The 72,089-nt window shown below is 44.1% G+C and overlaps 2 protein-coding genes across 5 annotated transcripts in view; both read right to left on the reverse strand.

The window, feature by feature from the left end:
• Positions 1 to 12,352: 12,352 nt before the first annotated feature.
• Positions 12,353 to 57,296, reverse strand: LOC139381942 (F-box only protein 11). Of its 4 annotated transcripts, none has more exons than XR_011628599.1 (21): positions 56,982 to 57,296; positions 38,779 to 38,909; positions 37,980 to 38,061; positions 37,542 to 37,683; positions 33,180 to 33,309; positions 32,753 to 32,836; positions 32,002 to 32,134; positions 26,386 to 26,492; positions 25,304 to 25,415; positions 24,611 to 24,717; positions 24,371 to 24,508; positions 20,836 to 21,053; positions 20,457 to 20,637; positions 20,107 to 20,229; positions 19,678 to 19,763; positions 18,702 to 18,778; positions 18,173 to 18,427; positions 15,585 to 15,692; positions 15,356 to 15,406; positions 14,459 to 14,557; positions 12,353 to 14,169 (listed from the first exon to the last, which is right to left on the reverse strand). XR_011628599.1 is itself a non-coding variant. In XM_071125825.1 (21 exons), exons 1-21 carry the CDS (start codon positions 57,067 to 57,069, stop codon positions 14,040 to 14,042), a joined length of 2,640 nt encoding a protein of 879 aa, XP_070981926.1. In that variant the 5' UTR covers positions 57,070 to 57,296; the 3' UTR covers positions 12,353 to 14,039. The 4 variants fall into 4 exon arrangements, 2 of the variants coding, with proteins under 2 accessions (XP_070981926.1, XP_070981925.1); XR_011628598.1 differs by having other exon boundaries at positions 37,542 to 37,686; positions 56,982 to 57,279; XM_071125825.1 differs by having other exon boundaries at positions 15,298 to 15,406.
• Positions 57,297 to 65,145: 7,849 nt separating this feature from the next.
• LOC139381619 (forkhead box protein N2-like) overlaps positions 65,146 to 72,089 on the reverse strand; it is a 40,535-nt gene continuing 33,591 nt past the window's right edge. Inside the window, exons 4-5 of the mRNA XM_071125284.1 lie at positions 71,438 to 71,509; positions 65,146 to 69,241 (exon numbers count right to left, since the gene is read on the reverse strand). Coding sequence (XP_070981385.1) covers positions 68,781 to 69,241; positions 71,438 to 71,509 — 533 coding nt within the window. The 3' untranslated portion in view covers positions 65,146 to 68,780. The remainder of the gene's footprint in view (positions 69,242 to 71,437; positions 71,510 to 72,089) is intronic.

Here is a 72,089-nt window from a genome sequence, read left to right on the forward strand (position 1 = left end):
TGGTCATTTATGAACATTTGAACATCTTGGCCATCTTCTGTTATAATCTCCACCCGGCACAGCCAGAAGAGGACCACCCCTCATAGCCTGGTTCCTCTCTAGGTTTCTTCCTAGGTTTTGGCCTTTCTTTTTTTTTTTACCCCTTTTTTCTCCCCAATTTCGTGGTATCCAATTGTTGTAGTAGCTACTATCTTGTCTCATCACTACAACTCCCGTACGGGCTCGGGAGAGATGAAGGTTGAAAGTCATGCGTCCTCCGAGCCGCACTGCTTCTTAACACAGCATGCATCCAACCCGGAAGCCAGCCACACCAATGCGCCGGAGAAAACACCGTGCCCCTGGCCACATTGGTTAGCACACACTGCGCCCATGGCCACCTTGGTTAGCGCACACTGCGCCCAGCCCGCCACAGGAGTCGCTGGTGCGCGATGAGATAAGGACACCCCTACCGACCAAGCCCTCCCTAACCCGGGCGATGCTAGGCCAAATGTGCGTCGCCCCACGGACCTCCCGGTCGCGGACGGTTACGACAGAGCCTGGGCGCGAACCCAGGGACTCTGATGGCACAGCCCTTAACCACTGCGCCACCCGGGAGACCCTAGGTTTTGGCCTTTCTAAGGAGTTTTTCCTAGCCAACGTGCTTCAACACCTGCATTGCTTGCTGTTTTGGGTTTTAGGCTGGGTTTCTGTACAGCACTTTGAGATATCAGCTGATGTACGAAGGGCAATATAAATACATTTGATTTGTCTACAATTTTTTTCGAGGTCTTGGCTGATTTCTTTAGATTTTCCTATGATGTCAAGCAAAAAGGCACTGAGTTTGAAATACATCCGCAGGTACACCTCCAATAGGCTAATTTACATAAATTGAGTCAATGAGAAGCTTCTAAAGCCATGACATCATTTTCTGGAATTTTCCAAACTGTTTAAAGGCACAGTGAACTTAGTGTATGTAAACCTCTGACCCACTGGAATTGTGATACAGTGAATTCTAAGTTAAATAATCTGTCTGTAAACAATTGTTGGACAAATTACTTGTGTCATGCACATAGTAACCAACTTGCCAAAACGACAGTTTGTTAACAAGAAATTTGTCAAGTGGTTGAAAAATACATTTTAATGACTCCAACCTAAAGTTTATGTAAATTTCCGACTTCAATTCTATCTTGCATTACTCATCTCATATGTATATACTGTTAGTCCGTTCTGCTCTGACATTGATCTTCTGTGTGTATTTGTGTGTATTGGGTATATGTTGTGTAATTTGTTAGATATTATTTGTTCAGATTTTACTGCACTGTCGGCACCCGCAATAACATCTGCTAGTCACCTGTATGTGACCAATAAAATTACATTTGAGCGCAGTTGCTGCGCAAATGTAGCCTGTCATAATACAGCCATAAATGGTGATGCATTTTCACAAGATGCAGGTGTAAAATGCAGTTCATTTCTGTATTTTGAGCTGAAAGTATTTCATCTTCGCAGCCAATATCGACACGGGATATCATGTTTTCTCTGGAGTCCAGCATCATATGGCCTGCCTGCATGGCCTAACTACCGCATTAGTGGGACCGACCTCAGACCTCAGGGGCTGTTAGTAACCCGATCGTAAAGGTACAAACATAAAATACAACTGGTATAGGCCTATGTTGTGACCTATTAAAATATGTATTGAAGTATTTTTCCCATTCAGGTTATTCGGTATCGTAAAGTACTTAAGTAAAAATACTTAAAAGGTTTCCCAAACTCAGTCCTGCCTCCTCCCATGGTTCTTCCCATAGCACTACACAACTGGTTAAAATAACCAACTCATCACCATGCTTAAAAGGTTCCCCAAACTCAGTCCTGCCTCCTCCCATGGTTCTTCCCATAGCACTACACAACTGGTTAAAATAACCAACTCATCACCATGCTTAAAAGGTTTCCCAAACTCAGTCCTGCCTCCTACCATGGTTCTTCCCATAGCACTACACAACTGGTTAAAATAACCAACTCATCATCATGCTTAAAAGGTTTCCCAAACTCAGTCCTGCCTCCTACCATGGTTCTTCCCATAGCACTACACAACTGGTTAAAATAACCAACTCATCATCATGCTTAAAAGGTTTCCCAAACTCAGTCCTGCCTCCTCCCATGGTTCTTCCCATAGCACTACACAACTGGTTAAAATAACCAACTCATCACCATGCTTAAAAGGTTTCCCAAACTCAGTCCTGCCTCCTCCCATGGTTCTTCCCATAGCACTACACAACTGGTTAAAATAACCAACTCATCATCATGCTTTGATTATTTGAATCAGCTGTGTTGTGCTAGGGCTAAAAACAAAACGTGCACCCAGGTGGGGCCCCAGGAACGAGTTTCGAAAAGCCTGCTTTAAAGTACTACATAAGTAGTTTTGGGGGTCAGGGGGTATCTGTACTTTACCATTTATATTTTTGACAACTTTTACTTTACTACATTCCTAAAGAAAATAATGTACTTTTTACTCTGTACATTTTCCCTGGCCCTCAAAAGTAGTGATTACATTTTAAATGCTTAGCAGGACAGGTCATCCTTACTGCCTCTGATCTTGCTGACTCACAAAAAAACACGATTCTTTTATAAATTATGTCTGAGTGTTGGTGTGTGCCCCTGGCAATCCATACATTGAAAAAACAAGAAAATGCTGTCTTCTGATTTGCTTAATATAAGTAATTTAAAAAGATGTATACTTTTACATTGGGATACAAAAGTATATTTAAAACCAAATACTTTGACTTACTCAAGTATTTTACTGGGTGACTTTCACCCAAGTTGGAGAACCATTGCGGTCGCTGACGGCCATCTACTGGAGTGGTGCACAGAACACAACACCCAGGGGGATTGAAATAGAGGACAGGCACTTTAAATAAGATTTTATTTATAGGGAGAAAGAAGAGGAGAGAGAACTTTCAGCAAGAGAAAGAGGAGAGGAGTGATGTTAGACGTCTATGTGAGTAAGATGTGAGATGTTTTACAAAACAGTGCTGATGTTGAAAAGTGCTGATGAAACATGTTAGACATTTTGATGTGTGGTTGGTTAGTTTACACTAGGGGTCTCCAACAGGTAGATCGGGAAAGGAGGGTCCCGATCTGGGGACCACGCAGCTGTCATACCACTCAGGAAGGAGATGCGTTCGATCTGGGGACCACGCAGCCGTCATACAGCTCAGGAAGGAGATGCGTTCGATCTGGGGACCATACAGCCGTCATACCACTCAGGAAGGAGATGCGTTCGATCTGGGGACCACGCAGCCGTCATACAGCTCAGGAAGGAGATGCGTTCGATCTGGGGACCACGCAGCCGTCATACCACTCAGGAAGGAGATGCGTTCGATCTGGGGACCACGCAGCCGTCATACCGCTCAGGAAGGAGATGCGTTCGATCTGGGGGAGGAGTTTGAGGGTGCAGATCCTCCCGTGGGGGAGTTTGGGCAGGATGAGAGTAAAATTCTAGTGATAAATCTGGTTGTGACTGTGGTCATGTTAGAATGGTAAATACAAATATTGGGTAAACTCACAGTTTGTGAAATGGCATTAACAACTCGCAGGGTGAATTCCAAAAGGTATCTATGACGATTGCACAATACTTGCAGGGTTTCCCAAACTTGGTCTTCGGTCCCCAAGGGGTGGACATTTTGGTTTTGCCCTAACACTACACAGCTGATTCAAATTATCAAAGCTTGATGATTTGTTCATTATTTGAATAAGCTTTGTAGAGCTAGGGCAAAAAACAAAACATGCACCCCTTGGTGTCCCAAGGACCGAGTTTGGGACACCCTGGAGTAAATTTACACACGTTCTCAGTCTCAACTACATAAGTAACACTACTGCTCTCTGCTGGTAATATGTGGCTATCACAGAACATAGAAGGCCTGTATCATGATGAAATGTGACTCCAAACAGTGGCGGCTCTAGATCATTTCAACTGGTGGGCCAATAATCATCTAATTATTTTTACTTTAATTATTTTCATACCTACAGAGGTCCTAAAATTCCCAAACAAATAGCTAAATGATACATTTTATGAACATTTTAAAACCATTCCATATGTTATCTTAGTAGATATTGTGATCTAAGGGCTTAGACCTAAAGGGAGTTTAAATCTAACCAAGTTGAATGTTTCCAGGCAGAAGAAAAGGCTGGGCTGCAGGAACCTGACCTACTGGGGAGCGGGATGGAACCACTTCCAGATGGAAGTACTAGACAGCGTCTCAGAGAGGAACATTCCTGAGGAGTACGCGGTGAGGGTGGCAACGCTAGGGTCAGCGGTTCGATTCCTGCTGCAACCACCATGAAAATATAGGCTATGCAGTCAGTTGTAAGTTTCTTTGGATAAAAGCATCTGAATTTCAAGTTGTATTAATCATATGTAGGGGATACGCATGGAATACATCGTCCAACTAAACTATTACTTGCAGTTCCTTCTCGACAATGCAACAACAAAATCTAAGATTTACAATAGTGAGTGTTCCACAATGTGGTTTTCAATCTGTAGTACATCTTGTTCAATATGGTGGAATGACAGTTAAATAACGTTTTTTGAACTCTCAGGTGAAGTCCACAAAGATGTGCTACTGGACGAGGGAGATGGAGCGTCTGTTCTCAGAGCTCCAGAGTCTTGAGGAGAAGAGAGACACAGCTCTGAAGGACTGCATGAGAAGACTCTTCTTCAACTTTGATAAGAACTACAGGGACTGGCAGACTGGGGTGGAGTGCATGGCTGTGCTAGGTAAGCATGGTGAATTCAAATGACTTTCTTTATCCCATACAATTGTGGGGAGCTTGTGCAGTCAGCACTATTACCCAATAGGCAATAGTTATTCAAAACCCATCATCATATCAATTGGGCCGACCAACCAGTGCTCCCGCGCATTGGCTAACCAGGCTATCTGCATTGTGTCCTGCCACCCACCAACCCCTCTTTTATACTACCTCAATCAGCCTAACTAACCGGTGTCTGTATGTAGCCTCGCTACTTTATATAGCCCGTCTTTTTACTGTTGTTTTATTTCTTTACTTACCTATTGTTCACCAAATACCTTTTTTGCACTATTGGTTAGAGCCTGTAAATAAGGATTTCACTGTAAGGTCTACACCTGTTGTATTCAGCGCACGCGACAAATAAACTTTGATATGAATTAATGAATTCCACAAACTGACATTGCTCAAACTTCCCTATTGCACTCATAGTTGCATTGAGCTGAATTGTGTTAGATAAAGATTGTTGTAGCTAGGTGCTGGTTGCCTTGAATACAGTTCCTGCACCTGTTATGTCAACTGTTCTGCACCATACCCTGCCATCTCTCTCTCTCTCTCTCACACACACACACACACACACACACACACAGGTTGGAGTCATTAAAACTTGTTTTTCAACCACTCCACACATTTCTTGTTAACAAACTATAGTCGGTTAGGACATCTACTTTGTGCATGACAAGTCCTTTTTCCAACAATTGCTTACAGACAGATTAATTCATTGCATCACAATTCCAGTGGGTCAGAAGTTCAAACACTAAATTGACTGTGCCTTTAAACAGCTTGGAAAATTCCAGAAGCTTCTGTTAGGCTAATTGACATCATTTGAGTCAATTGGAGGTGTACCTGTGGATGTATTTCAAGGTCTACCTTCAAACTTGGTGCCTCTTTGCTTGACATCATGGGAAAATCAAAAGAAAATAGCCAAGACCTCAGAAAAAAAATTGTAGACCTCCACAAGTCTGGTTCACCATTGGCCTTCATGGTTGAGTTGCTGCAAAGAAACCACTACTAAAAGGACACCAATAAGAACAAGAGACCTGCTTGGGCCAAGAAACATGAGCAATGGAAATTAGACTGGTGGAAATCTGTCCTTTTAGTCTGATGAATCCAAATGTTATGATTTTTGGTTCCAACCACTGTGAGACACAGAGTAGGTGAACTGATGATCTCCGGATGTGTGGTTCCCACCGTGAACCATTGAGTGATGGTGTAGGGGGGCCTTAACTTATTTAGTACATAATGTTGCTGCTACCGTCTCTTATGACAGAAAATAACTTCTGGACATCAGAACAGCGATTACTCACCACAAATTGGAAGAAGCTTTTTTCTTTAATGAGTCCAACGTGAACGTTATACTACTTACCCGGGACAGGCCCAAATCCGTCATTTGCTGGAAGCCGGAGAAAAAAAGGGGGCTGAGGTCGGGCTGAGAATTCATAGGCGAGCGAGTAAACCCCCACTGCCATCCGTTCATTTGGCCAACATGCAACCATTGGAAAATAAAATCGATGACCTACGAGCAAGATTAAACTACCATTGGGACATTTTAACTGTAATATCTTATGTTTGTGTCGTGGCTGAACGGCGGGTTATACACTGTATCGGCAGGATAGAACAGCAGCCTCTGGTAAGACGAGGGGTGGCGGTCTTTATTGGTAAACAACAGCTGGTGCACGATATCTAAGGAAATCTCAAGGTTTTGCTCACCTGAGGTAGAGTACCTTAAGATAGCGCCATCTACCTTGAGTTTATCTGTATTTTTCATAGCTGTCTACATACCACCACAGACCGATGCTGGTACTAAGACTGCACTCAATGAGCTGTATACCGCCATAAGCAAACAGTTAAACGCTCATTCAGAGGCGGCGCTCCTAGTGGCCGTGGACTTCAATGCAGGGATACTCATTCATTTTACCTCATTTCTACCAGCATGTTAAGTGTGCAACAAGAGGGGAAAAAAACTCTAAGCCACACACAGAGATGCATACAAAGCTCTCCTTCGCCTTCCATTTGACAAATCTGATCATAATTCTATCTTCCTGATTCCTGCTTACAAGCAAAAATTGAACTCGGTCAATAAACAAGTGGTCAGATGAAGAAGATGCTAAGCTACAGGACTATTTTGCTAGCACAGACTGGAATATGTTCCGGGATTCTTCCGATGGCATTGAGGAGTATACCACATCAGTCACTGGCTTTATCAATGACGTCGTCCCCACAGTGGCCGTACGTACATACCCCAACCAGAAGCCATGGATTACAGGCAACATCCACATTGAGCTAAAGGATAGAGCTGCCACTTTCAAGGAGCGGGACTCAAAGAAGGAGTGATGGAATGCTGCATCAGATCACCTGGCCTCCACAATCACCCGACCTCAACCCAATTGAGACGGTTTGGCCCGCAAATTGAAGGAAAAGCAGCCAAGTGCTCAGCATATGTGAGAACTCCTTCAAGACTGTTGGAAAAGCATTCCAGGTGAAGCTGGTTGAGAGAATGCCCAAAGCTGTCATCAAGGAATATAAAATATATTTTGTTCACTACATGATTCCATAATGTAGAAAATAGTACAAATGAAGAAACCTTGGAATGAGTAAGTGGCAACTTTTGAGTGCTACTGTAAGTTAGCAAACCAAAGCATTTAGCACATTTGAGACAGTTAACTTAATAGTTAATATATCTAGCTGGCAAACAGTTGTGAAATCCATAATGTAACTAGGTCACCTGGCGCGTGCTGCACAACAGTGAGTGACTAACAAAGCTCCACAAGGTCTCTCGTTGTGTGCTTGTAAACAAATGTGACTGGCGACTACCGGTAAGCTTCATAATGTGTGAGGTGAAATGAACACAATCTGCTTCATATCCTAACATATTGCACAAGTTGACTACAGGCATTTACTTAAAGTAGCTACAAATATTCAAAATAAATAGTTTCAATGGTATTGAGAAAAACATCCCATATACTGCCCATACCAGTTGTATTTTACTAGTTCAACCGTTGAGCCTGTGTTTTTGTGCTGATTTCTAGTTCTCCTGTCTACTTTGTCCTTACATCCATTTCACTCTGTACTTGTTCTGGCCTCCTGCAGTGTGTGGTCAGGTGGTGATTCTGGCCCAGTTGGGTTGCTATGTTCCTGCTGAGAGCCTGTTCTTCACTCTGATGGATAGAATTTTCATCAGACCGTACCATGGCTGGTAAGGATTTACACCCCAATCCCCATCAAGGCAATGGGTGCGTCCCAATGCTCCTGAAGTGTGCACTCCTTCCCATGCGTTTAAAAGTATTTGGTTGGTGTAAGCATGGGCTAGTGGAAGTTTCTACCATATTTCTTTCACCATTTCTTTGCTATTACATCTGAAGTGATAAGGTGAATACTTAGCGCCCAATTCAGACTCAAGATAAGTGGGCTTAAGTGAATAAAACTGACTTAAGTCAGTAATGTTTGCCTTAAGTAAACTTATTTCAAGTCTGAATCAGGCCCATAGGGGAATAGGAATACAGAAGTGTTTTCCCTTAACCCCCAAGAGTCGATGCTGCATGGATCGAATCAACATAATCAAATCTGTCAGTTTAAGCTAGAGATATGTTTTAGAGCGGTGTTTGTCAGACCACGAGACATCCCAAAAATCAGTCTTCTCACAATCGTCTGTAGCATCCAAAACAGTTTGGCCTACAAACTCTATGGAAAGATGACTCACAAACATGATGGTGCTCTCCGTTTTGCTCTACGACCCCCACAAGCGTCTTGGGACTCATCTGAAGTCTGTACAAAAGTTGGCAGCTCGGCTGTCTGTAGCATTCGTACAGTTTGGGCTACACACTTATATGGTCCCTCTGGAAAGGTGAGACTCACGAACACGTACATGTCGGCTGTTTTGCTCTAGCCTCAAAATACTTGTCTGATGGTCCCCTGTACCAGTTGAATTTTTTTTTATGGAAGTACATTATACAGCCTTATTATAAAGTGGATTAAATGGCTTTTCCCCCTTCAATCTACACACCAAATCCCATAATGGCAAAGCAAAAACTGAGTTTGACATTTGTACAAATTTATAAAGAATAAACTGAAGTCATATTTTACTTAAGTATTCGGACCCTTTAGTCAGTACTTTGTCAACGCTCTAATCACTGCCAAAGTTGCTTCGAGTCTTCTTGGGTATGATGCCACAAGCTTGGGACACCAGTACTTGGAGTTTCTCCCATTCTTTTCTGTCAGGTTTGATGCGGAGTGTCGCTGCACAGAATTTTTCAGGTCTCTCCAGAGATGTTCGATTGGGTTTAGGGTTTCAAAATTCTGGGACCTTTAAATAAATTCCCTGTTTTTCCCAAAGTCCCGGTTGGAGATTTCCAAGAATAAGCAGGAAATCCAGAATTCTCCAACCAGGATTTGTGGAAAAACAGGAAATTTATTGAAAGTTCCCGGAATTTTTACAACCCTAATCGGGTTCAAGTCCGGCTCCTGGCTGGGCCACTCAAGGATATTCATAGACTTGTCCCAAAGCCACTCCTGCATTGTCTTGGCTGTGTGCTTAGGGTTGTTGTCCTGTTGGAAGGTGAACCTTCGCCCCAGTCTGGGGTCCTGAGCGTTTAGGACTTCAAGGATCTTACTACTTTGCTCTATTCTTCTTTCCCTTGATTCTGACAAGTCTCCCAGTTCCTGCCGCTGAACAACCCCACAGCATGATGCTGCAACCATCATGCTTTACCATAGGGATGGTGCCAGGTTTCCTCCAGACGTTACGCTTTGCAATCAGGCCAAAGAGTTGATTCTTGATTTCATCAGACCAGATAATCTTGTTTCTCATGGTCAGAGTCTTTAGGTGCCTTTTGGCAAACTCCTAAGGGGCTGTCATGTACCGTTTTACTGGGGAGTGGCTTCCGTCATGCCACTCTACCATAAAGGCCTGATTGGTGGAGTGCTGCAGAGATGGTTGTCCTTCTGGAAGGTTCTCCCATCTCCGCAGAGGAACTCTGGAGCTCTGTCAGTGACAATCGGATTCATGGTCACCTCCCTGACCAAGGCCCTTCTCCCCCGATTTGCTCAGTTTGGCTGAGCAGCCAGCACTTGGAAGAGTCTTGGTAGTTCCAAACTTCTTCCATTTAAGAATGATGGAGGCCTTCAATGCTGCCTCGACACAATCCTGTCTCGGACGATTCTACGGACGATTCCTTTGACCTCATGGTTTGGTTTTTGCCATGACATGCACTGTCAACTGTGGGACCTTATATAGACAGGTGTGTGTGCCTTTCCAAATCATGTCCAATTAACTGAATTTACCACAGATGGACTCCCAAGTTGTAGAAACATCAATGATGATCAATGGAAACAGGATGTGCCTGAGCTCAATTTTGAGTCTCATAGCAAAGGGTCTGAATAATTATATTCTAGACAAATCTGTGCTTCCAACTTTGCAGTAACAGTTTTTGGGGAAGGCCCTTTCCTGTTTCAGCATGACAATGCTTGCATACACAAAGTGAGGTCCATACAGAAATGGTTTGTTGAGATCTGTGTGGAAGAATTTGACTGGCCTGCACAGAGTCCTGACCTCAACCCCATCAAACACCCTTGGGATGAATTAACACCGACTGCAAGCCAGGTCTAATTGTCCAAAATCATTAATGCTCGTGGCTGGATGGAAGCAAGTCCCCTCTGCAATGTTGTGTAGATTATTTTTTCTTCAATTTGAATCCCACTTTGCAACAATGAAATCCAAGGGGTCTGAATACTTTGAAGGCACTGTTAGCTGTATGTCTACAGTAGGCTGCTAATGATAAGTCAGTTCACCAATGACAAGGCATGTTGAATGGATGAGGTCATAGGCCTAATTTACTTGTTTCATATTCCATAGCCTACTGTATGCAGGGCTGCAGGTAGCCTAGTGATTAGAGCGTTGGGCTAGTAACCTAAAGGTTGCTGGATCGAATCCCCGAGCTAACAAGGTAAAAATCTGTTCTGCTCCTGAAAAAAAGCAGTTAACCCACTGTTCCCCGGTAGGCTGTCATTGTAAATAAGAATTTGTTCTTAACTGACTTTCCTAGTTAAATAAAAAGATGACTACTACATTGCATCCAGTAATTGAATTATTCTGAATTTTCTCCCCAATCAAAATGAAGCCAGTTTATATTTTCACTAGACTATCCAAATAAAGACAACGAATAATCATTACTCCTAAATTTAACCTAGAAGCACCTCAATTTAATTTAGGATCCAACACCAGAATGCTGTGTTGGCTACATTGTTTGATATCATTTCTGGAAATGAGTCACATGTTTTTCAAAAATGCTCCAACTTCCTGGAGGGGGAAGTTGACTACATCAGCACCACCTTGTCAGAAAATACAAGTAAGAGAGCCCTGGTTGTACATTTAAACTTGTTTCTAGTTAGCTACTGAAGAGCAGCCAATTATTACTAAGTATCCATAAGTCTATAGCCTTCCATTCCTGCAGAGGCAGTCTTCTGCCAACGTTAGGCAAATGCAACATGTTTAGCCAATGGTTTGAGCAGTGTGGCGATCGCATGCGCGCCGTCACGCTGAAGTGGTACTCAAAAATTATTCACGTTTAGCAGGTCTGCGTTAGTTGTTCAACATAATGCTTGCAGAGCTCTCTTTTACTCCCGTTACGGCGGGTATATGCTTAAAAAAAAGTCCAACTAGAAATTTACAAGCAACTGAAAACATGCCTATTCGGCACCTCTCAATGTAAATCACTGCCACAGGTCAAGCCTACGACTGCACAATACATCGGAGGTGCCAAAAATGTTTTTTTTCAGTTGCTTGTAAATTTCTACTTAGACCTTTTTTTTGGGAAGCACACACCAGCCGTAATGACGATAGTTGCTCAGCTAAACTCCATATTTGATGTAACCAACGTACAGAGTAAGAACATTAAGAACACATTCCTAATATAGAGTTACGTGACCCCACCCGAACATGGGGATGCTGCCCCATGTTGTCTCCAAAGCTACTCACAGTCGTCTCAAGTTGGCTGGATGTCCTTTGGGTGGTGGACCATTCTTGATACACACAGGAAACTGTTGAGCATGAAACTCGGCAGCGTTGTGGTTGACACAATCCGTCTCGAGGCTTAAAAATCCTTTGACCTGTCTCCTCCACATAATCTACACTGATTGAATTGGATTTAAACATCAATAAGTTAACATAGCTTTTATCTGGATTCACCGGGTCAGTCTGTCCTTAATGTTTTGTACACTTGAAGAGCTGTTCTACCCATGAGTAAATGCATTTTTCTAAAAAAAAATGTTCCACGGGAAGCTGTGTTTGTATGCTGAAGACCCCAAAGCAGCTGGCATACAGTTTGCCTTGCTCTCCAGATGATCAGCAACCTGTGAAAATGCACCGTTTTGTTGTTGGGGCCTGTTTAGGACATAACTTTACAAAACGTTCAGATACTGTGTTCTACACAATACATTTGTCAAAGTATTCATTCTATCTGCAACATTAAACCTTTCCCATCCCTGAATACACCCCTTTCCTGCTCTTTTCCACAAGTCACTAATGTATTATCATCTAATAAAGTTCATTTTTAAAAAATGACCAGGTTTCTCTATCTAGGAAAGTAAACCCTTTTAATTCACTAGCATCTACATAATGGTTATTGAATACTCCACAATATATTAAGTCTGGGTGTTATGGTACATGCATACAATTCAAGCTGTTTGAGAGCCCACAGTCACCAATACACATAGATGGGGTGGAGGGGAACGTAATAAACCATTTACCGCTGTGTGGATACTTCGTCTCATTCAGTAGAGCTCTAGTGTTACAAAAAAAAGCTCCAGCAATGTTTTACTCTCCTAGTCAGTCCCAGATCTGTTCGTGTGGCGTTGACAACTCCTGTGGTCATTATGGGGAACGGCACAAACAGATCTGGGACCAGACTAAGAAAGCACTACAGTACACCCTGGACCTTGGAGCCTAAATGAAGACAGCTGTGATTTCACAAGACTGAGGGCTGGATTCAATCCATATTACAAAAGATCTGCGTTATAAAATGCCTTTAAATCAATGTTCCTGCTTTCGGAGACTGCATTCACAGTGAAAGTTGCATGTGTCGGCTCAATCGAAATTACCCTAAATTTAGGTCAGATTTCCCACAATACGAATTGAATCCAGCGCTTATACTTATACAGTATACAATTATACTGAGGTTACCTGCAGTATGGTCCAAATAGGAAATATGTAGAGAAGCATTCATGGCTCCTTGAACTCCATATTGCAGACAAAAAGAAAAGGTGTTCAGACTCGAAACGGCCACGATCAATTCTAAAAGTCTCACATTTGAAAGTCAACATTGCTGGGGAAAATGTTTTTTGTTTGTTTGTTTGTTCTCTTTCACAGAAAGAACGTAGATACTGCGACATGAGTACACTTACAGCAAGTCTATGGTTGAATAACCAAAAAAAACTATTATATTTAATAAAATAAGACATTCAAGTACAGTAACATTTTTGCATGAAAATACAAAGCTACAGGGGGAAAAACCATTTAAAATCAAAAACTTTGTTTTCACCCAAAAAATTAAAAGCGGAAGTGCTAGGTCATTAATATTTCATTTGTTGTATCCATACCAACACCACAGGGGTTTGCTGCCCGGAGACATAGGCAGTGTGTGGCGAGGAACTGGTTCCTTTTATGGCTCTGAGCGTTGCTGTGCCGTCCTGCCATCATTCATGGCTCTGTACAATAACTGCAGTCTGACTTGACCACTTCGCAAAGGCGGCGGGGGGCATGAAGATGGCTAGCGCCCATCCACCTCTCCCCAGCTCCGTTATAAAACTGCAATGCTTCCCATTAATTCTCCTTCAACCTGAGTCAATATCTCTGAGTCCGAAATGGCATCCTATTCTCTTCATAGGGCACTACATTCGACCAGGTCCTCTCCTCTCCGCCAATACATTGCTGGGAAGGAAAACAAGGGGGGAGCGGTGCATCCACAGCAGAAAATTGTTCAGTATATAAATGTCTCCTTTCAGCTTGTCTTTATCCACCACAACATCCATTTTTACATATTTTCATGTGTGAAACAATTGAAATATTTATAACAGTTTGTATTGTATCTTTCCTCCTTCCCATGCATTAGTGGACAAGTTAGCTGAACAAAGAGGAGTTTCTGTGTCGGTCCAAAATGGCACCCTATTCCCCACATAGTGGACCACTTTTAAACCTGGCCAGCATAGGGTCCTAGTCAAAAGTAGTGCACTATATAGGGAATAGGTCCGGAGGTGGGAGGTCCAGCTCAGTTGTGTTGCAGAGTATTGGACTCTATAGGAGGGGCGGAGTCGTACAGTGTGTCCGTGTCATGCGTAGGCTCTCCGGCTAGCGTGCAGGGGTTTGACAAGGTTCCGGCTCCACAGTCACAGAAGAATCTACAGAGAAGGTACGGATTAGAATATTGAAAATGACTGAAGTGGAAGACCGGGAGGAAATATCAACTGATCAAGTAGCCACTGAAATACTAGCACATCTCCAGTCAGCTCTTCAGATTTCTTAAAGTCAATTACTGTACACAAACAGATTTGAATGTGAGCTATCATTTGGCATAGGAGGGAGAGGTTCTGCACACGATTGTGCAATATAAAACCAGGTATAATTAAAAGTAACTTAGAGTGAAATATCACTGTCATTAAAAAGGCATTAAACAGAACAGTAACGTACCTATCATGCCTAATGAACTCAACGTCGTGCCCCTGGTGGCACTTCTTGATGCAGTTCACACAGATGGCGTTGCGGTCTGTTGTGTTACAGGTGTGACACCTGACCACACGGAGGGAGGGACAGAACAAAGAAACAGGTGACGAGCCAAATGAGTTTCATCCATTAAAGTGGACAGATGGATCAATGAATCCAACATTGCTTAAAATAAATAAAAATATTTTTGAGAAATACAGACTTAACATTTACAAAAGTAGCATTCTCAATAAATCAGAAAATCAAGAGTTGTATGTGGCTGTTTATCAAAGTTTGCCGACTAACTTCATAATCCTGCTTTCTGGAATACTCCACTGGGTGACGCGCTCTATCTATATATCCAGATATGTGTGGAGATCTCTCCATCTATATATCCAGATATGTGTGGAGATCTCTCCATCTATATATCCAGATCTCTCCATCTATATATCCAGATATGTGTAGAGATCTCTCCATCTATATATCCAGATATGTGTAGAGATCTCTCCATCTATATATCCAGATATGTGTGGAGATCTCTCCATCTATATATCCAGATGTGTAGAGATCTCTCCATCTATATATCTAGATATGTGTGGAGATCTCTCCATCTATATATCCAGATATGTGTGGAGATCTCTCCATCTATATATCCATTAATGTGTGGAGATCTCTCCATCTATATATCCAGATGTGTAGAGATCTCTCTCGCTCTATATATATATATATATATATCCAGATGTGTAAAGATATCTCTAACGCGCTCTCTCTCTATATATCCAGATATGTGTAGAGATATCTATACACACAGGGTAAGAAATTATTACCTGTAAAAATCGTGCATTGGATAGCTGGTGTAACTGGAAATCTTGTACAGGCACTGACCTCTGCTCACAGCTTTTTCAATGGCATCTTGATTGTTCATTATTTTGTTATCTGGGGGGGGGGGGGGGGAAATACAGGAGAACGGGGGGGGGTTGGATCAGACCAGGTACAGATAAAAAAAAAGTAATTTAGAGGCAATTTCAGAGAATTCAAAACCACCATTTTGCCAAAGAGACTGACCATAAGTAGTTCCTATGTTAGATTCTAGTAACAATATGTTCTCTTTTACCTTTCATTGTAACGTTGACACCCGATGCGAGAAACAACCCTCCAAAGCGGTTGTTGAAGATCTGATTGCCCTCCAGGGTTGCCGTGGCATGATTGGTGATCTCAATACCTGGTAGACATAGAAACAGAGACAGGTCAGGATCAGCATGGGGGAAGTGGAGATTCAGGACCCCCTAAGCACCTGTGGAGATCTGAGAGAATTTCATTAGTATAATATAGTTAAACTTCCACCTAAACAAACTATCAGACGACAAGGTGGAGACACACTATAGTGTTTTCAGAAAGTATTCAGACCCCTTGACCTTTTCCACGTTAGGTTAAAGACTTTTACAAAAAAGTATATGTAAAAAAACAAAATCTATGCACAATACACCATAATGACAAAGCAAAAACAGGTTTCTAGAAAGACCCTTTACTTTGTTGAAGCACCTTTGGCAGCAAATACAGCCTCGAGTCTTCTTGGGTATGACGCTACAAGCTTGGCACACCTGTATCTGGGAAGTTTCTCCCATTCTCTGAAGATCCTCTCAAGCTCTGTCAGGTTGGATGGGAAGTGTTGCTACACAGTGATTTTCAGGTCTCCCCGGAGATGTTCGATCGGGTTCAAGTCCGGGCCACTCCAGGACATTAAGACTTGACCCCAAGCCACTCCTGCATTGTCTTGGCTGTGTGCTTGGGGTGGTGGTCCTGTTGGAAGGTGAACCTTCACCCCAGTATGAGGTCCTGAGCACTCTGGAGCAGGTTTTCATCAAGGACCTCTCTGTAAATGCCTCGATCCTGACTAGACCCTGCAGCTGAGAAACACCCCCACAGCATGATGCTGCGACTACCATGCTTCACCGTAGGGATGGTGCCATGTTTCTTCCAGATGTGAGGCTTGGCATTCAGGCCAAATAGTTCAATCTTGGTTTCATCAGAACAGCTAATCTTGTTTCTGAAGGTGCCTTCTGGCAAACTCTCCCATCTCCACAGAGGAACTCTGGAGCTCTGTCAGAGTGACCATGAGGTTCTTGGTCACCTCCCTGACCAAGGCCCTTCTCCCCCGATTGCTCAGTTTGGCCGGACATCCAGCTCTATAAAGAGTCTTGGTGGTTTCAAACTTCTTACATTTAAGAATGGAGGCCACTGTGTTCTTGGGGACATTCCATTTTTTTGGTACCTACAGACAATTCCTTCGACCTCATGGCTTGGTTTTTGCTCTGACATGCAACTTATATAGACAGGTGTGTGTCTTTCTGTCCCTGAACAAGACAGTTAACCCACTGTTCCCCGGTAGGCCGTCATTGTAAATAAGAATTTGTTCTTAACTGACTTAAATAAAGGTCAAATAATAAAATAAATGTAGTTCCAGTGAAAGAAAATCTTAATGCTACAACATACATTCTACATACAAATTACATTCTAGACGATTCCGCTTGCAACTTTGTGGTAACAGTTTGGGGAAGGCCCTTTCCTGCATGACAATGCACCCGTGCACAAAGCGAGGTTCATACAGAAATGGATTGTCGAGATCGGTGTGGTAGAACTTGACTAGTCTGCACAGAGTCCTGACTTCAACCCCCTTTGGGATGAATTTGAACGCCGACTGAGCCAGGCCTAATCAGCAGTGCCCAACCTCACTAATATGGAAGCAAGTCCCAGCAGGAATGTTCCACCATCTAGTGGGAAGCCTTCCCAGAAGAGTGGAGGCTGTTATTGCAGCAAAGGGGGGGAGCAACTCGATATTAATGCCTATGATTTTGGACTGAGATGTTTGACGAGCAGATGTCCATATACGTGTCCATATACGTGTCCATTTGGGATTGGGTCCCACCTCCTGCAACGCTGGCGCAATTTGGAATTCTAACCCCATTTAAACATTGTGTTTGAGCTGTTTTGTGAGACACGGGTGGATCCTGGGTCTTTTTACAAAAACGTCTGTAGAGTCTATGGTTTGAGCTACAAGTTATCTATGAAAAGCTGGGACTCTCACGAAAACGCACATGACATGTTTTGCTCTGTCGCTAACAAGCTACACAAGAACCGTTAAAAGGTAAGAGTTTCTTCTACATAGTGTCTATAATACTGTGATACGCTCACATAGTTGCTGTCACAAACCCCACACAGTTGTTACTGACTAGTTGGATATTCATTTCCCAGGGAGGAAACAATTTCTGTACATACAGCATGCATACGAATTCATTTTGATCAGGATTTTGCTTGAGGACATTTATTTTCACAGTCTATTAAACTCATGAATGCAACTGTTTATATGAAATTGTAAAACTGTTTTGTGTTCAGCCCCGTCCTGAAAATAAAATGGTAAAAAAAGGCTAAATATAAGGGCTGGACATGCAGAAACATTTAAGTCAGATAAACAAAAAGCCTCGGGACTGATAGGGTTAACGTCTACCTATTAATCACATGGAGTCAAAGCTAAATACTGCCCGGTCATGCTTAATACGCACACAGTCAAATAATTTTTTTTGCAGCATTTGTTATTGGACCAATCAAGGTAGTCCCTCCTCCTTTCAGTCTGCTTTCCTTCACATGGTTCCTAATGAACACAACTCTGGACTGAACTCTGCTTTCTAGCATAGCGTCGCCCACCTGCAGCGAAGCCGTCAAATATCCTGTTCTTCCTCAGGATGGGGTGGCTGTTGGTGCTGATGAGGACCCCTGCCTGGGCGTTCCTGAAGATATCGTTCTCCTCCAGTAAACCCCGTCCTCCGTTGAATATACAGATCCCTCCGTCTCGCCCGTCGTGGATCTTATTCCTCCGGAGGGTGGGGTTGCTGTCCGTCTTTATCCACACCCCCGCCATGGCGTTGTCAAAGATCTCATTGTCCTCGATGAAGCCCAAACCTGAAACAGAGTCAGGATATCAGCCAAGAGGTCCCCCTTTCATGTATCATGGTTATAGAGTTCATGAGGGAGCATCTGAGTGACACAGGAATGTGATGGAGCCACTCCACTCAGAACCTGTGAATCCAGGGTGTCTTAACTGTTCTGCATCATGAATTTCATGTGGGAAAGGTACACTTTCTGAAGAAAATATGTGCTTGCTTCACCTCTCTGCCGACAAAATCAAGCTGAGAGGAGACAGAGGATGGATAGAGACTAACAGTTGGTTTCTCACCTGAGTTGTAAACCAGAATGCCTCCATTTTGACCTCCCCAGATCTTGTTCCGTCTGATTTTGGGATTGCTTCCAGTTCTGTTACAGTGGGAAACATTAACCAACAAATCAATCAATGCATATAATTAAAATCAATAGTATGACAAAAAAGTGCATAGCAATGTGATAAATCATCTGTTAAATGCCTTTATTAAAACAGCAACATGCACTACACATGTGGTTGTCAGTGGGTCCCACCGCGTGGTTGTCAGTGGGTCCCACCGCGTGGTTGTCAGTGGGTCCCACCGCGTGGTTGTCAGTGGGTCCCACCTCGTGGTTGTCAGTGGGTCCCACCGCGTGGTTGTCAGTGGGTCCCACCGCGTGGTTGTCAGTGGGTCCCACCGCGTGGTTGTCAGTGGGTCCCACCGCGTGGTTGTCAGTGGGTCCCACCGCGTGGTTGTCAGTGGGTCCCACCGCGTGGTTGTCAGTGGGTCCCACCGCGTGGTTGTCAGTGGGTCCCACCGCGTGGTTGTCAGTGGGTCCCACCGCGTGGTTGTCAGTGGGTCCCACCGCGTGGTTGTCAGTGGGTCCCACCGCGTGGTTGTCAGTGGGTCCCACCGCGTGGTTGTCAGTGGGTCTCACCGCGTGGTTGTCAGTGGGTCTCACCGCGTGGTTGTCAGTGGGTCCCACCGCGTGGTTGTCAGTGGGTCTCACCGCGTGGTTGTCAGTGGGTCCCACCGCGTGGTTGTCAGTGGGTCCCACCGCGTGGTTGTCAGTGGGTCCCACCGCGTGGTTGTCAGTGGGTCCCACCGCGTGGTTGTCAGTGGGTCCCACCGCGTGGTTGTCAGTGGGTCTCACCGCGTGGTTGTCAGTGGGTCTCACCGCGTGGTTGTCAGTGGGTCTCACCGCGTGGTTGTCAGTGGGTCTCACCGCGTGGTTGTCAGTGGGTCTCACCGCGTGGTTGTCTATTCATTTTGAGTTCCAGCCCTTTCACTGACCTGATTTGAACTCCAGAGTACATGTGGTTGTAGATATCATTGTCCTCCAACACTCCATGGCCGTTGTCGTAGAAGTAGACACCAACCTGTATGACCCACAAGACAAGAGGGGAGGTGGGAGTGTTTAGTTTGCATTCATCCATCCATCCGTGGGAGATGAGTGGCCAATGGAGCCAACTGAACTGACAGTGTCCCCCCCCGACACACAAAGGTGAATGCATACACACACATTGTGATATTGTTGTATGGTGGTATTGAACATGTTGTGGATATGTGGTGGTGTAGGGATGTTATATGATGTACTGTTATCTTTAGCTCATTCAGTACAAACATAGTTCACTGTTTTATATGTAATGTGGATGCTTTGGTGTGTTTGGGCCCCAGGAAGAGGGATCCCTAATAAATGCAACTCTCCCTCTATGTCCATACCTGTTTCCCACTGTGTATCCTGTTCCTCCTGAGGACAGGTGTGCTTCCTGTGGTCACCCAGACTCCTGCCAGCGTGTTGCTGTAGACCTCATTCTCCTCAATCACCCCCTGTCCCTTTTCATGCTACAGGGGAGACACACGTGAATTACATTACTAACATCCTTATCCTCTGTCAGTCTGCTGCCTACTGTATGAAGGTTTATTTAACACTAATATGGCAGGCTAATAGTGGTTAAATATGCTAAAGGGTTGCAGATAAACCACAGCTAGGAGCTTCATAAGTACTAAACATGTGATTATGTGCTTTCTTTAAATATACATTTAAAAAGGTTCTAGAAAGCTCTACTTACCACATAGATGCCCCCGTGCTGTCCGTCGTGGATCTTGTTGTGTCGTACGATTGGGCAGCTGTTCGTCCTGATCTGGATCCCTGCCAAGGCGTTACCGTAGATATCATTCCCCTCAATGAGGCCTCGGCCGTCACCGAATATGTAAACGCCACCCTGGTTACCGTTGAAGATGGCGTTTCCCCTGTGATTGACACACCGTGGAAAAATGGCACCATTGACTATCCATTTACACATCAGCATCAATACAATGTAATATAGATTGCATAATGGACAAAGGGAGAGACGAGACAGCTAAAGAGAGAGCGAGCACGAAAGAGGATTTTTTTTTTGAAAAGTGAGAGAGAAAGAGAGAATGTATTTGACCCAAAACCCCACTGACCTTATTGTAGGATCGCTATTGGAGGTGACCCACACTCCAGCAAAGTTGTTTGCATAGATCTTGTTCTCAATGAACTGTCCTCGGCCCTTCTCGTGCACGTAGATCCCTCCCGTCTGTCCGTGGTGGATCTCACAGCGCACCACCGTGGGGTTGGCGTACGCCTTCACCTCAAAGCCAGCTATGCGGTTCCTGTGGATGTTGCAGCTCTCAAAGTAGCCCTGCAGGAGGAGACCGTTACGTCAGTAATAAATCAGAATACCATGGCTATTTCTCAATTAATCTTTTCTCGATTCATCAGATCATCACTCCTCCTTTTCAGCAGCATTGGATAAGAACTTCACACGAAAGAAACCTTTGACTTTCTCCAAAATACAGTTGAGAAGAGCAAGGTGTTAAAAAAAAAACTTTTATTTCCTATTTAGAAAATGACCTCAATCCGATGTCTTGTGTAACCAACATTAGGAATAGATATCCATGTTTTTAGAAGCTGTGGATTAAGGTTTATGTAACTAAAAACCAGTGGTGGGTCTTCAAAACCTACAGTCGGATGAAACCGGGAGGCAACACTTCTCTTTAAGAACAAGAACGGCTACAGAGTATTTACAGCAGAAATACACTTTTTTCTCCAGCTACGGTAGAAACCAAGGTTCTTCCTCAATTCTTTCCTCATTACCTTGCATACGCTCCTCAAAATGCATTGAAGAATGTCAGATGAGAGGGACCTTAGACATTCTCCTACAATACGATAGAGAAGGAAGCGAGAGGATGCAAGGGATGGAGGAAGAATGAGAAAGAGCCTCTAGTCACAACTGTAGTCCAGATCAATATGGAGCGTCATCTCTCAGGGGTAGCCAGACCAGACCGATATGGAGCGTCATCTCTCAGGGGTAGCCAGACCAGACCAATATGGAGCGTCATCTCTCAGGGGTAGCCAGACCAGACCAATATTGAGCGTCATCTCTCAGGGGTAGCCAGACCAGACCAATATGGAGCGTCATCTCAGGGGTAGCCAGACCAGACCAATATTGAGCGTCATCTCTCAGGGGTAGCCAGGCCAGACCAATATGGAGCGTCATCTCTCAGGGGTAGCCAGGCCAGACCAATATGGAGCGTCATCTCAGGGGTAGCCAGACCAGACCAACATTGAGCGTCATCTCAGGGGTAGCCAGACCAGACCAATATTGAGCGTCATCTCAGGGGTAGCCAGACCAGACCAATATTGAGCATAGGGTAGCACATTTTGGGGAATATTCAGTGGTGGAAACCTTCTGTGGGAATTGAAGGGAATATATGGAAATGAATGGAAATATATGCAAATTATTATTAATACCATTTAAATGTTTTTTGCATTGGATATATTTACCATATATGGAAACAGAAACATTAACCTTTTATCTTATCATAAGTAGACATAATTGCAAATGACTAAATCCTTCCAATAGAAATATCTTTAAAAAATTAGTTACAAATTGAACTTTAATTAAATGAGTTGGCTCTTCACATGGGATGATTTCACTGAACGATCTCCAATGATCCATCCATCGCACCTCCCAAAGACATTTTCAACATACATCTGTAAAATGATAGTCTAGAAACGAAAGCTTTGGTTGTCTTCCTCTCAGGATTCCATGTCTTCTCCCTGGACTTCCTCAATGTACACTTCTTGAACATCAGACTGAGGCCTCATCTTCACTGTCACTTTCCAAGCTTGTTGAGGGTGGCTCATTGTCAGGCTCAAAAAGCCTAAAATTTGCCCGGATGTCCACCAATTTTTCAACCCTTGTATTGGTCAGCCTGTTGTGTGCTTTGGTGTGTGTTCCCAAACAAGGACCAGTTGCGCTCCGAGGCGGCTGTTGTTGGTGGGATTTGGAGGATGGAGGCAACAGGGGAAAAAAGTCCCTTCCACCAGGTGGCTGATGAGATATGTTGGCACAACTGCCATATTGCATCTCCATCACAAAGCCCTTACTTGGAAGTGTACTTCGCCTGACTGCCAAGAACCTTGCCCTCATCCAGGCCAAGGTGGCGAGACACGGTAATGATGACATCATAGGCCTTGTTGTTCTCTGCGCCAGACAGGATGCTCTTGCCAGCATACTTGGGGTCCAACATGTACACTGTAGCATGTATGGGCTTCAGGCCATAAGTCTTCACGCTTTTTGATGTATTTCAGAACTGCAGTTTCCTCTGCTTGGAGCAACAGTGAAGTGGGCAGGGCAGTACGGATTTCTTCTCTTACATCTGCAAGCAGAGTCTGAACATCAGACAGGATGACATTGTCTCCCTCAATCCGTGCAATGACTACTGCTATAGGTTTCAGGCTGCTTAATCTCTCCCAAAATACATCATCCAGGAGGATCCTCTTGATGGGGCTGTCCATATCGGCAGACTGTGATATGGCCATTTCTTGGAGAGACTCGATGCCATCCAGGAGACATGGATGGCATTGATGATGATGACAACACCACCCCAACGGGTGTTTCTGGGCAGCTTCAATGTGGTGCTCTTATTCTTCTCACTTTGCTTGGTGAGGTAGATTGCTGCTATAACTTGATGACCCTTCACATACCTAACCATTTCCTTGGCTCTCTTGTAGAATGTATCCATTGTTTTCAGTGCCATGGTGTCCTTGAGGAACAGATTCAACGCATGAGCAGCACAGCCAATGGGTGTGATGTGAGGGTAGGACTCCTCCACTTTAGACCAAGCAGACTTCATGTTTGCAGCATTGTCTGTCACCAGTGAAAATACCTGAGCGCTGAGGGAACTTTATGCACTTGACCAGATGATTCCGCATCTTTGTTGCATTCTTCACATATGATTTGGCACAACATTTGCAAATGTACACAGCTTTTCCTTCTACATTAGCTGCAGTGAAATGTCTCCACACATCAGATAGTGCCTGTGGCATTTTCCTGTAAAGATCAGAAACAATAGTTTAAAAATATATATAAAAAATACAATTCCATCTACAGATAAATAGTTAAGCAGTTAGATAAAACAACTCCTTTGTAAGACAAATATTTTAAAATTAAACATGTATGGAAACAGGTGAATTAACACGCCTCAGTTAGCAGGCTCAAGCAAGCTAAAACCCACATGGTAACAAAAACTAACTAGCAGAAACTGGTAACAAGTTAGAAATGATTTAAACACACTTTTCTGTAGGCTACTATTTGCTAATTAACAAAAAAAATAATGTAGGTCATAAAATATATTCACCCCACCAAGTAGTGTAATCAAAACTTACAAGAAAGCATGTAGTCCTTGGCTCAGTGTAGTAGTGTAGGCTCAATAGCATCTCATTAGTGTGCAAGATCTTGAGAATCAGCTGTACATGTGATGGAAGAATGCACTGTGCATGCAGAGGGATAGTTTAACCAAAATATGCCACAAGACCTAGAATTACCTTCTGTGTATCCCATAAAAAAAGGTTCACTGCTATAAGCAAAATTCCCCAAATTCCCGATCCTTTGCAACCCTAATGGAGCATCATCTCAGTGGTAGCCAGACCAGAACAATAGTGTCATCTCACCATGCCGTGGTCGAAGGTGAAGACGCCCACGTCTCTGCCGTGGTGGATGTGGTTCCGTCTGATGATAGGGTTGCCATGGTTTTTCACCCAGATCCCTGCCAGAGCATTGTTGGAGATCTCATTGTCCTCGTAGATTCCCTGGGAACGAAGAATGAGTTGCAGAGTTTCACAGCACAGTCTTGGAAATGGGATGATATGAGTAATCAAGTGCCATATGGAAAAGTGGTGTGCGTTACCTACCTGTGCATGGTCAGTGATGTAAAGCCCCACGTTCTCACAGTCGCTGATGTTGCAGTGTTTGATGGTGGGACAAGCGCCCTGGCCGCTCACACAGACCGCTGAGCCCACTGAAACCAACAGGTGTAGAGCCAGCCAGGTGAGCATGGTAGAGCCCGGTGTATCCACTACACTTCTCAGACAGATACCCACCCACTGTCTCAATTCCATGTGTGGAAGACACTGTCAAAATATTGCCCTATGAGCTATGATCATTATAATACATTTAGGTGTCATGAAAATTAGATTGCACTTGGTAGGTCTGAGATGCTAAAACTATGCTTAGTGAAAGGCCTGTAGGTCTGAGATGCTAAAACTATGCTTAGTGAAAGGCCGGTAGGTCTGAGATGCTAAAACTATGCTTAGTGAAAGGCCGGTAGGGCTGAGATGCTAAAACTATGCTTAGTGAAAGGCCGGTAGGTCTGAGATGCTAAAACTATGCTTAGTGAAAGGCCGGTAGGTCTGAGATGCTAAAACTATGCTTAGTGAAAGGCCGGTAGGGCTGAGATGCTAAAACTATGCTTAGTGAAAGGCCGGTAGGGCTGAGATGCTAAAACTATGCTTAGTGAAAGGCCGGTAGGGCTGAGATGCTAAAACTATGCTTAGTGAAAGGCCGGTAGGTCTGTGGAGAGATGGAGACATTGTGTTGTAAGGTACCTGTGCAAGTGCTGCGTATGATACAGTGGTCAATGATGGGACTGCAGTTGACTGTAATCTCCAGACAGTGGTGGGCATTGTGGTGCTGGGCAGACTTATCATCAGGATTAAACTAAGAGAGGCAGACAAACATAAGGGAGTTAGTTTATTATATAGGACTAAGATAGGAGTCATTCATAACATGTGACTAACATCCACAACTGATATCATGTCAACAGTTCCCTTCGTAAGATGAGGACCACTGTACAGAGTCAATATGATGAGGACCACTGTACAGAGTCAATATGATGAGGACCACAGTACAGAGTCAATATGATGAGGACCACTGTACAGAGCCAATAGGACGAGGACCACCGCACAGAGTCAATAGGACGAGGACTACCGCACAGAGTCAATAGGATGAGGACTACTGTACCGAGCCAATATGACAATATGACGAGGACCACTGTACAGAGTCAATAGGACAACATGAGGACCACTGTACAGAGCCACTGACAATATCATGAGGACCACAGTACAGAGCCAATATGACAATATCATGAGGACCACTGTACAGAGTCAATATGACAATATGATGAGGACCACTATACATTGCCAATATGACAATATGATGAGGACCACAGTACAGAGTGAATATGACAATATGAGGACCACAGTACAGAGCCAATATGAAAATATGATGAGGACCACTGTACAGAGTCAATATGAGGACCACAGTACAGAGGCAATATGACAATATGTTGAGGACCACTGTACCGAGTCAATATGAGGACCACAGTACAGAGCCAATATGACAATATGTTGAGGACCACTGTACAGGGTGAATATGACAATATGAGGACCACAGTACAGAGGCAATATGACAATATGTTGAGGACCACTGTACAGGGTGAATATGACAATATGAGGACCACAGTACAGAGGCAATATGACAATATGTTGAGGACCACTGTACAGGGTGAATATGACAACATGATGAGGACCACTATACAGAGTCAATATGATTTGGACCACTGTTGAGTCCAGGCATACACCAACAGTCAGCTAGGCCCGTATTATGTAAGTCATGGATAAGACCTCACCTTGATGGTCATGTAGCCAACGTATGCATCCTCTGAGCCCTCCATGAAGACAAACGTTGAGTCTCTGGTGTTCTCAATGATCACTTTGTCTGCTACTTTACCAGATGCTGTTGAAAAAACACAGCATTGGGGTTTAGGGCGAAAGACAACACTGGGCTACAAGTGTCCAGCAAAGACAGTCAATGTGTTGCAAGGTCAAGTGGGTAGATAGTAGAGGTCGACCGATGAATCGGAATGGCCGATTTCAGGTTTTCATAACAAATCGGTATTTTTGGACATTTTATTATTATTTTTTTTTTTACACACCTTTATTTAACTAGGCAATTCAGTCATCGAATCACAGCCTACTTCGCCAAACGGGTGATGATTTAACAAGCGCATTCGCGAAAAAAGCACTGTCGTTGCACAAATGTACCTAACCATAAACATCAATGCCTTTCTTTAAAATCAATACGCAAGTATATATTTTTTAACCTGCATATTTAGTTAATATTGTCTGCTAACATTAATTTATTTTAACTAGGGAAACTGTGTCACTTCTCTTGCGTTCTGTATAACAGAGTCAGGGTATATGCAGCAGTTTGGGCTGCCTGGCTCGTTGCGAACTGTGTGAAGACCATTTATTCCTAACAAAAGACCAAAATGAATTTGCCAGAATTGTACATAAAATTATGACATAACATTGAAGATTGGGGCGGCAGGGTAGCCTAGCGGTTAGAGCATTGGACTAGTAACCGAAAGGTTGCAAGTTCAAATCCCCGGGCTGCCAAGGTACAAATCTGTCGTTCTGCCCCTGAACAGGCAGTTAACCCACTGTTCCTAGGCCGTCATTGAAAATAAGAATTTGTTCTTAACTGACTTGCCTAGTTAAATAAAGGTAAAAAATAAAAAATAAAAATTGTAAAATGTAACAGCAATATGTAGACTTAGGGATGCCACCCGTTAGATAAAATACAGAACGGTTCCGTATTTCACTGAAAAAATAAACGTTTTGTTATCGAAATTATACACTGCTCAAAAAAATAAAGGGAACACTAAAATAACACATCGTAGATCTGAATGAATGAAATATTCTTATTAAATACTTTTTTCTTTACATAGTTGAATTTGCCGACAACAAAATCACACAAAAATGATCAATGGAAATCAAATTTATCAACCCATGGAGGTCTAGATTCACACTCAAAATTAAAGTGGAAAACCACACTACAGGCTGATCCAACTTTGATGTAATGTCCTTAAAACAAGTCAAAATGAGGCTCAGTAGTGTGTGTGGCCTCCACGTGCCTGTATGACCTCCCTACAACGCCTGGGCATGCTCCTGATGAGGTGGCGGATGGTCTCCTGAGGGATCTCCTCCCAGACCTGGACTAAAGCATCCGCCAACTCCTGGACAGTCTGTTGGTGGATGGAGCGAGACATGATGTCCCAGATGTGCTCAATTGGATTCAGGTCTGGGGAACGGGCGGGCCAGTCCATAGCATCAATGCCTTCCTCTTGCAGGAACTGCTGACACACTCCAGCCACATGAGGTCTAGCATTGTCTTGCATTAGGAGGAACCCAGGGCCAACCACACCAGCATATGGTCTCACAAGGGGTCTGAGGATCTCATCTCGGTACCTAATGGCAGTCAGGCTACCTCTGGCGAGCACATGGAGGGCTGTGCGGCACCACAAAGAAATGCCACCCCACACCATGACTGACCCACCGCCATACCGGTCATGCTGGAGGATGTTGCAGGCAGCAGAACGTTCTCCACGGCGTCTCCAGACTCTGTCAAGTCTGTCACATGTGCTCAGTGTGAACCTGCTTTCATCTGTGAAGAACATAGGGCACCAGTGGCGAATTTGCCAATCTTGGTGTTCTCTGGCAAACGCCAAACGTCCTGCACGGTGTTGGGCTGTAAGCACAACCCCCACCTGTGGACGTCGGGCCCTCATACCACCCTCATGGAGTCTGTTTCTGACCGTTTGAGAAGACACATGCACATTTGTGGCCTGCTGGAGGTCATTTTGCAGGGCTCTGGCAGTGCTCCTCCTGCTCTTCCTTGCACAAAGGCGGAGGTAGCGGTCCTGCTGCTGGGTTGTTGCCCTCCTACGGCCTCCTCCGCGTCTCCTGATGTACTGGCTTGTCTCCTGGTAGCGCCTCCATGCTCTGGACACTACGCTGACAGACACAGCAAACCTTCTTGCCACATCTCTCATTGATGTGCCATCCTGGATGAGTTGTACTACCTGAGCCACTTGTGTGGGTTGTAGACTCCGTCTCATGCTACCACTAGAGTGAAAGCACCGCCAGCATTCAAAAATGACCAAAACATCAGCCAGGAAAGCATAGGAACTGAGAAGTGGTCTGTGGTCCCCATCTGCAGAACCACTCCTTTATTGGGGGTGTCTTGCTAATTGCCTATAATTTCCACCTGTTGTCTATTCCATTTGCACAACAGCATGTGAAATGTATTGTCAATCAGTGTTGCTTCCTAAGTGGACAGTTTGATTTCACAGAAGTGTGATTGACTTGGAGTTACATTGTGTTGTTTAAGTGTTCTAAGTGTTTTTAGCAGTGTAGTTTCCGGATTTGACCATATTAACTTCTTATGGGCAGGTGGGACGGTGGCGTCAATATCTGGTGAAATTGCAGAGCGCGAAATTCAAACTACAGAATTATAAATATTTAACTTTCATAAAATCACAAGTGTAATACATCAAAATAAAGCTTAACTTCTTGTTAATCCAGCCAACGTGTCAGATTTCAAAAAGGCTTTACGGCAAAAGCACACCATTCGATTATCTGAGGACAGCGCCCTGCCTACAAAAGCATGAAAAACATATTTCAACCAGGCAGGTGTGCCACAAAAGTCAGAAATAGCGATATAATAAATGCCTTACCTTTGATGATCTTCTTCTGTTGGCACTCCAAAAGGTCCCAGTTACATCACAAAATGGTCCTTTTGTTTGATAATGTCCTTCTTTATATCCATAAAAACTCAGTTTAACTGGCGCGCTTCAGTCAATAATCCACACAGTTTCCATCCATCAAAATGCATCCCAAACATTACTAATAAACTTTTCCAAACAAGTCAAACAACATTTATAATCAAACCATAGGTACCCTAATACGTAAATAAAGGATCAAATTTAAGACGGAGAATTGTTATTGTCTTTACCGGAGAAAAATACCAAAGAACGCTCTCTCTTCCAAGCACCTAGAAAAACTACAATTCCTGGCTAATTTTTTCCCAAAAACCAGCATGAAACTCTTTCTAAATACTGTTGACATCTAGTGGAAGCCCTAGGAATTGCAATCTGGGGGGATTTTGCCTTATAATAAAAGTGACAGCCATTGAAAACAGTGGTAGGCTGAATTTTCTTTTGTTGGGGGGGGGGGGGTGGTTTGTCCTCTGTGTTTCGCCTGCCATTTCAGTTGTTATACTCAGACATAATTTTAACACTTTTAGAAACTTTAGAGTGTTTTCTATCCAAATCTACCAATTATATACATATCCTAGCTTCTGGGCCTGAATAACAGGCAATTTACTTTGGGCACGCTTTTCATCCGGACGTGAAAATACTGCCCCCTATCCAAGAGAGGTTAACCTCTAGTGACACCCCATCCCGTGAATGGGACCGTTGTCATCATCTGACATTAATTAGCATAACGTAACGTAATAGGAAAACATTCCTATTCATGAAAATCACAAGTGAAATTTATTGGAACACAGCTTAGCCTTTTGTTAATCACCCTGTCATCTCAGATTTTCAAAATATGCTTTACAGCCAAAGCTAGACAAGCATTTGTGTAAGTTTATCGATAGCCTAGCATAGCATTATGCCTTGCTAGCAGCAGGCAACCTTGTCACGAAAATCAGAAAAGCAATCAAATTAAATCGTTTACCTTTGATGAACTTCGGATGTTTTCACTCACGAGACTCCCAGGTAGATAGCCAAAGTTCATTTTTTCCCAAAATATTATTTTTGTAGGCAAAATAGCTCCGTTTGTACTTCACGTTTGGCTGAGAAATCGACCGGAAATTGCAGTCACGACAACGCCGAAAAATATTCCAAATTAGCTCCTTAATATCGACAGAAACATGGCAAACATTGTTTGGAATCAATTCTCAAGGAGTTTTTCAAATATCTATTCGATCATATATCCACCAGGACAATTGGTTTCTCAGTAGAAGCGATTGGAATAATGGCTACCTCTGTACTTTACGCGAGATTTTCTCCGGGAGCAACATGTGACCACTTGCGCAATGTAGCCCCCTACGGGTATTCTTCAACATAAATGCGTAAAACTACGTCACAATGCTGTAGACACCTTGGGGAATACGTAGAAAGCATAAGCTGGCTCATAGCACATTCACAGCTCAATGGGGACTCATTGGCACGCAGCGCTTTCAAAATATGGGGCACTTCCGGAGTGGATTTTTCTCAGGCTTTCGCCTGCAACATCAGTTCTGTTATACTCACAGACAATATCTTTACACTTTTGGAAACGTTAGAGTGTTTTCTATCCAAAGCTGTCAATTATATGCATATTCTAGCATCTTGTCCTGACAAAATATCCCAAAAATGAAAATACTGCCCCTAGAGTCGCAACAGGTTAATGACCTAAGGCTCGTATTTCTGTGTGTTATTATGTTATAATTAAGTCTATGATTTGATATTTGATAGAGCAGTCTGAGCGGTGGTAGGCAGCAGCAGGCTCGTACGCATTCATTCAAACAGCACTTTCGTGCGTTTGTCAGCAGCTCTTCGCTGTGCTTCAAGCATTGAGCTGTTTATGACTTCAAGCCTATCAACTCCCGAGATTAGGCTGGTGTAACCGATGTGAAATGGCTAGCAAGTTAGCGGGGTGCGCGCTAATAGCGTTTCAAATCGGTGACGTCACTCGCTCTGAGACCTCGAAGTAGTTGGTCCCCAAAAGCCGCGGCATTTGTGGAGCGATGGGTAACGATGCTCGAGGGTGGCTGTTGTCGATGTGTTCCTGGTTCGAGCCCAGGTAGGGGCGAGGAGAGGGACGGAAGCTATACTGTTACACTGGCAATACTAAAGTGCCTATAAGAACATCCAATAGTCAAAGGTATATGAAATACAAATGGTAGAGAGAAATAGTCCTATAATTCCTATAATAACTAAAACCTAAACTTATTACCTGGGAATATTGACGACTCATGTTAAAAGGAACCACCCGCTTTCATATGCTCTCATGTTCTGAGCAAGGAACTTAAACGTTAGCTTTTTTACATGGCACATATTGCACTTTTACTTTCTTCTCCAACATTGTTTTTGCATTATTTAAACCAAATTGAACATGTTTCATTATTTGAGGCTACATTTTATTGATGTGTTATATTAAGTTAAAATAAGTGTTCATACAGTATTGTTGTAATTGTCATTATTACAAATAAAAAAAATATGCAACTTAAAACATTTTTAGAAATTTTAATTTATAAAAAACTTTTTATTTTTATTTTAAAAGAAATCATCCGATTAAATCGGGTATCGGCTTTTTTTTGGTCTTCCAATAATCATAATCGGTCGACCGGTAGTAGATAGACGGGGAACAGACGGTGTACGGTACAGAAAACAATGAACAGAATTAATACGTACCAGCTCCTATCATTGTGATGGGCGATTCGATGTAAATCCACTCATCAGTGTAGACCCCAGAGTGTACGAATATGAGGCCGTCAAAGTGGGCCTCCTGAACACCTCCCAGGGCATCCTCGATGGTGTCATAGTACTGAGGAAGAGGCACCATAGAGAAGTGTGTTACAGCGAAGTCACAGTGAACTCATGATGACCAATCACCCAATAACAACCCACAGATTAAAAAGCATAGTCCTGAACTAAAAATGTAGGCCTATATCAATACAAATAATAAATTACATTTCTATAGCGCTTTCCATAGAATCTCGAAGTGCTTCAAGAGCAAAAAACAAACAAGCAATATATCATGACAGGTCAACCAGTCTTTGAAAGATGCATCTTCTGAAGATGGAGAGGGTCAGTTAATGTCTTGAGTGGAGAATGCTGGTCAGAGGATGGTGATGGAGTCTGCTGCTGATCTTTTAGAGGGTTAGTCTGGGAACCAACCTGACTTATAGCCAGCCACTGGACTTCTCCTCCTTCACTCTGTTTATCACCACTTGGGTGACGCCTCAGCAGCTCTGGTTGCCAGAAAGCTCACCATACAAAGAGTTCAGAATAGTATCCAGTCGTCCTCTCAACAAGCACTCCCATTACTTTAAAGCTTAGGCAATAGAGATTCTTCATTCAGTGTACATTTTAGTCCAGGACTAGGCTTAAATCGGTGTCAAGGAAACTGGCCCTTAAACTCTCTCAAACAAAACACACTTACAAGCATGTTCTCTCTTCCTTTGTATCTGGCAGGATTACTGTAGAAGTGTTCTGCGAAGCCTGGCTTCACATGTGCTCCTTTATACTGCAAACAAAAACAAAAAAACATCAATGAATCTGGCCATTATTATAGCACAGTAATACCAATGGTGGGATTGCTTCTAGAATCACAGCAATCAAGTTGTCACTCCACTGGAACTTCACTTGCCAAGTTAAATAAAGGTTAAATAATAAAATAAATAAACAAATAGAATTACTGGGACTCCACAGTGTTCTTGCATTCATATGTCTGTACAGGTTGTTGACTGTTTTAGCAGCAGTAGGAGTATCTATATGGTTGAGTGACAGTGAGGGTTTCCATAGGTCAGAGGTGAGTGAGTAACAGTAAGGGCAGTGTGGGAAAAGAGGTCATGGGGTCGTTGTCCTACCAGCTGCTGAAAGCTCTCCTTCCACGGGTTGGGCTGCTCGTACTCTTCTGGGTTAATCTGGAAGAATTTCCCCGCCTCAGGATGCATCATGGGACGCGTGTACTCAAACACCTCCATGTACAGCCTCTTCCTGTGAAGCAAAGCAAGGCACAGCCAGACAGGACACCATAAGACAGGGAACTTCAAGCGATAACACACTGGGGGGCGCAGGAGGGGTAAGACAGTGTGTGTTCCAGATTGGATCCATTACATTTGGTTGAAGATACCCAAATTAGGACAACCGAACAATTCCATGCGGAAACTTTTGAAAATAAACAGAGTCGTGTGTTCAGTGCTAACTAGCATTGTGGGTCCCATTGTTTACAATTCTTCCTAATTTATTTAAAGCATTACGGGACATTAGAATCCTCCTCTTAACCTTTTATTTTCAACCTAGCTTTGCACCTATGGGTACACTCGGAATAGCCTGCAAACCAACCAACCAAGCAAACAGCCAAGCAGACAGCTAACAGTCCAACCAAGAGGCCGGCCAGCCAGCCAGCCAACCAAAAGGCCGGCCAGCCAGCCAACCAACCAAAAGGCCGGCCAGCCAGCCAACCAACCAACCAAAAGGCCGGCCAGCCAGCCAACCAAAAGGCCGGCCGGCCAGCCAGTCATCCAACCAACCAAAAGGCCGGCCAGCCAGCCAGTCATCCAACCAACCAAAAGGCCGGCCAGCCAGCCAACCAACCAAAAGGCCGGCCAGCCAGCCAGCTAGCTAACTATCCAGCCGGCTAGCTAACTAGCCTGCCAACCAGCCAACTAGCCTGCCAACCAGCCAACTAGCCTGCCAACCAGCCAACTAGCCTGCCAACCAGCCAACTAGCCTGCCAACCAGCCAACTAGCCAAGCAGCCAGCCAACTAGCCAGCCAACTAGCCAGTCGTGGGTTCAGTGCTAACTAGCATTGCTGGTCAACCAACCAACCAACCAGCCAGCCAAGCAGACAGCCAGCCAAGCAGACAGCCAGCCAAGCAGACAGCCAGCCAGTCAACCAACCAAAAGGCCAGCCAACCAAAAGGCCAGCCAGCCAACTAGCCCAACCAAGAGGTCAGCCAGCCAGCCAGCCAACCAAAAGGCCGGCCGGCCAGCCAACCAACTAGCCAGCCAGCAAGCCAACTAGCCAGCCAGCAAGCCAACTAGCCAGCCAGCAAGCCAACTAGCCAGCCAGCAAGCCAACTAGCCAGCCAGCCAGCCAGCCAACTAGCCAGCCAGCCAACTAGCCAGCCAGCCAACTAGCCAGCCAGCCAACTAGCCAGCAAGGTAACTAGCCAGCAAGGTAACTAGCCAACCAACTAGCCAGCCAGCCAACCAACTAGCATGCCAGCCAGCCAACTAGCCAGCCAGCCAGCCAGCCAACTAGCCAGCCAGCCAGCCAACTAGCCAGCCAGCCAGCCAGCCAACTAGCCAGCCAACTAGCCAGCCAGCCAGCCAACTAGCCAGCCAGTCAGCCAGCCAGCCAACTAGCCAGCAAGGTAACTAGCCAACCAACTAGCCAGCCAGCCAACCAACTAGCCAGCCAACCTAGCCAGCCAGCCAACCAACTAGCCAGCCAGCCAGCAAACCAACCAGACAGCCATTAAATGAGCCAAGCAGACAGCCAACCAGCCGAGCAGACAGCCAACCAACCAGCCGAGCAGACAGCCAGCCAACCAGCCGAGCAGACAGCCAGCCAACCAGCCGAGCAGACAGCCAACCAACCAGCCGAGCAGACAGCCAACCAACCAGCCGAGCAGACAGCCAACCAACCAGCCGAGCAGACAGGCAACCAGCCAGCTAATCAATCAACCAGCCGAGCAGACAGCCAGCCAACCAGCCAGCCGAGCAGACAGCCAACCAACCAACCAAGCAGACAGACAACCAGCCAAGCAACCAACCAGCCTTGGCAGACAGCCAACCAGCCTTGGCAGACAGCCAACCAGCCGGGAAGACAGCCAACCAGCCGGACAGACAGCCAACCAGCAGGGCAGACAGCCAACTAGCCGGACAGACAGCCAGCCAACCAACTAGCCAGCCAGCCAACCAACTAGCCAGCCAGCCAACCAACTAGCCAGCCAGCCAACCAACTAGCCAGCCAGCCAACCAACTAGCCAGCCAGCCAACCAACTAGCCAGCCAGCCAACCAACCAGCCAGCCAGCCAGCCAACCAACTAGCCAGCCAGCCAGCCAACCAACTAGCCAGCCAACTAGCCGAGCAGACAGCCAACTAGCCGAGCAGACAGCCAACCAGCCGAGCAGACAGCCAACCAGCCGAGCAGACAGCCAACCAGCCGAGCAGACAGCCAACCAGCCGAGCAGACAGCCAACCAGCCGAGCAGACAGCCAACCAGCCGAGCAGACAGCCAACCAGCCGAGCAGACAGCAAACCAGCCGAGCAGACAGCCAACCAGCCGAGCAGACAGCCAACCAGTCGAGCAGACAGCCAACTAGCCAGCAAGGTAACTAGCCAACCAACCAAGCAGACAGCCAGCAAACCAACCAGACAGCCAACCAACCGAGCAGACAGCCAACCAAGCAGCCGAGCAGACAACCAAGCAGCCGAGCAGACAGCCAACCAGCCGAGCAGACAGCCAACCAGCCGAGCAGACAGCCAACCAGCCGAGCAGACAGCCAACCAGCCTTGGCAGACAGCCAACCAGCCTTGGCAGACAGCCAACCAGCCTTGGCAGACAGCCAACCAGCCTTGGCAGACAGCCAACCAGCCTTGGCAGACAGCCAACCAGCCTTGGCAGACAGCCAACCAGCCGGGAAGACAGCCAACCAGCCGGACAGACAGCCAACCAGCCGGACAGACAGCCAACCAGCCGGACAGACAGCCAACCAGCCGGACAGACAGCCAACCAGCCGGACAGACAGCCAACCAGCCGGACAGACAGCCAACTAGCCAACCAACTAGCCAGCCAGCCAACCAACTAGCCAGCCAGCCAACTAGCCAGCCAGCCAGCCAACCAACTAGCCAGCCAGCCAGCCAACCAACTAGCCAGCCAGCCAGCCAGCCAGCCAACCAACTAGCCAGCCAGCCAGCCAGCCAACCAACTAGCCAGCCAACCAACTAGCCAGCCAGCCAGCCAACCAACTAGCCAGCCAACTAGCCGAGCAGACAGCCAACTAGCCGAGCAGACAGCCAACTAGCCGAGCAGACAGCCAACCAGCCGAGCAGACAGCCAACCAGCCGAGCAGACAGCCAACCAGCCGAGCAGACAGCCAACCAGCCGAGCAGACAGCCAACCAGCCGAGCAGACAGCCGAGCAGACAGCCAACCAGCCGAGCAGACAGCCAACCAGCCGAGCAGACAGCCAACCAGCCGAGCAGACAGCCAACCAGCCGAGCAGACAGCCAACCAGCCGAGCAGACAGCCAACCAGCCAAGCAGACAGCCAACCAGCCAAGCAGACAGCCAACCAGCCGAGCAGACAGCCAACCAGCCGAGCAGACAGCCAACTAGCCAGCAAGGTAACTAGCCAACCAACCAAGCAGACAGCCAACCAACCAACCAACCAGCCGAGCAGACAGCCAACCAACCGAGCAGACAGCCAACCAACCAAGCAGACAGCCAACCAGCCGAGCAGGCAGCCAACCAGCCGAGCAGGCAGCCAACCAGCCGAGCAGGCAGCCAACCAGCCGAGCAGGCAGCCAACCAGCCAGCCAATCAGACAGACAGCCAACCAACCAGCCGAGCAGACAGCCAACCATCCAGCCGAGCAGACAGCCAGCCAGACAAGCAACCAACTAGACAGCCAGCCAAGCAACCAACCAAGCAGAGAGCCAGCCAAGCAACCATCCAAGTAGAGCCAGCCAAGCAACCATCCAAGTAGAGCCAGCCAAGCAAGCAGACAACCAGCCAACCAACCCAGTCAAAGCAGACAGCCAACCAACCCAGTCAAAGCAGACAGTCAACCAACCCAGTCAAAGCAGACAGTCAACCAACCCAGTCAAAGCAGACAGCCAACCAACCCAGTCAAAGCAGACAGCCAACCAACCCAGTCAAAGCAGACAGCCAACCAACCCAGTCAAAGCAGACAGCCAACCAACCCAGTCAAAGCAGACAGCCAACCAACCCAGTCAAAGCAGACAGCCAACCAACCCAGTCAAAGCAGAAAGTCAACCAACCCATTCAAAGCAGACAGTCAACCAACCCAGTCAAAGCAGACAGTCAACCAACCCAGTCAAAGCAGACAGTCAACCAACCCAGTCAAAGCAGACAGCCAACCAACCCAGTCAAAGCAGACAGCCAACCAACCCAGTCAAAGCAGACAGCCAACCAACCCAGTCAAAGCAGACAGCCAACCAACCCAGTCAAAGCAGACAGCCAACCAGCCACTCACCAGAGGATGGGGTCATTGGCCAGTTCGCTGAAGCGTTTGCAGACACATGCTGCGCGACACAGGTCCTGCTCCAGCAGGTAGGAGAAGATCTTCAGAACCACCTCGTCTGGCAGCTTCTCCTGGAGGTAGTGCTCTGCGGGAACTGCTAGTGATGAACACAACCAGAGGGAAACTTTATTAATGGAGGAGGTATTCACACATCCAAAATAATAACAAGAGATGGACAGAAACAAGGTCCAATACAGAGAGTAGGGGCATTTTCAACCTCCAATTCTCATAACATGTTATTCACCAAAACATTTGTCCTTGGTTTTACTGTAGTGTGTACGTCATTGTTGTCTTTTACAGACATTTGGAAGATTATCCTGGGATGGGCTGAAAGAGATTCTAATAAATACAAATTAAACAAAAACATAATGTTAGAAAGTATTATTTTACCTGTTAAATCTTGAGACTTTCCTGACACTCTGGCACGCTTTGCCCGATGGCCAAAGTCTTCTGTGGCTGAAGTGGAAGCACCCTGCGTATAGAAAGAAAAATAGATTGTTATAAGCCTTGACAGCTGACACGTTTTGATGGAACAGACCATGGTCATCTGCTTAAAAACAACCATATTAATATTTCAGCATTGTTTTTAATGAATCAAGTTCTTCAATTAATCACCACCGCTAGCGAAATACTTATCAATTATGCAAAGAGGAAAGATGAATTATCAAATTCAGCCCATGGGTAAAAGGGAGCCTCATGCTTAAGAAGACACCATTGTGGGTGGAATGCTGATATTGCTCACTAGTCTAGGTCAGAGTACAGCTTTTTGCTATATTTATTTATAACCAGCAGCACTCAGTCCAGGTTAAGTGAGCTGATCCATTTTCAGCAGGCAAACAAATAGATATGTAACGAGTAGAGCTGATATGATACATTATTCTATATGTCAGAGACGCATCATGTTTATTCTACATAACAGATTTCTATCTGAACATTCCACAATGCTGTGGCTAGTTGAAGGTGCAGCAGAAGCCCCTTTTACCCAGGACCCTACCGAGGACACAGAATGACCCACCACCTCTCGGTGACTTAGGCATGTAGCCACTTAAATATTGTGTGCCGTCTTTCCACATACATCACACATAGGGTCTGTCCAAAACGGCACCCTATACTGTATAGTGCACTACTGGTCAAACGTTCTTCACTAAATAGGGAGCCATTTGGAACACATCCCATGCTTATGCCTCACCTCCATGTTAGTCTTTGCTGGACACGCTGCTGTTCTCTTGGGTAGTAGAGACTTTCTTCGAAGTTGGTAAGGACTATTCTGAGCTCCTGGACCGGATTCTTCTGCAACCATATCTGCAGGGACGTCCTCATCTGGAGAGGAAGAGAGGATAGTCAAAACAACCCTATCTGCAGGGACGTCCTCATCTGGAGAGGAAGAGAGGATAGTCAAAACAACCATATCTGCAGGGACATCCTCATCTGGAGAGGAAGAGAGGATAGTCAAAACAACCCTATCTGCAGGGACGTCCTCATCTCATCTGGAGAGGAAGAGAGGATAGTCAAAACAACCCTATCTGCAGGGACATCCTCATCTGGAGAGGAAGAGAGGATAGTCAAAACAACCATATCTGCAGGGACGTCCTCATCTGGAGAGGAAGAGAGGATAGTCAAAACAACCCTATCTGCAGGGACGTCCTCATCTGGAGAGGAAGAGAGGACAGTCAAAACAACCCTATCTGCAGGGACATCCTCATCTGGAGAGGAAGAGAGGATAGTCAAAACAACCATATCTGCAGGGACGTCCTCATCTGGAGAGGAAGAGAGGATAGTCAAAACAACCCTATCTGCAGGGACATCCTCATCTGGAGAGGAAGAGAGGATAGTCAAAACAACCCTATCTGCAGGGACGTCCTCATCTGGAGAGGAAGAGAGGACAGTCAAAACAACCCTATCTGCAGGGACGTCCTCATCTGGAGAGGAAGAGAGGATAGTCAAAACAACCCTATCTGCAGGGACGTCCTCATCTGGAGAGGAAGAGAGGACAGTCAAAACAACCATATCTGCAGGGACGTCCTCATCTGGAGAGGAAGAGCGGATAGTCAAAACAACCCTATCTGCAGGGACGTCCTCATCTGGAGAGGAAGAGAGGATAGTCAAAACAACCCTATCTGCAGGGACATCCTCATCTGGAGAGGAAGAGAGGATAGTCAAAACAACCCTATCTGCAGGGACATCCTCATCTGGAGAGGAAGAGAGGACAGTCAAAACAACCATATCTGCAGGGACGTCCTCATCTGGAGAGGAAGAGAGGATAGTCAAAACAACCCTATCTGCAGGGACATCCTCATCTGGAGAGGAAGAGAGGATAGTCAAAACAACCCTATCTGCAGGGACGTCCTCATCTGGAGAGGAAGAGAGGATAGTCAAAACAACCCTATCTGCAGGGACATCCTCATCTGGAGAGGAAGAGAGGATAGTCAAAACAACCATATCTGCAGGGACGTCCTCATCTGGAGAGGAAGAGAGGATAGTCAAAACAACCCTATCTGCAGGGACGTCCTCATCTGGAGAGGAAGAGAGGACAGTCAAAACAACCCTATCTGCAGGGACATCCTCATCTGGAGAGGAAGAGAGGATAGTCAAAACAACCATATCTGCAGGGACGTCCTCATCTGGAGAGGAAGAGAGGATAGTCAAAACAACCCTATCTGCAGGGACATCCTCATCTGGAGAGGAAGAGAGGATAGTCAAAACAACCCTATCTGCAGGGACGTCCTCATCTGGAGAGGAAGAGAGGACAGTCAAAACAACCCTATCTGCAGGGACGTCCTCATCTGGAGAGGAAGAGAGGATAGTCAAAACAACCCTATCTGCAGGGACGTCCTCATCTGGAGAGGAAGAGAGGACAGTCAAAACAACCATATCTGCAGGGACGTCCTCATCTGGAGAGGAAGAGCGGATAGTCAAAACAACCCTATCTGCAGGGACGTCCTCATCTGGAGAGGAAGAGAGGATAGTCAAAACAACCCTATCTGCAGGGACATCCTCATCTGGAGAGGAAGAGAGGATAGTCAAAACAACCCTATCTGCAGGGACATCCTCATCTGGAGAGGAAGAGAGGACAGTCAAAACAACCATATCTGCAGGGACGTCCTCATCTGGAGAGGAAGAGAGGATAGTCAAAACAACCCTATCTGCAGGGACATCCTCATCTGGAGAGGAAGAGAGGATAGTCAAAACAACCCTATCTGCAGGGACGTCCTCATCTGGAGAGGAAGAGAGGATAGTCAAAACAACCCTATCTGCAGGGACATCCTCATCTGGAGAGGAAGAGAGGATAGTCAAAACAACCATATCTGCAGGGACATCCTCATCTGGAGAGGAAGAGAGGACAGTCAAAACAACCCTATCTGCAGGGACATCCTCATCTGGAGAGGAAGAGAGGATAGTCAAAACAACCCTATCTGCAGGGACATCCTCATCTGGAGAGGAAGAGAGGATAGTCAAAACAACCCTATCTGCAGGGACGTCCTCATCTGGAGAGGAAGAGAGGATAGTCAAAACAACCCTATCTGCAGGGACGTCCTCATCTCATCTGGAGAGGAAGAGAGGACAGCCAAAACAACCATATCTCAGTTTTCGATATTGCGACCAAAACATTGCTTTTGAAACCGTTTGACTTGGCAGTGCAACACACATTTAAAAAAATACAAAGGCAGGGGAATGCCCGTGTGCGTGTAGGGCATATGTCTACCGCTGTGTAGCCGTTAGCGATGTCAATGACAGCCTAACGTCTTCGGGTAGATGGAAATGCAACTAAAAGTTAACTACAAAGTAGCCTCTGCCTACCTGGCAGGTATTTGTATCAATCCAGTGGCCATTTGTTTTGAAGTGTGATACAGACATAGGTGGTAAATTGAATAACAATCACCTACTCCTATCTATACAGAAGTAAATAAAATCATTCAAAATAGGCTGACACCAGAAAGCATGCTTTGGCCACAGATGATCATTAGCTTCTTTTAAAAGAAAAAGCTATAAATGGGTATTTTTCATCGCATAGCATGCAGTCGGAAGGACACACAATTTGGGTAGCACGCACGGCAAATACCAAAGATGATTGTTGAGTTGCGACCATCAATGAAAAGTAGAGACCCAGCCAGGCATTTCGCAATATGACATCATAGTTTGGAAAGCAAATGGCTATTACTGTAAAGAGAAGACAATGAAAAGACTAATCTGTATTTTATAGTTAGCAAAATTCTCTACTTAATTGATTGAACAGCATAAGCCCCCGCTAACGCAACCCTGGACCTCGAAGCCAATTCCATTGCATTTTTTCATTGCTCCCCTCTAATCAGGCACCAATTTAAGCCTGGAAAATCAGGTGTGTGCAAATCATTTTCAGGTAGAAAAGAAAACCAGCAGGCTCCAGACCTCGTAGGGTAAATTGAGTACCCTTGATATAGCCCATCTTATTGGCTCATATCCCCAGTGAGTGCGCATATTCACTATCATTGTTGGGTCAGTGGCACCTGGCTCACCTTCTCGTAGGCCTATTCTATGGATCAGACAACATTGTTTTTATTGATCTGTTTGTCAGTGTCAGCAGAGTAGTCTACCCTGTAAAAAAGACCCTGCTACTGTCTCCAGTAAAATAAAGTAATAGAATTGCATGAAATGTGTTTATAAAAGGCCAAGAAGCGTATCTTATATAGCCTATAGGAGGAATGGGCAACTCCAGTCTTCGGGGGCCGGAGTGGTGTCACTTTTCGCCCCCATCCCTAGCAAACACAGCTGACTAAACTAATTGCTATCTAAACTGAAGACCACTATTAGTTGGTCATTAGAGTCAGGTGTGTTAGCTGGAGCAAAAATGTGACACCAATCAGGCCACCGAGGACTGGAGTTGCCCATCCCAGGCCTATAGCCTAGCCTTACTCTATGCCACAATGCACTCAGCCATGCAGTCTTTTTTGCAAACAGTGATTGGGTTATTTTATTAGTCTAAATTATGAAGATCCGGAATAGTAGGCCATCTTATATAAGTCTGCAAATGCAATGATGCATGGAATGCTTTATCATAAAAGGTAAATTTTTATGGTGAAAATTAGCTTCCCCAACCGTGAAATTCACACCACCTATGGCTACAGAAACACAGCTACCCAAACAGTCTGGCACCACCTCAATTAAAGAGTAACTACACACCAGTGGAGGCTCCTCAGAGGAGAAAGGGGAGGACCATCTTCCTCAGTGAATTACATAAAAATAAAATACATTAACCTCTCTAGGGTACGTGGGACGGTAGCGTCCCACCTCGTCAACCGCCAGTGAAACTGTTCATATTTATATCCAAAATTTACATTGGCGCATTGTGGTCAGAAATGCATTGTCTCAAACAAACATCCGGTTTAAGTGCAGAGAGCCACGTAAAATGACAGAAATACTCATCATAAACATTGATAAACTATACAAGTGTTTTCATGGAAATATAGATAAACTTATAGATGAACCTTAATGCAACCACTGTGTCAGATTTCAAAAACGCTTTACGGCGAAAGCACACTTTGTGATTATGTTAGCTAGCCACAGAAACGCATACAGCCATTTTCCAACCAAGTCATTTTCCAAAAGTCAGAAATAGCATTAAAATGAATCACATACCTTTGATGATCTTCTACTGGTGGCACTCCCAGGTCTCCATGTTAGACAATAAATGTTTGTTTTGTTCGATAATGTCCCTCTTTATGAGCAAAAATCTCCTTTTTATTTGCGCGTTTTGTCCAGTAATCCGAATGCAGAAGTTTTAAAAAAGTACAATAAAAGTTAGTAGAAACATGCCAAACGATGTTTAAAATCAATCCTTCGGTTGTTTTTGTCATAAATAATCAATAATATTTCAACCAGATAAAAGCTTCGTAAATAGGAAAGGAGAAACAAGAAAGGCCTTTCAAAATAATAGTACTTCTTGGTCAGAATTTCCTCGGGTTTTCACCAGCCATTCCAGTTCTGTTATACTCACAGACATTATTTTAACAGTTTTGGAAACTTGAGTGTCTTCTATCAAAATCTACTAATTATATGCATATCCTATATTCTGGGACTGAGTAGCAGACAGTTTAATTTGGGCATGCTTTTCATTGAAAATTCCAAATGCTGCCCCCTACCCTAGTGAAGTTAACATTTGTTTTAAAGTTATCCTTATTAGATAAAACTATACTAAGGATAGTCACGTCATCAAATAATTTATTAAAAAGACACACTGTTTTGCAATGAAGGTCTATAGTAATCTCACCAGCACTCTGTGGGGTAGCACCATGGTGTAGCCGGAGGACAGGTACCTTCTCTCCTCCTCTGGGTACACTGACTTCAATACAAAACCTAAGAGGCTCATGGTTCTCACCCCCTTCCATAGACAAACAGTAATTATGACAACTTCCAGAGGACGTCCTCCAACCTATCAGAGCTCTTGCAGCACGAACTGACATTGTCCACCTAATCAAAGGAACAGATAATGAATCTAGTAAAGAAAGCAGAAGCTACAGCTAGCACTGCAGTGTATAAAATGTGGTGAGCAATTGACTCAGAGAAAGACAATAGTTGAACAGTTCTGAACAAATTCATTTCTTCCAAAATTAAGGGAGAGAGCTATATTTGGTTGTATTATTATAATATTATTTTTTTACTTTCACTTTGCTAGCAAATGCAGCTACCTAGATTAGGATACTCAAACACCCGGCTCAAACCGAGTGGGATGCTATGTTAGCTAGCTGACTATCCAACACTGGACCTCTTCCAAGTCAGTTGGTTTTATTCATTTATTGCCACCGGGGCCAGCCAGTGTAACTGCTAAACTGCTTGCTGATTATACACTGAGGTGCATGATTGTAGCGGGTTTACTAACACGTTAGTCCTAGTAGTTCTAGTTGACTGACGTGACAACGATATGTTATATATTCTGTATGTAGAGGTTAACAGTTATGTTATATATGTTGTGTGTAGCTGTTAACGGTCTTGATACAATATGAAGGTTTGGGTTGGAAACGTTTTTTCGCCTTGCCACAGACAACTGATGTGTTGTGCACTGAGGTCCACAAGCGATGGGAAAAGGTGAGGAGAGCGAGTTGATGAATGCGAGAAGGAATTGTATACACACAATGAGCAGAGTGATTTGTGCTGTTTTTATGTGGCTGATATGAAAGTGAACTTTGCGTGTGCTCAGGGATGTATTCATTCCGCCGAGTCGGTTGGAAAATGTTTCTTAAACGGAAGCAAACAGAATGGGGATAAACATACCTGAATTTACTAACAATTACACCTTAGATCAGCTAGATGCAAGCAAGATTGTGCAAAGCAGGTATTGAATGTGTCACTGTCACCTTGATTACTAAAATTTCTTGACCATGGCACCCTGTAAAGTTTCATTCATAGGCTAGATTGTAGCAACCTAAAGATGGGTACAGGGAAATGTGTGTATCAAGTAGTAGGCCTAAACCTAGCAATGTTTTATTGAGCTGGGTGAAGGGAATATGAATGACAGTCAACCAATATGCTGTGATAGAAATAAGGTCATCCTCATGAAGTATTTTTATCATCGTCCCTCATCTAAAAACGCCACTGACTGCCACACACACTAAAAAAAGCCATAACAATGACATGATGATAGTAAACCATTCATAGTCAATTCAATACAACAACATTTTTCCTGTGACAATGTGTGAAGTAACCTTGTTTATAAAAGAGAACAGGTAAATAAGAGGACAAGGCTAGAATAAAATCGAGGCTAGTCCTGAGAACTCTGCATAGGCTATGACTAATAGAAATGCCAGACTATGGCTGCAATGCAGCGAGCCACATTTCCTTTGCACAGCTCCAAAATCTTTAACAGAGAGTTCAATAAGTCGGCCTGCTTCTCAGATCTCTATGACTGACAGCAGAGTATTTGGCCACATTCCATTCCTCTGCAGTCAAGCTAGGAGTCCCTGCTGTGGATCCATACATGAAGCAGTGAGTAATTTGACTTCCCTGCGCCTGATGGCACTTGACTTCCCATTCACAGCTTCATTAAATAGTACCCGCAAAACACCAGTCTCAACGTCAACAGTGAAGAGGCTAGGATGCTGGCCTTCTAGGCAGAATTCCTCTGTCCAGTGTCTGTGTTCTTTTGCCCATCTTAATCTTTTCTTTTCATTGGCCAGTCTGAGATATGGCTTTTTCTTTGCAACTCTGCCTAGAAGGCCAGCATCCCAGAGTCACCTCTTCACTTCAAAAGGGTTTTCTAACAATCAATTAGCCTTTTAAAATGATAAACGTGGATTAGCTATCACAACGTTCAATTGGAACACTGGAGTGATGGTTGTTGATAATGGGCATCTGTACGCCTATGTAGATATTCCATTATTATTATATATATTTTTTTAACTGTACATTCAAAAATACAAAATATGCATGTGCAAATATCTGAATAAAATTGATGTTTTACCATCTGGCTTCATTCACACAGACCAGTGATCACAATGCTAGCAGCCTACCTATTTATGCTACCTAACAAAAGTAACCAATAGAAAATATCACTTGCATGGTTTATTACTTGCAATGGTGACTTTCATGAATCTGTCTGGGTGAAACCATTGACTACCATGAACCCCCCCTTCGATTTCTCATAGGACATGCACTGCCAACTGAACGTGACCCAGTCTATTGAGAATCAACAGTTGTGCTGAACAGAGCAGGTGATAGAACCCAGGGGACCAGGATAGCATGACCAGAGACACATGGATGGTGATGTGTGCTGATCATAGAATTAGTAGAAGGGGGGAAAAAAAAGCCTTCTCACAACTTGGAAAGATTTATAGTAAGTGGAAAGAAGCATTGTTCTTGTTTGGAACAATCTGTTGACTGCATTTGACCTAATGGAACAGCATGGAAACTTCTCGTGAATATAACAGTGAGGAAGAACCACTGCTCGAGTGACAGGGGGCGGGGCTTGGTGTTCTGGGAAGCAAACTACACAAATGACACATGGCTGAGAGGCCTTTCAGAATATTGCATGCCACAGACTAAATATACTTAGATCAGTTACAAAGATCTCCCTAGAGGGTAGCGTTCAACAAAACCATCCTCTATCCTATCATGTATTTGCAAGCATTTGCAAGCAGCAGCTTCATGACCAGGGCATAAAATTGTCGGGTAGGATTTAGGTATTGACGGGTAAGAATGTCTACTTCACCAGCCACGTTGGCATTCGCATTTGTGAATAGTCAAGTATGGGCATATGTGCGAGTTGCGATTTCTAGCAGAAAAACGCTAAAGTAGCTGTTTTCAAAGTATTTCTGCTGTTTTGTTTCATAGCTGCTTATAGCACAAATAAATACATATCCCACATTCCACCTTGCGCAGCAACAGCTTTGCACAACAGCGTTGCATACTGAGTGAAACGTTGATAGATTCATTTTTGGAGGCGCTGGCACAGACAAACATTGGTCTAATTTACTTAAGTCAGCAAAGTGTCATTGTTATGGCTGTTTTTTGTGCATGTTTCTTGGCTATTTACATTGTTTTGTTTATTGTTAGTTTGAATGTGCTGCTTCCACTGATGGCGAAGAGAAGCTGTCAACTACTAAGTCAAATTCTCACACACCTCGTGGCCACATTACCACGGTAACCTCCCGCCTTTAAAGGAGCTGCTGAACATTTTTTCTCATCTGATATTTGGGTTAAAATAACAAATGAAATTGAGCAATATGCCACATTACGTCTTACTAATACATTTCTTGTTCTGGAAACAATACAAAGAATGGTCATCAGTTTATGTAATTATGGGGGGGGGGATATTTTGGCTGGTTAACAATCTGAGTGGCTGATAGATTTTTTTCATCTGCCTGCCACCATGGTTGAATACAACAAAAAGTTAATTTAGGCCCTGTTCATGACTATTGAACTCTGAGAAGGGATCAGATTCCAGGCTTGACGAACAGGAGCAGGCCGATCAGCAATAAAGAGTTGAGTTGTTTGGGGGCGTAGGCTAATGGCAACGGGAAAAAAATCAAGAACAGCAATGATTCCAGACCAGTCCTTCCCACTACTAAACTTCTAATCCGTGACCTTCACTAGGTCCAAAGACCATTACATCATCAAAACCACATCATAGTTTCAGAGGCAGCAGGTCAGAATTTCACCGGAAAAAGCCACGTCTTTGGCCTGGAAGACATGGTACAAACGATTCACAACCTGACAATGATAATAGCCTGAATGGTCAGTTGTACAAACAAGATATGGCAAATCAGCTGGCTTAGTGAACTAGGCTACCCCTCAGGGCATCAGGGTCAGAACATCTATGTATGTGTCACACAGACAGACCCTGTGAAACCTTCCCTGTCAGTTTGTATCAAGCCTAACCATAGACACACATAGGCTACATCACATGATAGGCCTATCAAGAGGCATATAGATAGATATATATGGCTCTGGGCCAATATACACTGTGGCAAGTTTATTAGGTACACCCATTCAAGAAAATGGTTTGCTCCTACAGACAGTCACGAGGCTGTAGTTTGCTACATAAAGCAGGCAGACAGGAATTGAGGCATTCAGTTACTGTGTAGATTGAAAGTAAGAATGGGCAAAACGAGTGACCTAAACGACTGAGTGTGGTATTATCCTCGGTGCCAGGCACCAGTAACTCAGAAACGGCCTCCTGGGCTTTCCACGCATGACAGTGTCTAGGCTTTACCGAGAATGGTGCGACAAACAAACAAACATCCAGTCAGCAGCGCGGTGGGGCAAAACAGCTTGTTGATGAGAGATATCAAAGGAGAATGGCAAGGATCGTGCAAGCTAACAGGTGGGCCTCAAACAGGCGAATAACGGCGTGCAGAACGGCATCTCGGAGCACAACTCATTAGTCCTCGTCACGGATGAGCTATTACAGCCGACAACCACCCTGGCTCCACTCCAATCAGATAAAAACAAGAAGCAGCAGCTCCAGTGGGCACGCGATCACACCACTGGACAATTGAGTGGAAAAACAGCACCTGGTCCGACTTAGCGTAAGTAGCATGAGGCCATAGTCCCATCCTACCTGGTGTCAAAGGTGTAATGGTGTGGGGCAAGTTTCTGGCAGATGTTAGGTCCCTTGATACCATTGGAGCAATGTTTCCATGCCCCAGAGAATTCAGACTGTTCTGTAGACAAAGGAAGCCCCCGACCCATTACTAGAGGGGTGTACCTGAAACTGAGTATGCATACATACACACACATACACATACATATATATATATATGAGACAGTCTGCTGTTTCCTGAGGGAATGAATCCAATGACAAAAGTTGGGAGAGATACAACAGATTAAAGTTCAGCCTTCTAGCAATGTTGCACAGAGCCTTCTAGTGTCTATCATAGTGCAAAGCGTATAGGCGTATGCACAGCAGTGTTCTACAGGGTCACGTTAACGCACAATTCTTTGTTTTCTCAAAGAAGAAAGATAAACTGCTTAAGATCTAAAATGCTTATTATTGTAATTTCTAGTCGGCTTCAGAATAATTTTGTGCTTCAGTTGCACTTCTTCACTTGGATGAGAATTCACAAACTGGCATTCTATCAGCATTGTGTAGCATACTTTTGTCCGGTAAAATGCAAGATTAACTTCAATAAAAACATTAGGAAATGTAGCTGGCTACATTCTATGATTAACATTAGAAATATGATGGCCATGCATCATTTGCAAAAAAATACCTTGCTTTTTCATTGTACGCTCATTTACTTGTGTGGCTGCTAGTCAAATAATGTTGCACTTCTGTTGTCATCTGATGAAAATTAAGTTATTTTCTGCCAAATGTGTTGCACTAATGCATTTTCTGTTGAGGAAAGCTATAGTTGCACGCTAGGGCCTAAAATTGACACCCGCGGGTAGATTTTGGCATTCGCAGATAAGATGTCTATTTCACCAGCTCTTTGGCGGGTGGTCAGGATGCCACAGAGTGAGCACTTCACTTGTATTCGTTAATAAAAATAGTCAAGTATATTGGAGCATTTATTTTACAAAGTATTTCTGCCATTTTGTTTCATAGCTGGTAAATGAATCGTGCAAAGTCAAAGAACTATGAATCCTATCCCACTTCGAGCTGCAACACTGCCTGGTTCGGGCCTGTGCACAAGTGAAGAGCGGAGTTAAAGATTTGTTTTTAGAAGCGCTCTGCACAGGCATAAAAGTTGGTATAATTTACATAGTTTTGTTCATGAGCTAGGTTGTTTTTCAACGTTTGAGTTTAAACTGCTAGGAAAGAGAAGACAACGCAGCTATTAGACAATCTCACAGGCACAAGACTTGAGTTGCATTACCATGGTAACCTATCCCTACAGTGAAGCATGACAGTGGCAGCATCATGCTGTGGGGATGTGTTTCAGCAGCAGGGACTGGGAGACTAGTCAGGATCGAGGGAAAGACTAACAGAGCAAAGTTCAGAGATCCTTGGTCAAACCCTGCTCCAGAGCGCTCAGGAACTCCTACTGGGACAAAGGTTCACCTTCCAACAGGACGACCCTAAGCACCCAGTCAAGACAACGCAGGAGTGGCTTGGGGACAGGTCTCTGAATGCCCTCGAGTGGCCAAGCCAGACCCTAAACTTGAACCCCATCGAACATCTCTGGAGAGGCCTGACAATAGCTGTGCAGCGACGCTCCCCATCCAAACAGAGCTTGAGAGGATCTGCAGAGAAGAACGGGAGAAACTCCCCAAATACGGGTGTTCCGAGCTTGTGGCATCATACCCACGAAGACTCAAGGCTGTAATCGCTGCCAAAGGTGCTTCAACAAAGTACTGAGTAAAGGGTCTGAATACTGATGAAAATGCACTGTATATGGATGACATAAAGCCAGGCACATTTAACAGTTAGGCTATTGATTTATAGACCTAATCAAGTTGGGGTTTGCTCGATCCTCAATTTTCTTATACAACTAGGCTAAGCCCTAGTCGCACAGGACTAGTAATACTAGAGAATGTTGGTTATGTAATTATTACCCCATAATTCCGTTATTCCAGAGGATGACTCAGGATGACTTAGTTTTTTCCCAAATTGCCCCCTGGAATTCCTTCTTTTTTTGTCAATTGAGCCAAGGCGATAACTGGGCTACATTGATAATTAGAGCTTGGTTCCCATGTTTCTAAACCGTACCAAACCATCTTTGGATAGTGTCAACAAAATATTTGAACTGAGGAAGTATAATCATAATCACCCTCACCAGCAGCATACCAGCCGGCGTACCACCGCTGGCTTACTTCTGAAGCTAAGCAGGGTTGGTCCTGGTAAGTTCCTGGATGGGAGACCAACCAGATGCTGCTGGAAGTGGTGTTGGAGGGCCAGTAGGAGGCACTCTTTCCTCTGGTCTAAGAAAAACATATCCCAATGCCCCAGGGCAGTGATTGGGGACACTGCCCTGTGTCTTTCGGATGGGACCTTAAACGGGTGTCCTGACTCTCTGAGGTCATTAAAGATCCCATGGCACTTATCGTAAGAGTAGGGGTGTTAACCCAGGTGTCCTGGCTAAATTCCCAATCTGGCCATCAAACCATTACGGTCACCTAATAATCCCCAGTTTACAATTGGCTCATTCATCCCTCTCCTCTCCCCTGTAACTATTCCCCAGGTCGTTGCTGCAAATGAGAACATGTTCTCAGTCAACTTACCTGGTAAAATAACAGATTGATTAAAAAAGATTCATTAGGATATTTTAGACATCCGCAGTAGACGTCCTAAATGCCCCCCAGCCTTCAAATTAGTTTTAAGGCTGTGGATGCGAAAGTGAACTTTCCATTTCAAAATATTTAGGCAGTTGTATGCTGCTTTGTGATCCATTTACAGCAAGGGTTACATTAAATATGCACAATATTTTTTACTGATGCATTTGCCAATATTCAATTAATACACACAAAACATATGAACAAAAGCATTCACTGTGAAAGTTGATGTAGGCCTTCATATTTAGGCTATGTATCCAATCAGTTAGTTTTCTTGCTCAAACCACGAGCAACACCTGTCAAACTCAGACATTTATCTCAAAATACAGGGATGTTGATTCGCATGGGACTGGTATTATCAGAGGACCTTGGAGTTTGCCAAAAACCATTTGATTATTCTGGCTGGATTTGTAACTCTTCTGCAAAGTACATATGATTGATATGGCAGATTCGGACGGGACAAAAATTACGGTTGTGGTGTCTTGTGCCAATAAAACTAATCCCGTCAGAATAGGGCTTAAGGCAAAGACTTTTTCCTCGTCTCTGCTGCTGCTGCCTCCGCTGCAATAAAAGACAGTACTGTGCAGCCGTCTTCATCGACCTTGCCAAGGCTTTCGACTCTGTCAATCACCATATTCTTATCGGCAGACTCAGTAGCCTCGGTTTTTCTGATGACTGCCTTGCCTGGTTCACCAACTACTTTGCAGACAGAGTACAGTGTGTCAAATCGGAGGGCATGATGTCCGGTCCTCTGGCAGTCTCTATGGGGGTGCCACAGGATTCAAATCTCGGGCCGACTCTTTTCTCTGTATATATCAATGATGTTGCTCTTGCTGCGGGCGATTCCCTGATCCACCTCTACGCAGACGACACCATTCTGTATACTTCCGGCCCGTCCTTGGACACTGTGCCATCTAACCTCCAAACGAGCTTCAATGCCATACAACACTCCTTCCGTGGCCTCCAACCGCTCTTAAACGCTAGTAAAACCAAATACATGCTTTTCAACCGTTTGCTGCCTGCATCCGCACGCCCGACTAGCATCACCACCCTGGATGGTTCCGACCTAGAATATGTGGGCATCTATAAGTACCTAGGTGTCTGGCTAGACTGTAAACTCTCCTTCCAGACTCATATCAAACATCTCCAATCCAAAATCAAATCTAGTCGGCTTTCTATTCCGCAACAAAGCCTCCTTCACTCACGCCGCCAAACTTACCCCAGTAAAACTGACTATCCTACCGATCCTTGACTTCGGCGATGTCATCTACAAAATAGCTTCCAATACTCTACTCAGCAAACTGGATGCAGTTTATCACAGTGCCATCCATTTTGTTACTAAAGCACCTTATACCACCCACCACTGCGACCTGTATGCTCTAGTCGGCTGGCCCTCGCTACATATTCGTCGCCAGACCCACTGGCTCCAGGTCATCTACAAGTCCATGCTAGGTAAAGCTCCGCCTTATCTCAGTTCACTGGTCACGATGGCAACACCCACCCGTAGCACGCGCTCCCAGCAGGTGTATCTCACTGATCATCCCTAAAGCCAACACCTCATTTGGCCGCCTTTCGTTCCAGTTCTCTGCTGCCTGTGACTGGAACGAATTGCAAAAATCGCTGAAGTTGGAGACTTTTATCTCCCTCACCAACTTCAAACATCTGCTATCTGAGCAGCTAACCGATCGCTGCAGCTGTACATAGTCTATCGGTAAATAGCCCACCCAATTTGACCTACCTCATCCCCATACTGTTTATATTTATTTACTTTTCTGCTCTTTCACACCAATATCTCTACCTGTACATGACCATCTGATCATGTATCACTCCAGTGTTAATCTGCAAAATTTTAATTATTCACCTACCTCCTCATGCCTTTTGCACACAATGTATATAGACTCTCTTTTTTTTCTACTGTGTTATTGACATGTTAATTGTTTACTCCATGTGTAACTCTGTGTTGTCTGTTCACACTGCTATGATTTATCTTGGCCAGGTCGCAGTTGCAAATGAGAACTTGTTCTCAACTAGCCTACCTGGTTAAATATAGGTGAAATAAATGTAAAAAATGTAATATGCTGGTTAATTTTGCTGTTATGCACATAGCAACATTGGAAAAGGTGCCAATTCTACACTGCACTGAAGATTACGTTTCAGAACCGTGGACAGCAAATGCGGGGGAAAGCCCATGTTATAAAATTATTTATTTATTAGCGTTGCACCATCATTATTATATAATATAACTATATAAAATGTCAGTATCACATGTATTAGAGTGATGGACTGTGCCATCCCTGTGGCCTCCGCAATGGATTAGACCACTGAGTAAGGCGCGAATCAGCTGGGTGTCTTGTGCACCATGACAAAATTACAACTGCTCAACAAAAAAAATCTCGGTCGACTAACAGCCTATCGACCAAACAATCTACCAGTCGACTAAATGGGGTCAGCCCTACAAAGGACACGTAGTGTGTCGGGTTGTGCTCCACCTTCATTATAGCATCAACAATGTATCATTACTGGGGAACAAACCAAGACTAGAGATGGGATCCTGGGGGTGGTGGGGAGTAGCCAGAATAAAGACCTCGATAGGAAGAAGCTGGGTTCACTTACTAAAAAGACAGCCAGGGTCAAGCTGCATTGTTCCTGTCATGGTTCCTGTGCCCCACTAGTTAATCATCCAACAGATCAATGGAAATTGGCAACAGAGGCACATTTATGATTTTGCCAACATCAGCTAAATTACATTTCAGGTCTTTAGGGTACAAAAGTAAAGGAAGATCTAATATAATACCAGATACATGGATTGTAAACAGTTTAAGAGGTGGTAGTAACAAAAACAAAACAGTGTTTCAGGCCGATGAATGCAAATGTCTATATGTAGGCCTGTAATCTGTAAATGTAGCCTAGGGCTAATCTCTATTCCAGTGTATGCCCTTCCACATCTGAAGTAGACCGAGCCCAGTTCACAAATGCCAGTCGCAAACATTCTTATTGAATTTCATGTTTCCCTAAGACTGCATTTAGACAGCAGCCAAATTCAGATCTTTATTTCATTAATTGTTTTTTCAGTTTTGAAAAAGATCTGATGTGAAAAGATCTGAGGTGAGTTTAACAAGGCTTCTGTTTGCAGTCAACATTTTGCCAGAGTAACAATTTCAGTTGAACGATTTGAATACACATTCCAAAACGTTAGTGAAACATCACTACATCACTACAAAACTACTTTTTGTAAGGATTACTGACTTTTTAGCACAATATTCAAACTGAAAATGATTTGGCAATTCCTACTAAATTGAATTCCTACAATTGAAAGTCTACATGGCCACTTAATTATTTTTAGCGGCAGTTTAGACCCAAAGCAGACACTTCCATTCGCCACATACTACCTTCTCAGACTGTTCGCAAACGATTTCAGACTGTCGCGGCTAAAACAAAACAAAAAATGGAATATGTACGCTAATGTTAGTCAAAGTTCACTAACTATTTCCCCTGTTGAACGGATCTCTGATGTGATTGGTCAAAAGACCAATTAGTGGGAAAATATTAGAATCGTCAGCCTGTCTAAACGCAGCATAACTAATTAGAATAAAATATTTTCTAACAATTGGAGGTATATTTTTTACCAATCAGAGCAGCTTTTTAGCTAATAATTGCAATAACATATCTGTAGATTGTGGTTACTACATGCTGTGGCCACTGCTATTGAGGCTACTAGCGCTGTCTCTGCTCCACACTCCAGCACAATAAGTGGCGGTAATACATCAACGAAGGATGCTAACAGCCCCCCCCAACAACAACAAAATAACCACAGGAGAAGGCTGCTAGGTAGTGTCCTTTGTCCCCGCCGACATGTACTGCTTTCCGGCAGTTCTGTTAACAGTACGGTAAGTAGCTAACTAGCAGGGAAACGGGTACACTGTCATTCGCCTCCCGAGCACTGCTTTCCCGCAGCTCTTAACTTTATGGCGCGCAAAGTAGCTAGCTAGTGTAGCCAACTCAACTACCCTTACCGTAACATTAAATTAACTGGGAAAGCACTGCTCGGCAGGCGTTGGCGAAGGACACTGTGTCGGTGTCCTGGCTAGCAGTCGTTAATGGCAGTGTCCGCAGCATGTAGTTAATGTGGTAGTGGGTGTGGTATGGAGTAAGGGTCTGCAGATGGATGCAGACTAATTCATAATTGCCCAAAATATCAGAATTGGGCTGCCTGTGTAAACGCAGCCAATATAGCCTAGTTAGCAAAAGTTACATGCACCTCTGCAATTCAAAGAGGCCTCAGATCACCATTTGAACAGCTGCCTTGACTATGTTGAAGCTGCCTCAGCTAACGTTACTACTAGTGCTGGCTGTCACTTATCCAACAAGTTAGTTAACTAGTCACGTTCATTTATAGTTATTACAATAACGTAGCTGGCAAATTGACTGTAGTAAACCTAGTTTTATCAAGCCAACTGAATCACCTAACGTTAGCACTCACAAAAAGCTCTGCTGACGTGATGGTCGGTCCCTTCAGGTATTATTTCCCTGCATTTAGAAAGTCATCTTTGTCTAAACATCAGTTGGCAAAGTACCGGTAGTGAGCCTATTTTTGGAGATTATCGCACATGGAACATAAACATTGTTTACCTTTGAAATGTTATCTTTCGAAAGATTGCATGGTTACCACATTGCTAACCCACTGTGCGCTTCGGGACACAACGCCAATGGGTGTCCGACCGTCAGATGTCCATCCCAACACAGCCAGACATTGATAGTGATTTACGGTGGTGAGACGCCGCACATAGACAAAATGGATAAACTGGCTAGCAAATTTAGATGCGTCAAGCTAATTTAGCTAACTGTCTAATTTATCTTATGCGAGAGTAACGTTAACCACAACTAAAACGTGATTTATTCAGCTACTATGTAGTTCATTGAACTATCCATGCTGAATATAGTAACCAATATTATTCTCTACAATTTGTGACGTGACTAGATAGCCACCTAAACAATTACCTAACTGCTTTAGCTAATGTTAATATTAGCTAGCCAACACAAACAACTCGTCTCCAGACCAAACGCAACTTTGGTTAAGTTAATAACAAGTGAAGGCGTAATTAGAAGAAAGTCAAATGTGCCGCCAATGTGCTAATTTAACAACAATTGTAAGTAAATGTGCACTTTGATACTTTCCTAAGAGCTATTCAAACAAAGGCGTAGTTCCTGGCTAGTTGTCTACAGATAACGTCATCATGGGTTGCCAATTTGCTTGTTACGTTAGCGTACTAGCCAGCTGGCTAACTTTACATGCTAATAAACACTAGCGAGACTACCAAGAAATAGAAAAAAAACTACCTCATGACAAACTCGTGGGCTAACCATTATTAGACGTGTATTATTATAGTCGTTGGTGCGTTTGAGCAATCTAGCTAGTTAGCTGGCATTCTTGTACGACCTGTAGTCTAGTCAAGATCAGCAAGGATTCGCTTAGGTCTAGGAACAAACCAAGCCAAACAAAGCGCGGCCTAAGAGATTGTCGACAGAACAAGAAGCCTCGGCGTTTCCTACAGTCTCCACCAAAAGGGAAAGACGTTTTCAACCCATTTTTTTTTAAGCCACGGCTATATTCAAACGTTTAATTTGGGTCAACAAGTAACCGAACCAACGTATTTCTGAAATGGTTTAAAATGCGCCCAGTTAGCTTAGAGGTGACGTTACATGCATTACCTCTTTCCTGGTTGTTCCTTTCCGGCTGTACCGGGCGCGGCCTCGACACTCGCCTGGGTCTTCTGCTGGTTGCTCTGACGGAGTTCATTTGCGGTGTTTAGACTAAAATAAATCAAACCCTTCTCTATAGTTGGAACGACGTCTAAGCACGCAATCTAAAATGTTTTTTTCTTAAACATTGCGCAATAAGTCACCCCTTTCCTGCGGCTCGGGAAAAATATATATTTTTGCGTTGCCCCTGCAACCCTTGCTCAGCTCCGTATCACTGTTGCAGGAGGAGCCATTAGCACACAGCGACCGTCCGACAACAAGAACATCACATGGGAAGACTATCCACCAATAGCACATCGAAGTAGGCCGTTTTTTTTCTGCCACTGCAAATAGGAATGTGTGTCTGTAATGTCTGAATTTGACTGACTGAGACTGAAACAAGAAAGGCTATTATGGACTCAATTTACCTTCTGAACTATTGCTATTATTAGCCTACTGTAGCCTAATAATCACGATTACCTGTGTGTTAGTACTGGTCTGGAACCAAACCCTGCACACCCGTGGGTCTCCTGTACAGACCAGTCTACTGAATCATAAAAGCATGTGTTCTGTGCAGGGGGGCTAGTAGCCCACAATAGGACTGAAGAACAAAGGCCTATATGGTTAATGAAGCCCAAGCCATGGTCTATATGGCTAATGAATCCCAAGCCATGGTCTATAGGATTATATATGGCTAATGAATCCCAAGCCATGGTCTATAGGATTATATATGATTAATGAATCCCAAGCCATGGTCTATGGCCTATATTTGGTTAATGAAGCCCAAGCCATGGGCTATAGGCCTATATATATATATTTATTTATTTTTACCTTTTATTTAACCAGGTAGGCCAGTTGAGAAAAAGTTCTCATTTACAACTGCGACCTGGCCAAGATAAAGCAAAGCATTGCGACAAAAAACAACACACAGTTAAACATGGGATAAACAAACGCACAGTCAAGAACAATAGAAAAATCTATATAGAGTGTGCGCAAATGGAGTAAGGAGGTAAGGCAATAAATAGGCCATAGTAGTGAAGTAATTACAATTTAGCAAATTAACACTGAAGTGATAGATGTGCAAGTAGAAATACTGGTGTGCAAAAAAAGTTAATAAAAACTATTTGGGGATGAGGTAGGTAGTTGGATGGGCTATTTACAGATAGGCTGTGTACAGCTGCAGCGATTGGTGAGCTGCTCAGATAGCTGATGCTTAAAGTTAGTGATGGAGATATAAGTCTCCAATTTAAGAGATTTTTGCAATTCGTTCCAGTCATTGGCAGCAGAGAACTGGAAGGAAAGGCGGCCAAAGGACATGTTGGCTTTGGGGATGACCAGTGAGATATACCTGCTGGAGCACTTGCTACGGCTGGGTGTTATGGTGACCAGTGAGCTGAGATAAGGCGGAGCTTTACCTAACAAAGACTTATAGATGACCTGGAGCCAGTGGGTCTGGTGACGAGATCATACAGGTCGCAGCGGTGGGTGGTATATGAGGCTTTGCTGACAAAAACGTATGGCACTATGATAGACTGCATCCAGTTTGCTGAGTAGAGTGTTGGAGGCTATTTTGTAAATGACATTGCCGAAGTCGAGGATAGTCAGTTTTACGAGGATATGTTTGGCAGTGTGAGTGAAGGAGGCTTTGTTGCAAAATAGGAAGCCGATTCTAGATTTAATTTTGGATTGGAGATGCTTGATATGAGTCTGGAAGGAGAGTTTACAGTCTAGCCAGACACCTAGGTATTTGTAGTTGTCCACATATTCTAAGTCAGAACTGTCCAGAGTAGTGATGCTCGTCGGGAGGGCGGGTGCAGGCAGCAATCGGTTGAAAAGCATGCACTTAGTTTTACTTGCATTTAAGAGCAGTTGGAGGCCACGGAAGGAGAGTTGTATGGCATTGAAGCTTGCCTGGAGGGTTGTTAACACAGTGTCCAAAGAAGGGCCAGATGTATACAGCATGGTGTCGTCTGCGCAGAGGTGGATCAAGGAATCACCCGCAGCAAGAGCGACATCATTGATATATACAGAGAAAAGAGTCGGTCCGAGAATTGAACCCTGTGGTGCCCCCATAGAGACTGCCAGAGGTCCAGACAACAGGCCCTCAGCTTTGACACACTGAACTCTTATCTGAAAAGTAGTTAGTGAACCAGGTGAGGCAGTCATTAGAGAAACAAAGGCTTTTGAGTCTGCCAATAAGAATACAGTGATTGACAGAGTCGAATGCTTTGGCCAGGTCGATGAAGACGGCTGCACAGTACTGTCTTTTATCGATGGCGGCTAGGATATCATTTAGCACCTTGAGTGTGGCTGAGGTGCACCCGTGACCAGCTCGGAAACCGGATTACACAGCGGGGAAGGTACGGTGGGATTCGGAATGGTCAGTAATTTGTTTATTAACTTGGCTTTCGAAGACTTTGGAAAGGCAGGGCAGGATGGATATAGGTCTGTAACAGTTTGGGTCTAGAGTGTCATCCCCTTTGAAGAGGGAGATGACCGCGGAAGCTTTCCAATTTTTAGGAATCTTAGACGATACGAAAGAGTGGTTGAACAGACTAGTAACAGGGGTCGCAACAAGGGCAGAAGATAATTTTAGAACGAGAGGGTCCAGATTGTCAAGCCCAGCTGATTTGTACGGGTCCAGGTTTTGCAGCTCTTTCAGGACATCTGCTATCTGGATCTGGCTATATGTGTAACGGATGTGAAACGCTAGCTTAGTTAGCAGTGGTGCTCGCTAAATAGTGTTCCAATCGGTGACGTCACTTGCTCTGAGACCTTGAAGTAGTGGTTCCCCTTGCTCTGCAAGGGCCGCGGCTTTTGTGGAGCGATGGGTAACGATGCTTCGAGGGTGACTGTTGTTGATGTGTGCAGAGGGTCCCTGGTTCATGCCCGGGTATGGGCGAGGGGACGGTCTAAAGTTATACTGTTACATATGGTTAATGAAGCACAAGCCATGGGCTATAGGCCTACAGTGGCGCAAAAAATATTTAGTCAGCCACCAATTGTACAAGTTCTCCCACTTAAAAAGATGAGAGAGGCCTGTAATTTTCATCATCGGTACACTTCAACTATGACAGACAAAATGAGAAAAAAAATCCAGAAAATCACATTGTAGGATTTTTAATGAATTTATTTGCCCGGGCGGTGTGTTTGGGATCATTGTCATGCTGAAAGACCCAGCCACATTTAATCTTCAATGCCCTTGCTGATGGAAGGAGGTTTTCACTCAAAATCTCACAATACATGGCCCCATTCATTCTTTCCTTTACACGGATCAGTCGTCCTGGTCCCTTTGCAGAAAAACAGCCCCAAAGCATGATGTTTCCACCCCCATGCTTCACAGTAGGTATGGTGTTCTTTGGATGCAACTCAGCATTCTTTGTCCTCCAAACACGACGAGTTGAGTTTTCACCAAAAAGTTATATTTTGGTTTTATCTGACCATATGACATTCTCCCAATCTTCTTCTGGATCATCCAAATGCTCTCTAGCAAACTTCAGACGGGCCTGGACATGTACTGGCTTAAGCAGGTGGACACGTCTGGCACTGCAGGATTTGAGTCCCTGGCGGCGTAATGTGTTACTGATGGTAGGCTTTGTTACTTTGGTCCCAGCTCTCTGCAGGTCATTCACAAGTCCCCCTGTGTGGTTCTGGGATTTTTGCTCACCGTTCTTGTGATCATTTTGACCCCACGGGGTGAGATCTTGCGTGGAGCCCCAGATCGAGGGAGATTATCAGTGGTCTTGTATGTCTTCCATTTCCTAATAATTGCTCCCACAGTTGATTTCTTCAAACCAAGCTGCTTACCTATTGCAGATTCAGTCTTCCCAGCCTGGTGCAGGTCTACAATTTTGTTTCTGGTGTCCTTTGACAGCTCTTTGGTCTTGGCCATAGTGGAGTTTGGAGTGTGGTTGTGGACAGGTGTGTTTTATACTGATAACAAGTTCAAACAGGTGCCATTAATACAGGTAATGAGTGGAGGACAGAGGAGCCTCTTAAAGAAGAAGTTACAGGTCTGTGAGAGCCAGAAATCTTGCTTGTTTGTAGGTGACCAAATACTTATTTTCTTATTTGCAAATGAATTCATTAAAAATCCTACAATGTGATTTTCTGGATTTTTTTTCTCATTTTGTCTGTCATAGTTGAAGTGTACCTATGATGAAAATTACAGGCCTCTCTCATCTTTTTAAGTGAGAGAACTTGCACAATTGGTGGCTGACTAAATACTTTTTTGCCCCACTGTGTATGGTTAATGCCTATAGGGACAAGGTCAGAGACTTGGCAGTGGTGCCAGGATAACTATGACAAAGAAGATTATTGTGGACTACAGAAAAAGGAGGACCGAGCACGCCCCCACTCTCATAGGCAGGGCTGTAGTGGAGCAGGTTGAGCACTTCAAGTTCCTTGGTGTCCACATCACCAACAAGCTATAATGGTCCACACACACCAAAGCAGTTGTGAAGAGGACACGACAACGCGTATTGCCCCTCAGGAGACTCAATAGATTTGGTATGGGTCCTCAGATCCTCAAAGAGTTCTACAGCTGCACCATCAAGAACATCCTGACTGGTTGCATCACCGCCTGGAATGGCAACTGCTTGGACTCGACCGCAAGGCAGTACAGAGGGTAGTGCGTATGGCCTAGTAAGTCACTGGGGCCAAGCTTCCTGCCATCCAGGACCTCTATACCAGGCAGTGTCAGAGGAAGGCCCAAAAAATTACCAAGGACTCCAGCCACCCTAGTGATAGACTGTTCTCTGCTACCGCACGGCAAGTGGTACCGGAGTGCCAAGGCAAGGTCAAAAAGGCTTAACAGCTTCTACCCCCAAGCCATAAGACTCTTGAACAGTTAATCAAATTGCTACCTGGACTATTTGCATTGTTCCCACCCACCCCATTTTTACACTGCTGCTACACTCTGTTTATTATCTATACATAGTCACTTTACCTCTACCTACATGTACATATTACGTCAATTACCTTGACTAACCGGTGCCCCCGCACATTGACTCTGTACCGGAACCCCCTGTATATAGCCTCGCTACTGTTATTTTATTGTTGCTCCTTAATTATTAGTTATATTTATTTCTTTTTTTTTTTCTTAACTGCATTGTTGCTTAAGGGCTTGTAAGTAAGCATTTCGGGGCATGCAACAAAGATTGGATTTGATTTGAAGCCCAAGCCATGCGCTATAGGCCTACTCCATTTCAAAGTAGATCTAGGTAATTTGTCAATTTCATCTGATATTGGGGAAATATATTTGGTCAATGTGGTTTATTTGTGTTGTCTGAAGTAGAAGATGGCATAGGTTTATTATTACAGTCTTCCTGACATATCTGACACAACCAATTGCCTGCTGTAGGATAGACAGGATGACCCTTTTCTTTCCCCCGACACACATAATTGTGTACAGGGTTCGGATTACAGGGAAGCTAGAGGGGGCATCAAAACAGGCCCACCATGAGAATTGAAATATCAATACGGCCCCCCTCAAAGATATTGACATCTGGCACCCATAAGACACATTGGGTACCCCAAGAGTCACTGTGATTCGAACCATGAGTTGATCTGCTAATGCCAGTCAAATAATCCTACAGACAGCAGTACTCCTGTACATGGCCTTTATCACAGCTCCGCTGTCTATGTAAATCGGTGTAATAAAAACATACTTCTTTATCAATCACAAGTGCAAACTTATCAGCAGAGGTCCCCTCCTTTGTGTTCAGCTGTTATGATGCTTAGTTCCTGACTGACAGCTGTATAGAGCCCATGTTGTGAGGTTGGTGGCAAACTGATTGTGTATTCACTCAAAAGACACTCTGTGTCACAAATGACAACCTATTCCCTATTTAGTGTACTACTTTTGAACAGGGCCCGAAGGTCATTTGGGACACAAGTCACTTGGCAATTATCAGGCAAAAATACTGACAGTCAGATGGTGAGGTTCAATGCCTTCATGTATGGATCATTGATCTGTGAAATTGCTGAGCAAAGCTCATTCATGATTCATGTCAGTGAAATAGAACGAAGAAGCTTTCATGTATGGGACCTTGGATGGCATCATGGGTAATAGACTACCTCCTCTCAGTCAAATGTCTATCTATTCATGCACTCCAGTCTGGTGAATGTTCACCCACAGATGGACCTATACTCTACTCTGAGGCACCAGGCTCTGCTTTCCTTGAGTCCAGTTGGTGGAAGGATCATTGTGAAGGACTAGTAATGTCACGTAGGAAAGGACACTATCTGTTGGGAGTTGGCCTAATAGTGACGTAAACCTCAAACCAGAGATGGAAGAGAAAGCGAGACTTCTCACAAGCAACTCTTTTTCTGGTTGAGGGTGGGGGGGTAAGTATACCAGAGCCAGCTGATATTCGGCAGTTTCCCACTGAAAACATCCTATCTGTGTATGTGGGAGTTCCGTCTCTTGAGTGAGCATGCCAGAGATTATGGAGGAACCGTGAGCTCACGTGGGAAAGCATGCTCACGCAAGAGAGGGAACACACACTTGACCATTTTGTCCAATAGTCAGGGGCACAACTTTCACTGGGGACGGGAGGGACATGCCCCCGACACAGTTTTGTCATTGGAATGTGATACAAAACAAGGCAACGGTAATCTCTGAGCGTTGGGTAGGCTGTTTGGAGTGTATCCAAATGGATGAAAATAATTATTATGTCCCCCCCACTTCTAAAACCAAGTTGCTCCCCTGCCAATAGTAAATTGCTTTTATGAGACAGCTTCATTATCCACCATCTTTGCCTCAAACCAAGGATTGCCCAGGCATGGGGTAAATTGCATTTGAATTCAGAAACTGAAACCAATTCCTCTGATCCCAATTGCTTATGAATGAGGAGAATTTGAAATTCAGTTTACTTCTTATATTGAAATGGAATTGACCCCAACCCTGATGCACTAGTATAGTTGCTGAAAGGAAGAAAAACTAGCTTGGTGTCTCTTCATCATATCAGATGTCATCTCTAATGAAGAGGGACAGATCAGATGGATGCAAATCTTCTACTGATTCTTTGTTTGTAACTGTTCAGTCATGCTCAGCTGTAGGAAGAGACTACTAACTGTTCCCCTGTCTGCCAGCTCCTTCTTTGACAGCATCACCATCAACAGCACTGTCAACAAAATACAGAAGCAGTGAGATTCCCTCTCTGCTCAATCACCCTTACCATCAAATGCACATCACACTATCAACCACCAGTCAGTGGGTATCGCTGCTCTGTGTTTCTTACATCAGCTTCGCTCTGTGCTGTAGTGTAGAACCATGAATGGCTACTGTAAGAGATGGCATCCCATCATTCCTTGCATGTTTCCTGGGGTTGTTTGATCTCTCACAAACACAATACAAAGCCAATCAATACACATCCTTAGAACACAATGTGTCAGTATTGCAATACAATTTTACCAACTCAGCCTTAACGCTTAATCCATTTTTACTCGAGGGCCTAATGCTGGACAAGATAGCATTTTTCTGTTATCTAGTTGCTAATAAAACAGATTGATCTTAGAAGTAAACTCATTGATGTAATAGTGGTTCACCACTAGAGGACGCTGTATTATCTAGGACTATAATGGCATATCAGGTAAGATTTCCTCTTGGATGTAGGATATGCTTTATTATTTTAGAATTGTCAAGAATTTCATGTTCATGTTTTTTGGGGGGCTTAAATTGGTAGTCATGATCAGTGCACTGCCTGATGTGTAACTATCACAAGGGTTGAGTTCCTATTGTAGAAATTCATTATTTGGACAATTTTCACATAGTTAGCACTGAGTGGTCAAATGGGGTAAAGCTTTGAAGTAAAATATGTTACAGACTAAGACGTTTGTCCCTTGGGACAATGGGACCTATAATTATTTGCATTACAAGTCACTTCTGACCTCCCTTTCATTTAAGATGAGTCATTACCTGCTCTAAACAGCAGGTGGGGGTGTTAATCAACATGTTATTAATAAAGCAGGAACTTTTGGGATTTCAGAACCAAGGACTTTGTCCCACATTTTTGGTTGTTCAAATGTGTAGGTTTTTGAATACATCATTTTCCCAAATGCACCCATGTCCATGTCATTAAGGATTTCTGGTCAGTGGTAATGCAGAAATTAGATTTATCTTGATACAGTATATCCTTTTATGACAGATTTGTCTTTATAATTTCACCATTTCATCGAAGTAAACATTAACAATTGAAAAACAAACAGGCCCAAAAATAAAACAAGATTTTATTTATTTTGTAATACCATATATAATGCAAATTGCATATCTTTGGTGAAAATAAACTTTAGAAACATTTTATTAAGAGGTTAGCATACAAAAACCAAAAGGTGTGTCTAACAGACATGGCAGACGACTGAAGGATACTGGGTCGGCAGCTTTAGTTCAATGCGACAAAACGCTTTATCATAATCAATAAATTGCAAGTGAGAAAATAAAAACGCATAATCAATACAACACATTTTCAAACAATGAAGCATCCTATGTATGTAGCTTTGAGTTTAGCATAATCTGTCACCATGTCAAGTGAACATTATTGGTGACGATACAGACCCCTAGGGTGCCTCATCGTGTTTATTAGTCTAAGATGCTGAGGAGTATTTCTGTCTGTAATAAAGCCCTTTTTGTGGAGAAACTCATTCGGATTGGCTGGGTCTGGCGCCCAAGCTCACCCATGGCTGTACCCTTGTGAAATCCATAAATTAGCACCTAATTGATTTATTTTAACTGATTTCCTTATAAACAAACTCAGTAAAAATGCTTGTTGCATTATTTTTGTTCAGTATAAAAAAAAAAACTTACTGAGAGACTCAGGATCATCTTCATGTTGAGTCTGATAAGAGCTTTCTTCTAGCAACAGCATGAACAAGTTACTGGAAGTTGTCCTATCTAAGTTTAAACAGAAGTCCATGGGGGTACCAAGACTAACACCAGGGCAACCCTCAAATGTGGGTTTTTAGTTTCAGTAAGTGTAGGCGACATCTATGGTGGCAGGATCCTAACATGGAGAGGGGGTGCCAACTAATATCTATGGTGTGACTACTTAGGGCAGTCAGAATATTATCTAAACAAACAGTACAAATTCAGATAAACTTCAACACCTTTATGATGATTAAATCAACTTTCCCTATCAAGATAGGGAATGCCATCTGAAGTGTCTACCTTTGCTTCTCTGTACATCACAGTTGGCACAAAAAAAAATGGTTCAGAATCCATGTTAATCAATAGTCTTTTATCCAACAACAAAACATTGGAAAACTTGGCAGTCATGGTTAAATTAAAACACCCGCTCGAAAGACAATATACATTGGCCATATACAGTACTTTCTCAGACACACTATCACTATAACACATAGTGAAAATAGTGGTCTATGGCAGTAAAATATCATTTAGAAAATAAAACTAAGTCTCAAAAGGATTTTCCAGAAGGGAGAGAGGAAGTAACATTTCCACTCACTTCAAATTACCTTTATTTGATAGAAGTTCCTTTCAATAGTCCATTATAAATTAATTATACATTTAATGGACACCATTCATTTGTTCTTTGTTTATTCACAGCCAGCTAAGACCAGTGTATTCCATGTCCATCTTATTTAGGAGAACTGCAGTTTAGATCTAAGAACAAAATCCCCTTTCAAAGAATACGGCGATTCCCATTCCAGAACAACCAAAATAAACTGAATATCAGACTAGGTCAGAGTTCTCCTACATTTCCTGTTGGCAGGCTTCTAAAAAACAGGGGCAACAACATTACTGTCAGTCACAAATGCGGTGAGAAGAGGAAGATGGTTGCAATGGCCTTGGTAGTTCCACTTCTGTGACACATTCATGTTTGGCACTGCATACAATCTATACTTACTAACGTGACTTAATTTAACATTTCCTGTGATACAACACAAGTGGAAACCTAACTTGCACTTAAGTTGGCTCATGACAGAGGACAGTACACTGTACTGCAGTGCACCAACTAAAAGCTATTCTAATCATATGGGCATATTGGCATTTTGCTTACTAATGCAAGTTAATACACGCAAGCCCCAAAGAGCATCAGTCTGGCCTCATCACTACACAAGTTCTGTTTCCACATCCTGTACTTTCCGTCACTGAACTCAATGTAATCTACTGGCCCTAAACACATTACTGTACAGTGTAGAGAAGAGTGGTGCACTTCCTGATTTTGCCCTCCGTGTTTCCTTAATGGGGAACAAAACGAAGCAAAGCCTCTTTCTGTCACCACAGTCTGAACTCTGCCACAGGGTCAGCCAACACCATTCAGGAGGGGCAGTAGTACAATAAGTCTCTCACAACATTGTCCATCTAACCTCACAACAACATTATTATAACATCTTTGTTTTAACTTCCCTTTGGCCTGAATACTAACGTTCGAGTAGGTGTGACTAGTATTACATGATTGAAAACTGAGCAGCACATCTGCCAGTGAGTGCCCTCATGCCAAGCGCATTGTCTTGGTATCACTATGGTTACAACAACATTTGCTTAGTTTCAGCCAGATTAGTCTACACTACACTTTGCATAGGATAGAACAAGACAAGACAGGATAGAATATATTAAATGTATTTCTCAGTTTACACACTAAACACAATGTATGACAGAATTAGAGGGGTCAGGAGAGGAAGAGCGATGAAGAGGAGTAGGTTCTAATGCGAAGATGTAATTCTGTTTCTCTCAGAGTAGGACTAGAGTGGACTCTTCCTGATCTAGATGTAATGATGTTTCTCTCAGAGTAGGACTAGAGTGGACTCTTCCTGATCTAGATGTAATGATGTTTCTCTCAGAGTAGGACTAGAGTGGACTCTTCCTAATCTAGATGTAATGATGTTTCTCTCAGAGTAGGACTAGAGTGGACTCTTCCTGATCTAGATGTAATGATGTTTCTCTCAGAGTAGGACTAGAGTGGACTCTTCCTAATCTAGATGTAATGATGTTTCTCTCAGAGTAGGACTAGAGTGGACTCTTCCTGATCTAGCAGTCGGACACCTTTATTTTATTTCCCTGCCCACCATCGCAGTAGCAGAGTTCCAACATTCCCTTGGTTACGTTTCCATTCCCTGCTATTAAACCCTGACATGGACCCAGTCCAGCGTTCCACTCCGTGGAAGGATGTTTACGATCAGCCGCACTACTTTAATCTGTTGTTTTTAAACAGCAGTACCATCATCAACCCAGGAAAAATACAAAAAGTGGTTTAAGTTATTGCATCTCTTTGGAAGGTTTTCCAGACCAAGGATGTCATCTATCAAAAAACAGTGGTATCTTCAGCACGGAGAAACTGACTTCAACATGAGGAGAGGTTAGTTTGTTAGAGACATGCACTCATAGAAATAGGTTCACTTGGAAGAGGATACAAGTTGAGGAAGCATGCAACGCTTTGAGTTCTAAAAAGTTTCAGCTTTTCCCGTCTTATCCCTCAAAACATTATTTGAGTTGTCAGAAACAACAAGCCATCAGAAACAACAAGCAGTTTTGTGATGGTTCTTCTCAGTAGTCCTCAAACACCCCTGTTTTACCCTGACACACCCCAGTTTCAAAAGTCTCAATATGGCTTTGTTCTCCTGTGTCAATGATACTATTGCCATTTGTTGTGTTGGATAGTGAGGGATATCCCATCATGTGTCAAACCAAAAACAGGCTTAAAAATCAGCAACCAGAAAAAGAGGCACAACCAAGACCAATCAGGACACATGATCAGATCAGGGGTTACAGGGGCAGGAGTCTGAGGGCAAGGGCAGGAAAGTATGCCAACCTCATTTCCTGTTCAGTTTTTTGCTCTTGGCACTCCGTTTGTTAAGGTCCATGGAGGTACGGATCCCAGCCAGGTGGAGCAGAGACCCGGCCGCCTCCTTCAGCTCCTCATCCAGCTCTGGGTTGGATGTCAGCTCCCTACGGGCCCTCTTACCCGCCGGGTGCTTCACCGAAGAGGAGGAGGAGCGGCGAGGAGCAGGCCGGGGGCGGCCGCCTCTCTCGTCCCGGTCCCCGAGGTCGGAGTCGTCCTCGTCACTATGGAAACCCTCACTGCCGGCGCGGCATGTACGGGGCCTGTGGTGGGCATGGCCAGGGGAGGGGCCTCCATCGTCGAGGGAGGAGGAGGAGGAGCGGGAGGAGCAGCGCTGCAGGGCCATACTGCTGTAGTTGTGGTCCTGGTTAGGATCGCTGCTCACCAGGACCAAGTCTGGCCGGGACAGGTCCAAGGGACTCTCTGGATCACCTGGGACAGGGAGGGAAAGAAGAGGATAGCAAGATTTAGAGGGAGGAGAAGAACATCCTGACACTAAAGAAGGAGCGTTTCAGGGTGCAACAGGGCAGTAGGAGTGGGTTGTGTGATAAAGACAAGTGTTTTTAATCAAATAAGCGGCGGGCTAGGCAGTGTCTCTGTTCAGCAGACAACAGTAATTAACATCCATAACAATTGATGGCAACAGCAGTGGCACAAGTGTCTAGTCGAATGAACACTATGAGAAGACATGGGAGAAAATACAACAAATCAAATCACATTTTATTGGTCACATACACATGGTTAGCAGATGTTAATGAGAGTGTAGCGAAATGCTTTTCCTTCTAGTTCCAACAGTGCAGTAATATCTAACAAGTAATCTAACAAATTCACAACAACTACCTTATACACGCACATGTAAAGGGATGAATAAGAATATGTACATATAAATATATGGATGAGTGATGGCCGAACGGCATAGGCAAGATGCAGTAGATGGTATAGAATACAGTATATACATATGAGTAATGTAGGATATGTAGACATTATTAAAGTGGCGTTATTTAAAGTGACTAGTGATACCTTTATTAAATCCATTTATTGAAGTGGCCAGAGATTTGAGTCTGTATGTTAGTGATGGCTGTTTAACAGTCTGATGGCCTTGAGATAGAAGCTGATTTTCAGTCTCTCGGTCCCAGCTTTGATGCACCTGTACTGACCTCGTCTTCTGAATGATAGCGGGATGAACAGGCAGTGGCTCGGGTGGTTATTGTCCTTGATCTTTTTTTGCCTTCCTGTGACATCGGGTATTGTAGGTGTCATGGAGGGCAGGTAAGTTTGCCCTCTGTGATGCATTGTGCAGACCGCACCACCCTCTGGTGAGCCTTGCGGTTTAGGGCGGCGCATTTGCCGTACCAGGCGGTGATACAGCCCGACAGGATGCTCTCGATTGTGCATCTGTAAAAGTTTGTGAGTGTTAGGTGACAAGCCAAATTTCTTCAGACTCCGGAGGTTTAAGAGGCACTGTTGCGCCTTCTTCACCACACTATCTGTGTGGGTGGACCACTTCAGTTTACATAGAGTCCAGTGAAGTTCTTTCAGGGCCGTCGATGTGTCTGCTTGGGGGGGATATACATGGCTGTGACAATCGAAGAGAATTCTCTTGGCAGATAATGCGGTCGGCATTTGATTGTAAGGAATTCTAGGTCAGGTGAACAAAAGTACTTGAGTTCCTGTATGTTGTTATGATTACACCATGCACCCCGGCCCTTCTTCTTACCAGAGAGATGTTTGTTTCTGTCCGTGTGATGCGTTAAGAAACCGGGTGGCTGTACCGACTGACAACACATCCCGAGTGAGCCATGTTTCCGTGAAACAGAGAATGTTACAATCTCTGATGTCTCTCTGGAAGGCAATTCGTGCCCTAATTTTGTCCACCTTGTTGTCTGGACATTGGCGAGTAATATGCTCGGAAGCGGTGGATGGTGTGCTCGCCCTCTAAGTCTTCCGGTTATTCACAGGAAGAGAATTCTATATGCAACCTTGTCTGGCTTAGAATGACAATATGTGAGTGGGACTTCAACTGTGCTGTTGAGTGCATATATGAATCAATGGAGAGGGGATAACAGGCAGTTAACCCACTGTTCCTAGGGCCATCATGTAAAATAAGAATTTGTTCTTAACTGACTTGCCTAGTTAAATAAAGGTAAATATGTGTTACAAGGGTGGATAGATGCTGGGTGAGGGATGCAAAAGCAATAAAGAAAGATGAAAGTGTGAAATCGGGTGGGTGACAGAGAGATACCAGAATGTGCCATCACAGCAGTAAGATTTGTGACCTGTTGCCACAATAAAAAGGGCAACCAGTGAAGAACAAACACCATTGTAAATTCAACCCATATTTATGCTTATTTATTTTCCCTTTTGTCCTATTTGCACATCGTTACAACACAGTGTTGTATAGGACAATGGACATAATGAAATTTGAAATGTCTTTATTCTTTTGGAACTTCTATGAGTGTAATGTTTACTGTTAATAAACAAAAGTGAAATAAAACAATAAACATGATCTAGTCACTTGCTTTGACAATGTTAACCATGCCAATAAAGCCCTTAAATTGAGAAAGAGAGAGAGTAGTTAGGTGTAGAGAGAGAAGTGGTGTGGGCATGATGTGGGGTGGAGTCTCTTACATGGATTGGCATGGTGATGGCCAGGGGCGGTGTTTAAGAGCATCATGGCAGTGGCAGCATCTATGTCAGACTCTGCAAGAGGAGAGAACATGCATGGTGGTCAGTGAAATAGCCAGTGTGTGTGTGTGTGGCCAGTCAAGGAGGGGCTAGAGGGAGGTTTCCTAGCTCTCGCCATACCACACTTCAGGTTCTCGAAATGATTTCTAATCACCGAAAGGATTGGAGAATTATCAGCAGGGCCTCTGTAGTCAAGGTTACCAAACAAGAGGGTAGGGGGGAAAAAGGAGAGGATTCAGATCAGAATAATCTACATTGAGGCCTCTATGGTTTGAAATAAAACAAATGACTAAAATGACAATTAACCCTTCAGACCCCAATAGAATAGAATGCTGCGGTAGATTACTGAGTTCAAGATAAAGCAACGTAAAACACCAAATAATGCATGCGGAGGAGAATTAGGCCGATACCTGCTAATTATCAAAATTCTACAACTACTTCTCTCTCTAGGTGGCTGTAGAATTTAACGTCTCTTTTCTGGATTTTGATAATTAGCAGGTATCGGCCTAATTCTGCTCTGCATGCATTATTTGGTGTTTTACGTTGTACACAGAGGATACTTTTGTAGAATTATGCATGCATAGTCTCAATTTAG

Source organism: Oncorhynchus clarkii, chromosome 23 (genome assembly GCF_045791955.1).
Source record: "Oncorhynchus clarkii lewisi isolate Uvic-CL-2024 chromosome 23, UVic_Ocla_1.0, whole genome shotgun sequence".
Lineage (NCBI taxonomy): Eukaryota > Metazoa > Chordata > Actinopteri > Salmoniformes > Salmonidae > Oncorhynchus > Oncorhynchus clarkii.

What these genes read in the sequence shown, in the direction of transcription:
- LOC139381942 (XM_071125824.1), bottom strand. Translation starts at nt 57,069, where the DNA reads ATGAACTCCGTCAGAGCAACCAGCAGAAGACCCAGGCGAGTGTCGAGG. An exon ending in TCACCTTCGACCACGGCATG is followed by an intron (nt 21,054 to 24,370) that starts GTGAGATGACAC and finishes CTCCTCCTGCAG; the next exon opens with GGCTACTTTGAGAGCTGCAA. An exon ending in GAGTTCATTAGGCATGATAG is followed by an intron (nt 14,170 to 14,458) that starts GTACGTTACTGT and finishes CCTTCTCTGTAG; the next exon opens with ATTCTTCTGTGACTGTGGAG.